The 72,089-nt window shown below is 33.3% G+C and overlaps 4 protein-coding genes and 1 pseudogene across 4 annotated transcripts; 2 read left to right on the top strand and 3 right to left on the bottom strand.

Moving 5' to 3' along the window:
• Window positions 1-1,361: 1,361 nt before the first annotated feature.
• LOC108830704 (uncharacterized) lies at window positions 1,362-4,645 on the top strand. The gene is made up of 4 exons (XM_056988266.1): window positions 1,362-3,675; window positions 3,789-3,887; window positions 4,050-4,145; window positions 4,334-4,645. The coding sequence occupies exon 1, from the start codon at window positions 1,676-1,678 to the stop codon at window positions 2,612-2,614; it is 939 nt and encodes a 312-aa protein (XP_056844246.1). The 5' UTR covers window positions 1,362-1,675; the 3' UTR covers window positions 2,615-3,675; window positions 3,789-3,887; window positions 4,050-4,145; window positions 4,334-4,645.
• Window positions 4,646-28,682: 24,037 nt separating this feature from the next.
• On the top strand, window positions 28,683-29,399 carry LOC108830703 (uncharacterized). The gene has a single exon (XM_018604297.1). It carries the CDS (start codon window positions 28,683-28,685, stop codon window positions 29,397-29,399), a length of 717 nt encoding a protein of 238 aa, XP_018459799.1.
• A 5,072-nt stretch (window positions 29,400-34,471) lies between these two features.
• LOC108819910 (NADP-dependent malic enzyme 2-like) lies at window positions 34,472-36,384 on the bottom strand (annotated as a pseudogene).
• Window positions 36,385-52,691: 16,307 nt separating this feature from the next.
• LOC108832434 (pathogenesis-related protein 5-like) lies at window positions 52,692-53,633 on the bottom strand. The gene is made up of 2 exons (XM_018605924.2): window positions 53,563-53,633; window positions 52,692-53,460 (listed from the first exon to the last, which is right to left on the bottom strand). Exons 1-2 carry the CDS (start codon window positions 53,615-53,617, stop codon window positions 52,775-52,777), a joined length of 741 nt encoding a protein of 246 aa, XP_018461426.1. The 5' UTR covers window positions 53,618-53,633; the 3' UTR covers window positions 52,692-52,774.
• A 4,244-nt stretch (window positions 53,634-57,877) lies between these two features.
• LOC108832432 (putative defensin-like protein 234) lies at window positions 57,878-58,860 on the bottom strand. The gene is made up of 3 exons (XM_018605922.2): window positions 58,840-58,860; window positions 58,249-58,300; window positions 57,878-58,074 (listed from the first exon to the last, which is right to left on the bottom strand). The coding sequence occupies exons 1-3, from the start codon at window positions 58,858-58,860 to the stop codon at window positions 57,878-57,880; spliced, it is 270 nt and encodes an 89-aa protein (XP_018461424.2).
• Window positions 58,861-72,089: the final 13,229 nt, after the last annotated feature.

Raw genomic sequence — 72,089 nt, 5'->3', positions numbered from 1 at the left:
TTTTTAAAAATGGGATCAGCTCATTAGAATAAATTATGTAATTAACAAAAAAAAATTTAAAAATTTTTACGGGCCAAAAATATTAATTCAATCAAGAATATAACTTTATTTTTTCATACAATATTTTTAAAATAATTTTCATATAAATTCACCATGCGCAAGGTGCATATTTTATCCTAGTAGTAATACTATAATTAGATGATAATCTGCGTTTTGCGCGGAGTGAGTTTTTTAACTAAGACTAGATTTTTGACCCGCGTTAAAACACAGATTATGTTTTTTTTATATAAACCTATAAATAAAATGATACAAATTATAGGTAAAATCTTATTAAAGCTTTTAGGGTTGGAAAAAAATATTTGAATCCAAAGAAGTGAATAGAAACCAATCCAAAAAATCATACCAAACTCGAACCAAAATTTGTAAAATATCTGAATAGATCCAAAATTTTGGTATATGAAAAACCAGATCCGAACCCGAACGATACCGAAATATTTCAGGTATCCATATATACTTAAATAAAAAGTTCTATACTTAAATATATTAGTTATTTTTAAATCTTATATACTAAAAATATCCAACATAATCAAAATACTTGAAATTATCCAAAATATGTGAAAGATAATTAAAAGTAAATATCTAAATATATTCAAAATACCTATTAGTTTTCTATCCAAATAGCTAAAAGTAACTAACTTCATGTTAATCTTAAATATTTGGCATAAATATTCAAATTTATATGTTTCTATTATTTTTTATTTTTGGACCTTAAGGTATCTTGAAATTATTAAATTTGTTTATATAGTTTTAAATAAATATCCAAACCCTAATTGAACCTCCGCAATTTGAATCGAATCCGAACTGAAATTTATAAATAGTCAAATGGTTAAATCTCTAACTCCAAAAACAAAAAACCAAAATAGATCCAAACCAAACCCAAATAGATATCCTAATCGTATACCCAAACCAAACTCAAACGGATACTTGAATATCCATCCTAAAAGTTTTAGTGATTATCTTTAATATTATTAAAAATTATTGCTTAAATATATAGTTAAGATCTAGATTAATATTGATATGCAGTTAAGAAGAATTAAAATCATGAATAGTGTATGTGTCCCACTAAAATTATGAATAGTGTATGTGTCCGGGGCAATGCATCTTTTACTTGCTATAGCCATTATCATGAAAAATATGAATAACCGGAGAACAAACCCCGATTTTACTGCAGAACGGTTTACTATATTATAATATTTTCCTAAAAAAACATCCATTTATATTCAAGAGAACATTGGCTTACGTGCCACATAAACCGAACCAAATTGCATCTCTACCATAGCCGAAGTTAATATTTTTTCGTCCCCATTTTACCCCTACTCCACTCTACTTCTCTACGCTCGTAGCCCTGCTTCATGTCAGAACGATGGACTTCAGGCGGAGAATAAACCGGATTCCCGAGGAATTTCGGGTCCACCACATCTCGATAGAACACGCGACCGCCTGTTTGGTTTCCCAAAAATTTCTGCCCTCTAATAATTCTGCCATTAAACCTCATCCCTTTCCATCTCTCTTTCTTAAATTCTCCAACTACTCCCCTTTTTATCGATATCTTGTATACTCCTCCATCGTTTAATCTGATTCTGCGACCGAGTAATAGTTTTTCCAGTCAACTTCTATGGCGTCGGTTGATCTCAACCTACCTGAGCGGATGTTCGCTGCCGGAGATGAACCCGTCGGTGAACGAATCAACTCATATCACAGGACTAAGCGCACTGAAGCATTAATCGCTGCTCTCGATGCCGAAGAGTTAGAGTTCTTAAAGAATTCTACATTTGGGAAAGTTATTTCTCTGGATGAAAATCCTCCATTTTCCGGTGCATTTTGCCAGTACATCATAGTCCGGCTCTTGAAAGTTAATAAAAAATACGAGATTTGGATTCTGTTCGCCGGAAGACCTATCCGTTTCTCTCTTCGTGAGTTCGCCATCGTGACAGGACTCAACTGCGACCAACTTCCTGAATCAAGTAAGAAGAGAAAGAAGAATCCGCTAAACGAGAAACTCTACTGGAACGAGTTGTTTGGATCTCTCAAGTGTTGCAACGTCGACACAGTTATCGATATGCTGAAGAATCGCGTTGTCAAAGACAAAGACACGCGAATTAAATTCGCTTGTCTGGCAATTACCTCTTCAATCCTCTTGCCATCATCACACAACCCACGGATTATACCTGAGCATGTCGAGCTGATCAGGGATATCAAAGAATTCTTGGATTATCCATGGGGTCGGGTATCTTTCCATTTTCTCATAACCAATCTGACGCAGAAGAACGAACTCGCATTGTCCCATTCTTCGATTGCATTGAAAGGCTATGTGGATGCCATACAAATGGTAATGGTTGCTGCTATCCCGAGATTAAAAGAGGAGGTCGTGCAAAATGAGCCGGTGGTTGTTGTAGTTGATTCCGATAGCGACGACGATGATGGTACAGAAGATGAAGCAGAGGAGTCTGAACAACAACCGCGTGTAGAGAAACCCCCAAATGTAACTAGATATCAAGTCATCCCGGGGCATGCTAGAGATATCGACCTAGAGTGTGAGGTAACTGCTAAATGAAAAATTAGAATCTAGGTTTACTAGTGACTGCTAACCTAATTGGTACATGATACTTTCTCGTTTGCATTGCACGCTAATTTGTGGCCCCTAACTGCCAAAGTTAGAGGTTATTTTGATTAATATCGGTTACTGGTTTCGATGGCTGCTAAGTTACAATCACACATTATGCTATGTAGGTTGCTTTTCCCTCCATTCTACCCGACCCAGTAGAGGACTTTGCTGGTGCTGGCGACTTTAATTGGGTTGACGAGCTCGATGACCCTAAGGTTGAAAGAATTGTTACCCTAGATGGAGAGGCGTTTCCCTTCTCCAATGATTTGTTCGTCGGAGGTCTCACAGCATCCGATCTTCAGCGGATGACGGGACAGGTGAACCCAAAAGTTAAAAAAGTAAGGATAAGCAGGAGAAGGATAGATCCTCTGTTTTGAAAAAAACACAAGCTTCTGCCCCTGTTGGTAATGTAGACATCGCAAATATCATCACATCCCAGCTGAAGGACTACCTTCCTGCTTTAGAGGACCGTCTCTCTCAACGTATGCTATCTGCATCTGCTAATTTTGTGTCCGCCTCAGTCTTCGAACAAGCAATTCAGGACCTTCAGTTATCTGTACGTCGCACCATGAAGGATATTGAGACCACTCTTAAAGGGGCAGTCGAAGATAATGTGAAGAAGTTGGAATGTTCGTGCATCTCACTCATCACCAGCCTACTGTCTAAAGACAAAATATCATCCACACCAGTCCCTGATGCTGTTTTCGAACAACACCAGTCCGGTTATTTGCTCAATCCTATTGACTCTGTGCGCGGTTCCACGCCTCCTTCCCCCAATGGGCAACCAGAGACTGCGGTAACCGATTTGGCGGGGAAACTCATTTCTGATGTGCTTCGCGACGTCAACATAGACCCCCCCCCCCACTTTACAGGTAACCGTGAAAAATAGTTTTACCCCGCTAAGCCCTTTGCACACTGTATATTTACCATATATATTTTTCCAGGAACCTACCTTGCAACCTCTCCCCCCAACAGAGCAATCTCTCGCTCCCTTTGTCGGTCATAGGAGGGTAAGTCACTTCCTCCCGAAATCTTCTAAAACGTAGCCTGATCTTATATAGCTCTACTTGAATTTATTGGTGGCTAAACTAATTCTTACCCGTAAACTATTTCGGGGTGTCAGGATGATAAAGGCAACCAGGAGTCCGCCACCGCAGACGCTGCCGAACCAGTTGAAATTCGCGGGACGATTCCATTTTCAGAGACCGATGCTACATTGGAGGTACATTTGTTTCTTCTAGAAACCGTTTCTAAAACATTTAACAAGTAACTGTTAACAAAAAATCATAAGTTCTCTGGGATGTTTAACCGTTAACAATCCTATTACCGCGCAACCATATGTATAGCTGCTAAACTTGTTATGACCAATTGTTTTTGGCTGTAGGATGATAATCCCCAAGAAGCGCCCCTAGGTGACGCTTCCGGCTTAGTTGATACGGGTTTGGCGGTACCAGCATCCGATAACGACCACCTACTGGAGGTACATTACTCTTAATAAGCTTATGCGAATTTTTTATCAGTTCACCTATGTGTAGTAAATGATATACTGCCATTATATCCCCTTTATATTCACCTTTATATTCCTGTGATCCATCTATTTGAAAATAGGAGTTGCTTATACCATATAATCTCCTCGAAATCCCCTCATTCTCTCTCGGGCTTTCGCAGGAGGAAGCAGAGGAAGTCCTTGTAGATGCCCACCCGACCCAATATGTTCTCCCACAACCCCAAGCTGAAGCTGAGACCCTTGAGACTCGGCGGAGTAAAAGGCCGAGAATCCTGCCGACATTGTATCAGGATTATCATTGCGACCCCAAGATTGCTGCGCTACACCCCATCCATCCGGACTTGGACGGAATGTTTGACCAACTTGTTTCCTTCATTAGCCGCAACGAGTAAGTTTCCATTCCTAAGTATATAGCTTACTTTATATCAGAGACGCTATTAAACTTAGTAGCTGATAATTATGGAATTGTCCGCTACCCCGTTTGTTAAAGGATAATCCAGACCGACCAGTCGGTGACCCTAACATCTGCTGAAATGCTAGACATTGCAGTTAGAGCCCAGCATATGACTCCGAAGGTATTTAATCTTTTTCCCACTGTTGGTAATGTAAATCCAAAATCATATTGTGTTTTAATTCTCCTAGAACTTGTTTTTTCCATACCAGGTAATGGATGTGCTAATGCGTTTTCTCTCTCGCCAAATCCCGGAGCTCGTCAACAGCTATGTAATACTAGAGACCAGCTTCCCCGCCACATTGGCGAAGCAGCACGCGCGTCTTGTGAAAACGTCTTTGAAGGACCGGTCCAAGTTGAAGTTTCAACAAGAGCAAATATTGAAGATACGAGCTGCAAACCCGGATCATATATACTTCCCCTTCAATATAGACCAGAAGCACTGGGTAGGGGTATGTGTGGATATTAAAGCATCGGCCTTCCATGTTTTAGACTGCAATTCCTCGCTTAAGACTGACAGCCTCTTGAAGAAGGATTCAACCCCATTGCAACAGTGATTCCTTACATTTTCAAGTCTGGCCAGTCGGGAGATCCTTCTTGTATGGCAAAACCCCTGGCTGTTTCCAGGTGCAAAGGTGTTGCACAGATAGCCAGTCCTACTGACGCGGGTGCGATGGCTGTCCTTCTGATCCAGGCCCACTCAGTCGCCGGTGTTGATGGTTGCAAAGCAATTTCAGCCAGAGTGCTTCCTGATGCCTCGAAGCAGCTTGCGGTCAACTTTTTCCAGTCCCTGGGACTTTGATGTTGCAATGCAGAAGTACTTTCAATTCTACTTGTTTCAAATAATTTTCGTTTTTTCGAAACTACTGCTCCTCCCTTACCCGGTTATGCTATTTGAACGTTAACTATTTATATTTGTTTTCTATTTTTCGTCTATCAGCCTAACTTACATTATATCAATCGTTAAAAGCCATCACTGTAATAACGGCTAACAATTAAAATAACCGATTAATTGTTTTAGAACCGGTAAAATCTTGTCTGAAAACCCAAATTTTACTTAGGCAATAACTGGTCCATATTTTTCCTTATATGGTCATCACCGAAAGGCTTGCATATTGATAAACAAGTTTGCCGTTCTCAACTTTTTTTATATGTTTGGTGTAGGACATAATATGAATTAACTGCTAAACGCATACAGAAAGAGCAAATAGAAAATTAGAACCTAATCTCGTTTCTTAACATCCTGCACTTAATAATTTGCTTGAGGCAATTAAGATATGTTTCATTTTTTTCCTTTTATTTTCCTCACCGAAAGACTTACATAGAGATGTATAATGTTGGAAGGAAAGTCTTTTTCATATTTGGTTGGTTTTTTCATAGATAATAATTGTTAAGACTCTTACCTGTAAATATTTTAATTGAAGTACATAATATATATTAGCAGCTAAAGATAACCATAACGAGTAAATAGAAATTTAGTACATAAACATTAATCTTAACGCATAGTCTTAATACATTGGGGGACAATAATTATTCAGACCTCTCATCATGCTTACATATTTGCCAATGAGAGACTGCTTAGGGGAACTTGTTTCTAGTACATTAAAAAGGATGGGTCGCCCCCGATCTGACCTCCAAAAGTGCCTCCTCTCCTACCATTGCACCCCCTACATAGAAACTCCAACAGTTGATCAGATGGGCATTTTGCAGGTTGTGCGGTTATGATCAGCCCCGCCACACCTGCCACAAGCCCTACGGCTTTTAAACATCCCCGCCATCTACAAAGACAACGAACATTAGCATTGAGGAAAAGAATTAACAGCTAAGTCTATCGTTACGTGTAACTAATTTTAATCACCTTAAAACTAGTCATTTTATAATGTTTTTGCAGTAAAGTCTATAGTTACATGTAACGAATTTTAATTACCTTGTACTCTCCCCTTGACATCATCCTCGTCTTCCTTGGCCTCCCGGGAGGGCGCCTTGTGTTTGGTGGCAGGAGAACTATCCCCCCATTCCCGCTATCTCCAGAAACTGGGGTGGTTGGATTAATGCTATCGGAGTAAGCCATCTCCCAGTAAGAAGTGCTGTATTCCACAGCCACGAGAGACTCCACGTTGTGCTTAGCCTTCACCGCCGCTGCCACTGCATGGTCACAAGGTATCGCCAGCATGTCAAACGCCTTGCAAGAGCAAGTTCTCATCTGTAGGTTGACACGGTAGTACATCCTATTGTCATCGCAGACTTCAAACTCAGAGTTAATGATGTGGTTGACCGCATATCCCGTGGAGATAGTGAAGTTCCTTGTGAGGATCTCTTTAACCTTTGGAGTAGGACCATTTCCATTGGCGGTTGCAGCACTGCGGCGTGAGGAGAACCACCCCATCATCATCGATCTAATGTAATCTAGAAGAGGAACAATCGCGTATTCCCGTGCTTGAGCTAGCGCCGCGTTGAGTGACTCCGCCAAGTTCGAAGTCATCACATTGTACCTTTCTCCACCGAAGTGAGACCTTGCCCAATGCTCAAGCCCGATCCTAATCAAATAATCAGCACACGCTATGTCCATGACCTTTATCTCATTGAAGTGAATGTAGAAATCCTCCAAACGGAATGCCCTTGCAGCTCTAGCCACCAGGTAGACAAGGTGCTTCTTTTTGAATATACTCTGCACGTTCCTCTGCAGATGCAAGACGCACGCACAGTGACTTGCCTTCGGGTACACCTGAAAATAACGCCAATAATGATCAGCCCCATTTTTTATTAACGGCTAAATATGATAGTTTCGAAGACATAATAATTTAACGTCCAAAATTTATAATAACGGTTAAACTATATTTTTGCAATGCTTGTGGTATTTGGAAAACGATGTATCCCTAGATTAATCACCTTTCTGATACCGGAATAGATCGATGTGTGCCTGTCGGAGACAAACACAAGCCTCTCATCATCCGCCACTACCTCGAGAAGCTTTGCGAAAAACCAGGTCCAAGCTTGATCATTTTCGCCATCAACAATAGCAAACGCCAAAGGAAAGATCTGGTGATTTCCATCTTGGGCACTAGCAGTGAGCAGACATCCGCTGAACTTGCCCTTTAGATGGGTTCCATCGATTATGACTACTTTCCTCATGTATGGCCAACCCCTTACGCTAGCACCAAAAGCCAGGAAGACATACTTGAACCTCTCGGCTCCACCAGCGCCCTGAGTTATTTCTAAAGCCACCACCGTCCCAGGGTTTGCAGCGGTAAGATGCTGGAGGTAAGCTGGCAAAGCGCGGTAGGATTCCTCCGCATTTCCACTACCACGGTTGATTGCTATTTCCCTCGACTTCCATGCCTTCCAGTAGGTGATCGGAACTCGGTGATCAGTCCTCATGATCTCCTGCACCACCCTAGGCCTCGGCCCACTTCCATTCCCAACATACCTATTACGCAGCATGTCTCCTATGATTGATGATGTTGCATGCCTCCTAAACCCCGATCGTTCCTCCACCGAGCAGGTGTGTGTTGTCCTCAACGTCTTGATCTCAAATCTCGGGGACCCACCTAGCTTAGCCGCATACACACGCCAAAAGCAACTGGCACCATTGCACTGAAGCACCATCTTACCGGGTTCAGATCTCTTTACCCGGTAACCGAATTTGTTGGCCATAGCGTAGAGAGACATATGCAGCTTGAAAGCATCCCTATCCAGAAAGACCTGTCCCACGTAAAGATGGTCTCTTACTCCCATATCATCGCCAACTGACATGAATATTTCATTCAAAAACCTTTTAGCATGCAATCCTTACGAGTTAGCCGCTATCAAAAAAATTAACATTTAATCAAAACCATACCCAGAATTTCACAGTCGGAATCTTCCTCTGCAGTTGGCATGCTCTGGCCGCCGGATCCAGACCCCAATTCAAGGGTCAAGTATTTCCCCCCTTCATGGTCTGCCTCTACAAGCTTCCCCTTCCCTTTGTCTCTCACTGCAGTAATTTGACCAGCAACTGTCACAGGCCCAGCTACGGCAAAAAGTTTCATTTGTTATTTATTTACCCTCCAACAACATCTATAGATGTTAAAAAAAAATAACCGCTAAGAAAATGATTTTGACATACCAATTGTCAACGCTAGACATGGCTCTCCCATCAGGACATCTGTCCCACCAACTAGTGTTACTCCTTCCTCGTTGGGCTTAGGGACACTTAGAACATCATGGTCTTCACATGAATCTGTTGAAGACTCCATGTCTTCCTCATCAACACCATGCGGCACAACATCTTCCCCCGTTAGCCCAAGAGATCCCCTGTGCACTGGGTCTACCTCCTCGTCGGAGCTCAGCTCTACACGGACTTGCTGTGTACAGGCCAACCACCCTTCCTCAACCGCAACTGCAGATGCAACGAATTAAGTTTACAGATACACCACATCGTAGCAGGTAAAAAAAAATTTACCGTTTCTAATAAATGTTACCGACTACAGAATCTGTTACCTACTACAATATATATTAAATGTTATGATTTTTTGTGTTACTGGTTCTTACCCCTGGGAGGGCTCGTGTTGAGCAGTGCCATGTTAAGCTCTTGGCGCAAACCTTCTTCCTCCACCAACCTTTGTTCTAGGTAGCGCCCAACCATCATATTGCCAAACGACACACAAAGGGGCAAGTCAGCATAGTCCAGTTTGACAGACATGAAAAGCTCCACGTCCCCGTCTTCCTTTATCTCAACCGGTGGTGTTGTGTAGCGTCCCGGAACTTTCATCCAGTCAGGGTAGTCGTAGGTTAGGAGGACAGGTTCAGTCGGAAGCAGAAGCTCCTCAAGTTTGTACTTCCTCTTAACGATGTCCAGGAGCGACACGTAAGTCTCATTCTCTCGGATAGAGACGTCGTACTTTACCTCTGTCTGATCGACGACGTACCTCCAAACTCCCTGGCGATGTCTTACCCAATCACCAACAATCATTCTCACAAGTAGTCCCATTTCTGTAAAAAGAGAAAATGATACATAAACAAACCTTTATAAAAAAAGAACAAATATCCACAGAGATCAAACCGTAGATTACTCACCTTCAAACAGGAGAGAACGAACACTGTCACTAGAGTTTCCACAGTCGCACTCCAAAATCACAGTTATCGTTTTCACTATTGTTCTCCTCCAATCTCTTCTCCAACTGCTAAAAGTATATATAGAAGTATATAACACAATTTAACAATTACAGAACAGATTCGAAATCTTTTCTCCACTTACCGATGCCATCTAGGTTATAGAGATTTCAGTTTTCGACGCCAAAACCAGAGGAATCGTGTGGTGGAGAAGCTTAGTAGCTGGAGACCTACGCCCTAGACTCCCTCTCGCCGTGCCTGACACACTTTTCGCTCAACCTGCCGAGTCAGGGTACGGCGCCGAGCGACGGAAGGGACGTCGAGGGCGTTCTCGTCATTTCCCCCACCTCATGGTTATGATCCGGCCCACTTCGATCACCTCATGGGTACTTCTCAAATTTGGGCCCTTTTTGTGTCTACTTACCTTAATGACTCTATATTCAATATATGCCTACACATTTAAAATATTTCTTTTAACAACGAACGGCTATTACATTTAAAATACTAAAAGCAATATTTTTGGTAACAATATCTCTAAATTATACATAACAAAATCGGGAATAGATATGTTAAAACCATTTCTTAACTCTGGTTATCATTAAAATCATCAATGGTTTACCATATAAAAATGGGCCAAATAAAAAGCCATACGACTTCAACTAATAATAAAACAGTTCTACACGACCACAATAAAGAAGAAATGCAGAACAGAAAATAGAGAGCTCTCCTTCTCCCTTCTCCGATAGTTGAAAACATCAATGAAAGGACTTTATGATCCTCTTCTTACCGAACACCAGCTTTTAAATTAATTGCCTCTCACAGCAATCTAGGACCATTTTGAACAGCATAAGATTGATGTATGTGATCCCTTATAACCCTTTTGAGAGATTTAAGTTGTCATAGTGTTAATAGTCAGAAGTGCGCGGCGCTAAGGTTTTGGCGATTTTAGGGCGACAGGACGATTTTCCTAAACCACCGACGACGGTATAAGATCTTTGGATTCCGGCGATCTAGGAGGGAGGGAGACTACGTACACTCCTCCTAAAGTTTTCCTGCCCCTTGCAGTGTTTTCTCAGTTATTTGGATAGAACTTCACCTCTCTCATCTCTTACGTGATATTCACGACAGAAGGCTCCTTCGAAGATTTGGTTTCTCGCTTCCCCTTTACTAGGGCGTTTGTGCATCCTACAATCCTAGGATGTATCATCATAGGAGAGACCGATCAATCAAGGGCGGAGGCTGAACGACATGATCGGAAGCGATCACATGACGAGGAAGAGATAATCAAGGTTCTGGAATTTGACTATACGGATCTCGTAGAAAAATACAAACTGTCTCTTGTGGGGCGGATGTTTCATCAAGACGGACGCAGTGTGTATGCACTGATCAAACACATGCCAAAGCGTAGAATTTGGGATGTGGAGGGTAGAGTGCGAGGAACAAACCTGAGAAACAATAAGCTTCAGATTGATTTTGATAAGGAAGAAGACTTACAGAAGGTACTCCTCTGTCGACCTTGCCATTTTAATAAGTGGAGCTTCTCCTTAGAAAGATGGACTCCGACGATCAAGGAGGATTACCCGAACTTCTTGTTGTTATGGGTTACAGTCACGGGAGTCCCTACTCATTATAAGAAAGACGAATCTTTTAGAAGTATCGGTTGAGCTCTAGGAGAAGTGGACGTCGTGGATGTGGACAATGGAAGAGTTCGAGTTTTTATTAACGCTGATGAACCCTTACAATTTGAACGCAAGGCTGGATATGCTAATGGTGATGTGATAAAGGTGAACCTAAAATATGAAGAACTTCACAGGCATTGCTTCACGTGTAAACGTATTTCTCACAAGGAGGGTACATGCCCTGAGTTAACTCCTGAACAGAGGGAAGCGAAGCGTATTGCTAGATTGAAACAGAAAGAACAAGAGGAAGTAGCAGCTATAGAATCTTTCTCTGTTCCACTTCGAGGCTTTGAGCAACAAGCTCGAGTGGAGTTTCAGACGACGAATCACAGAGAGACAGTACCCAGTCAGAGCTTTCAAGAACCGCCGGAAAGAAAAGCTGGTAAAAAAAGTTGGAGCTTAGCATGAGGAGTGAGAGAAAAGGCTTGACCATAACTCCGGAAAAAGTTACCGAGAACCAGAGAGATATCATCCTTATAATCGAGGAGCACGGGACGACTTGAGGTTCGTAAGAAGAGAGTCTGAGAGCCTTAATAACAAATCTCGATACGGAGAATATGAATCGTCCTCTAGTTGGAGACTAAAAGGTAACAGTCCTCCAAAACAAGATTGAAACCGTGATTATGACCATGGGAAAAAGAGAGATACATCGGCTAGATCAAACCGTGGTTCCCCAGACTCGCAGAGAACGATATTAGAGTCGTACTGACACCCTAGGAGTGGATATCAAGGACGAGGAAGAGACTTGCAACTTAGACAGGAACCAAGACAAGAGTGGCGCCCGACCCGATCACCAGAGAAGAGGAACGAAAGATAGGAGAGGCCAGCGAAGGAGAAGGAATTATAAAGGGCTGTAGAGAGGACTGCAGAGAGGACTGTCGACAGAGAAACAGAGGAAGAACGTAATCGCATGATAAAAGGAAAAGCAGGTGCAGCGGAGGTTAACGAGAGATCAGACAGTAATGAGAGATCGGAGACTACTATACCTGCGCGTGCCTTTAAAACAGCTCGGGACACCATGGAGGTCCCTAGAACACATGTATCTTCACTCAATAATATCTCTGAGAATCAGGCGTACAAGGAAAAGGAACATGCTCGCACTTTCCAAACCATGGATAAATCCTTGCTACAAAAGACTACGGTGAATACTAGTCAGACCCCGATACAAGCAAAAGATCATGATCCCCTGATAAATAGGGTGGCGTCAAGTACCATAGAGGGTATTGGTAAGCAAGGGGATGAGGAGGATCAACAACTAATGAGTACAGAGGAGATGAATCAATACTTGGATCAATATGCCAGTGTAGACATTGAAATGGACGAAAATATGATAGATGATGATGACCTTCTGGATGAGATGGAGGAAGAGGAAGCAGACATACCAGAGACTCAAGAGATGGTAGTTCAAACCAATCAGAATAAGGAAAGAGAAGGATTAGGAACAACAGAAGAAGAGGCGGACAAAGCAGTGAGGAGCGGAAGAGAAGTGGAACGTCAAGTGAAAGAGAAACTTACGAAACCTTAAAAGGAAGTAATTGCTGCTGTGCCCTCTCTCAGCAAACGAAGGGGAGCAAGAAGCCCAGATTCGAAAGGATTAACAGCCTCAAAGAAGCTAAGAAGTATCGGCAAAGCTTCTCCAAAAGGCAAGATGGTTAAACACGGACGTCCGATTGCGACAAGAAGCGCACAAGCGACGATGGTCCCCGTATTGAGGTGTATCCCTTGGTGGTAAAAAACCGAAAAACTTCTACTGCTTTAGGTTTGGTGGGGTCCCAGAAACCACCCAGTGTACTCAGATATGAGTGCAATCGCCTGGAACTGTCAGAGGGCGGGAGCCTACCTGACCAAGCAGCATCTCCGGGAGCTGCATCACTACTTCCATCCTAGTTTTATTTTTCTTTCAGAAACAAAAAAAATAATTTTACTTTCTTGCAAGACTTTCAAATTGAGTTTGGTTATGATTAATTGTTCACCATCGAACCGGTTGGTCGCAGTGGTGGAATAGCTTTATTTTATATGGATGCTTCCAATGTGGTTATTAACTTTTCCAATGTTCGTATGATTGACATTGAAGCTCAGGTTGAAGGACATAAGGTTTTAATTACCTTCGTGTATGGAGATCCGGTGGTTGAATACCATGGCAATGTTTGGAAGAGGATGTTAAGACTAAATGGAGATAGGGATGGCCCTTGGCTACTCCTTGGAGACTTTAACGAGATAATCAGCAATGAAGAGAAGAAAGGTGGAAGAATACGGGCCGATTCATCATTTCTTCAATTCAGGAACATGTTAGCGAGCTGTGGAATGATATACTTCCCCTTTGTGGAGAATTCATTGTCTTGGGCAGGACGTACACGAGCTGAAAGAGTCCAGTGTCGGTTGGGTAGAGCAGTTGGTAACGAAGACTAGCATCATATTTTTCCCACACGTTTGTGGAGTATCTACTTCGATGGGGTTCTGATCACAGACTGATTCTTGTTCGATTCCTCTCCAAGGAAAAACAGAATAGACAAAATTTTAAATTCGATAAGAGATGGATGAGCAAAGAGGGCTTTAGAGAGGCGGTAGAGATGGATTGGAAGTCACCGGAGCAGGATGGTCACGCGAGCCTATTTGAAAAGATCAGCAGAACGAGGAAGACTATATCGAAATGGAAGAGGCGGAACATATCAAATAATGAGCGCCTCATTGCTGAACTAAAAGACCAGTTGGAGAAGGCACAAGCTGATGATCTGATCACAAGCGAAGAGGAACTAACTCAAATGGAAACTATGTGCGGCCTATAGATATGAAGAATTATACTGGAAACAAAAAGCCGCATGCTCTGGCTGAGAGAAGGTGATCACAACACTAGATACTTTCATGCAAAAACAAAGCAAAAGAGGGCTAGAAACCGTATTACACGAATAAAGAACTCAATGAACGTCTGAGTGGATACAGAGGAGGGTATTGAAGAGGTCGCGACATCCTATTTTCACGAGCTTTTTACATTGTCAAATCCATCTGATATTGACGAAACTATCCGGCATATTGTCTGTTACGGAGGATATGAACCAGAGTTTACTAAAAGTCCCTCAGGATGAGGAGATAAGGGAGGCAACCTTTGCTATAAACCCTGAAAAGGCGCCAGGACCTGACTGCATGACAAGTCTTTTCTACCAACGTTTCTGGGCGACGGTTGGTAAAGATGTGTGTGCCATGGTATGGGAGTTCTTCATTACTAGCGATTTTGATGAGAGACTCAATGCGACAAAAATTTGCTTAATTCCGAAGACGGAGAGACCATCTATTATGTCAGAGTTCCGCCCTATCAGTCTCTGTAACGTTGGCTATAAAATTATATTGAAGATTCTCTCATCCAGACTGAAAAAAAATTCTCCCCAAAATCATCTCTGAAACGCAGTCTGCCTTCGTATCTGGTCGGTTGATCACAGATAACATCTTTGTAGCCCAGGAGATGTTTCACGCCCTTAGGACGAACCAGAGCTGTAAAGATAAGTACGTGGCGATCAAGACCGACATGAGCAAAGCATACGATCGTGTCGAATGGAGCTTTATGGAGGCACTGCTACTAAAGTTTGGTTTTGATGCCCAATGGGTTAACTTGGTTATGAAATGCGTTTCTTCAGTGTCATATCAGGTGCTGATAAATGGAGAGGCTAGAGGACATATTAAGCCATCGCGGGGGCTTCGGCAGGGGGACCCTATCTCGCCATTCCTCTTTATTTTATGCACTGAAGTTTTGATATCCCACATTAGACAAGCGGAAGCAACGAAGAAACTATCCGGGATGAAAATTGCACGAGGAAGTCCAGTGATATCTCACCTTTTGTTCGCAGATGACAGCCTATTCTTTTTCAAAGCGGAGCAATCCCAATGTGAAGAACTGGTTCGAATCATTGACGTCTATGGGTCAGCCTCAGGACAACAACTGAATAAAGAAAAATCTTCAGTTCTGTTTGGTTCTAAGGTCATAACGTCCATTAAATCAGATCTGAAAAGATCACTTGGTATTACCAAAGAAGGTGGGATGTGCATGTACTTGGGAATGCCAGAGAAAATTTGTGGATCGAAAAAAACAAGTTTTTTTTATTGTGCAAGATCGTATGAACGGAAGAATTAACTCATGGTCGGGCCGTTTGCTATCGAAAGGGGGCAAGGAGTTTCAGATAAAATCAGTAGCTCAGGCAATACCAACATATGTGATGTCATGCTATCTTCTACCGTTAGATATTTGCAATAAACTTTCCGCCGCAGTGGTGCGATTTTGGTGGGGAGCACGAAATAATAACCGAAGTCTACATTGGGTAGCCTGGGATAAAATTTGTGTCCCTTTGGATGAAGGAGACTTGGGTTTCCGGAATTTTAGAGATTTTAATCTGGCGCTACTCGCCAAACAAGTCTGGCGCCTTCTTACTAAGCTACACTCTCTGCTGGCAAGAGTCCTGAAAGAAAGAATATTATAAGCACTCGAACCCAGTCACTACAGGTAAGGCTAATAACCTGTTCTTTGGATGGAAGAGCCTAAGGGGGGCGAAACAGGTCCTTACCGATGGTTTACAGAGGAAAATAGGGACAGGAGCAGAGACTAAGGCCTGGAAAGATGTGTGGCTTCAATATATGCCTACACATTTAAAATATTTCTTTTAACAACGAATGGCTATTACATTTAAAATACTAAAAGCAATATTTTTGGTAACAATATCTCGAAATTATACATAACAAAATCGGGAATAGATATGTTCAAAATCATTTCTTAACTCTGGTTATCATTAAAATCATCAATGGTTTACCATATAAAAATGGGCCAGATAAAAAATAAAAAGCCATACGGCTTCAACTAATAATAAAACAGATCTATTTTTTAAATAATAATAATAAAACAGTTCTACACGAGCACAATAAAGAAGAAATGCAGAACAGAGTACAGAGAGCTCTCCTTCTCCCTTCTCTCATAGTTGAAAAGATCAATGAAAGGACTTTATGATCCTCTTCTTACCGAACACCATCTTTTAAATTAATTGCCTCTCACAGCAATCTAGGACCATTCTGAACAACATAAGATTGATGTATGTGATCCCTTATAACCCTTTTGAGAGATTTAAGTTGTCATAGTGTTTCTGATATCTAGTGTATGGTCAAGAGACCAGGCCTGAATGAAGGAGAGGCAAATGGCTATTCCTTCAAGAAGGTAATGAAACTGAGGAAATAGATGAATGTGGAGCATAGCTTCCCTTGTGTCACACATTGACGACTCAAAGATGATCCTACGGTATGTAAACGTTTAGATTATTGATCAGTATTTGTTTATGGAAATTAAATGTTTAGATAACTGATGAGTATTTCGTATTGGTTAATTTCAGTTAGTGTTAATAGGGATAAATATTGTATAACTGAATAGCAAAAGATGTTATACTTATTTCTAATGGAATGCGAATAAGTCCAAAATTTAAATGAAAACATTTTTAAGTAGATAAAAAGTAAGGAGGATGTATTCAATTTAACATTTGATGTGATTTGATTTTTAATGGAGTTTTAGATGATTTTAATAAGTTGCAGAGATTTTGATGATTTTTGTTAAACTACTCTAGAATATCACCTAAAACAATGGGATTTGAGTTTTATTTTTTTTAACTAAGAAACTCCATCCAAACACCCTAAAATCACCTCAAAACTTTAAAACTCCATAACTTAAAATATTTTCAATAACAATGGATTTCAGAGTACTTTAAGAAATGTCAAGTTCAATAACAGTGGATTTTAAATGAGTTTTTAAAATTCATGTTTGAATAACAGTGGATTTGTCATTTTAATACAAATCACCTGAAACTCTCGGTTGAATACAAGACTCTATTTTAATAGAGTAAATGTATTTAAATATTATAAACAGTACTTATTTTGTTATTGATAACTTTTTTTACATTTGATTAACGAGCATTCGAGTATCATTTGCTTCAGTTTGGTTATGTTCAGTTTGGATCTTTGCAGATTCGGTTATGTTACGTTCGGATCTTTGCGTGTTCGGTTTAGGTTCTGATAACTCATTTAATTTAAAAATATATAAATATAAAAAGTAATATACAGCATATAAATTTTAATAAGGCCTATTTGGCTGGAAGATCACAAATAAAAAGATAATTAGGAAAGGATGCAGATAAAATGTTATTTAGGTAATCGGATAGCTGAAGCAAAGCGAAGTTACCCTATTGTCTTTTTTTTTTTTTGATCAAACATAACTTCATTAATTCAAATAAAGAGTTTACTCTCCAAGGTTGGAGGATACATTGAGCAATGCAAGAGCTGACTTAGCCACCAAGTCAGCGTTAACATTACTCAGCCGAGGTACATAGGCAAAAGAAATAGAGTCAAAAGCAGAACATAGATAGTAGACATCAAACAAAACACCAAACAAAGCTGGACTGGATCCACCGTCCTTAATCAACTTGACTAGGGACTGAGAGTCAGAAAGGATCATAAGGTTTTTCACATTTGATGAAGCGGCATGCATCACCGCAGAACGAATGGCGATGGCCTCAGCCAAGAACGCCGAAGATATGTGACTACGAGATGCAGAGAGCGTCCCTGTCATTCCCATAGGTAAGCAACCTGAAAACACACAACCCAAACCACAATTACCAGATTTCGAGTCCCATGCGGCGTCCACATTGCAGACCAGAGTACCCGAGGGAGGCGTAGGAACTATCCTCGAGTGAGCGCGGGTTAGTTCTGTATCAAGTCGTATAACTGTCTCAGAAGACTGAGCAGCTTGCCATTCCTTAGCATTGGAGATGGCTTTCACGACAATTTCCATAGCGGAGAAGGTTCTTTTGTCAAAGCAGAGCTTGTTACGGGCTTTCCACAGGTTCCTTAATACCCAAGGCCACAGAGGTATGGATAGTCCCACCGGGGGAAGCACTGTGAGCTTAGGAAGCTCGATAAGCAGGGCAGTGATAGAGGGAAGATACGCGGATGGTCTAGTGACGAGCGGGGTCTGGTTCCAAACTTGCTCTGCTATGGGGCACTGAAGGAACACATGAAGATCTTCCTCAAACCCGTTGCATCGTGCACACGGGAACTCCTGTATACCACGAGAAGATAGGTTCGAGCTAACTGGAACTGCTTTCCTTACCAGTTTCCAAAGGAAGTCCTTCAGTTTTGGAGCCGTTTTGACATTCCAAATGTTTTTCAACCAATCAAAGGAGATCAGAGCTGGTGGAAGGGCGTTCTCTTGCTGGATTCCCAATCCATAACCCGTCTTTTTGGAGTAGATGCCACTCTTTTCGCATAGCCAGACTAGCTTGTCTGTTGCAGGTGCAAAGCTTGTAACCAGTCATAAAATATGGTCCTCATACTGAGGGATGTGCAGCCTTATCTTGTCTCTGTCCCAAGAATTAGTGAGCGGACAGAGTAGGGCACTGACCCTCAGGTCTTCATCATTCTGCTTGATTGGCCCGATAGGGATGAGGGGGTGATCGAAAGAGAGCCACGGGTCACTCCAGACTTTGATGTCGTCTCCACTCCCCACAACCCACCCAAGCCCTTTTCTGAGTATTTCCCGACCTGCAAGTATGCTTCTCCACCCATGAGAGGCACTTGCTGGCGCTTTGCAGTCCATGAAGGTTGAGAACCTCGCATATTTTCCAAACAGAACCTGTCCTAGGAGGGACTGTGGATTGTTTAGTAATCTCCATCCTATTTTTGCCAGCATAGCGTCATTGAAAGTAGCTATATCTCTGAAGCCTAAGCCGCCGGCGTACTTCGGTAAGGTGAGAGAGGACCAAGCCACCCAACACATCTTTTTCTTATCCGGGTTGGCGTCCCACCAGAACCGAGTGAGGATTGACTGTATTTGTTTACACAGAGAGAGCGGGATCTTGAAGCAAGACATTGCATAACAGGGCATAGCGGCAAGGACGGCTTTGAGAAGGACTTGTTTCCCGGCCCCGGAAAGAAAACGAGTCGTCCAACTTTGTGCCTTTTGTCTGATCCGATCAACGATGGATGCGAAGATGTCCCTTTTCTTTCTCCCAAAGTGCTCGGGCAGTCCAAGATATTTTCCGAGTCCTCCTTCCGCCTCAATGGATAGTACTGTTTTGACTCGGGATTTCACCTCCGGTGGTGTCTTTGCAGAAAAAGTTATGGAAGACTTGGAGAAGTTTATTCGCTGGCCCGAGAGTTCCTCATAGGACCGAATAATATCCAAAAGAGCTCCAACACTGGTGGTATTAGACCGACAGAAGAACATAGTGTCATCGGCAAATAAGAGGTGGTTGATCGCTGGGCTTCCCCGAGAAACATGTACACCCGAGAGTGATCCGTCTTGCTGTGCCCTATCACAGAGAGCTGAAAGGACTTCCGTGCACATGATGAATAAGTACGGGGATAGGGGATCACCCTGTCGTATGCCACGAGACGGAGCAACCGAATCCATCGGTGTTCCATTAATGAGGAAGGAATAAGAGACCGTCTCCACACAGCTCATCACCCAACCAATCCAAATCTGCGCAAAACCCAACTGTTCCAGAACTGCTCGGAGAAAACCCCATTCAATCCGATCGTAGGCCTTGCTCATATCCGTTTTCACGGCCATAGAGCACCTCTTTTTGGCTTCCGAGGTTCTCAGAAAGTGGAGCGTCTCGTGAGTTATGAGTACATTATCCCCAATAGCTCTTCCTGCCACAAACGCGGACTGCGATCTAGAGATGATAAACGGTAGCAGTGGCTTTAGTCGAGACGTCAGGATCTTGGCAATTATCTTGTAGTGTGTGTTGCATAATGCTATAGGACGGTATTCAGACACCTTACGAGCACCAGTAATCTTGGGAACGAGGCGGATATGATTTTCATTCTGTTGCGGTTGAAGGGCGCTGGAAGAAAAGAAGCCTCTGATGTCGCACACCACATCAGGGCCAATAATGTGCCAATAAGCTTGATAGAACTTAGCTGAGAACCCGTCTGGTCCCGGGGCCTTAGAGCCATTTATAGAGAAGACTGCATCGCGAATCTCCGAATCGCTCGGAATTAGAGTCAAGTGTTGGTTCATCTCCTCTGTTATCTTTCTCAGGAGAATTTCTTTGATCTTGTCCAGGTTGCCGGGGATACCAGACGTGAAGATCTCCTGGAAATAATCAGAAATAATCCCTGCGATTTGCCTCTCTTCATAGAAGGCCATCCCACTGTCGTTCTCAATAACTGAGAAAGAGTTCTGCTGGCGCCTTTGTCGAGTTGCTGCGTGGAAGAAACCAATGTTTCTATCCCCGCACTTGAGCCACTGGATCCTACTTCTTTGTTGCCAAAACTCCTCCTCCTCCTTGTATGCTAAGACCAGGGCGTTTGTGAGATTGTCGATTGCTTCCCCATTAGGTGATGCTGAGGTGAGTTCGATCTCTAGAGCCGCTTGCTTCTGCTGGATGATGAGGTTATTCTTGATATTTTGCTCCTTGGCCCAGTCGATGATTTTACGCCTGCAAGCATTAAGCTTAGCTATAACTGAGTCCAGGGGGGAGTGATTCCATGTCTCATCTACCAGGGTCTCTATTTCCGGCTTCTCCGTTAGTGATCTGTTGAAGCGAAACACCCCACTCTTGCGCGCATCTTTCTTCCCGAAGAAGGTAAGGAGAGGTCTGTGATCAGACCCCTCAAAGCAGAGATACTTGCATCGTCCCAATGGGTAAGCTTCGCTCCACTCCACATTGACCATTGATCTATCCAGTCGAGATCTTATGAAGTGTGAATAGCGGGTTCCTCGCCACGACAGGTGATTCCCAGAATGTTTGAGGTCCCATAGTCCATTAGTGGATACAAAAGATCGGAATGACGTGAACGACCCCTCCCATCTAGCAGGTCCTCCGCTTTTCTCCGTATTATCCAAAATCTCATTGTAGTCGCCAGTTATAAGCCACGGGACTTCTCTGCCATTACCCACCTCAGAAAGCTTGGCCCAGAAGGCAGGTCTGTTACCCGCAGCTGGAGCTCCATAAATAAATGATATACAAGACGCTACCCCTTTGTACGTGATCTTCGTGTCTATCAAGTTTGGAGAGAAATCTGTGACTGTTAAATCAATGCCTTCTTTCCACATAAGCGAGAGGCCCCCGCTTGTACCTTCGGGGGGAACTGAGAAATAGTTTGGGTACTGTAATTTGTGGAGCTTCTTTTTAATGAAATCATCATTGTTTTTTGTCTCCATGAGAAACATTACATCAGGGCTAATACGTTTAAATATCTCCTTGATGCGACGAACTGTCAAGGTGTTTCCCAAGCCTTGACAATTCCAGCTCATGAGAGCTAAGGAAGAGGAGGGGGAGGAGGGTGAAAATCCTGCCCTCCAGTCCTGCGTCGCTGAGATCTTGTATTTACACTCTTCGGAATAATAGATGGACCAGCCTTATCACAAGGTAAATTAGGGTCGTGTTCCGGACAGAGCCGCTTACGCGCTGTTTTCTGAGTCTTTGAAGTTGCTGGCTTTCTGACTTTGACTCCTTGTAGAGGGCTTCTTGCCACTTTCTTCCTGCTCGAAGTAACTCGACGTTTAACTGTGGTACCAGTCTTTGCTGGTATGGTAATGTTGACAGAGTCTAGAGGGACTTCTGTCTCCTGTAGCCTTAGAGTCGCAGGAATTCTAGGTGCTGAAGAGCTACCATCAGTTGCTTCTATTTGGCGCCGGTTTTGCACAGAGGGGGAGTTAGCATTATCCGCTTGTGAGAGCTCTAAACCCCTACTACGTCCCCCTGACAGAGAGAGCCTCAGATCAGGTTCAGCAATTCTTTCAAGAGCAGAACGTCTTCTTTTTGATGATGTTGAGCTTCGTGCACCAGTCTCCATAGGAAACTCCATCCTCTCTCGAATAGGACGTGGTGGTGGGGTATGAGATGATTGAGAACCAATTGGTTTAGAGGTATTAGCACCGGAGTTTTCCACACGTTGAGGTGGGTTCGAGTCCTCTCGAATACTGAGAATCTTTCCACTAGAGAGTTCTCTGCGGGATGATCTTTGAGGCGACACTTCAATACTGCGGGGGGGGGGGGGGGGGGGGGGGGGGGGGCGCTGCAGAAGGTCTCCGTATTGGTCTGTTATCACGGTAGTTATTCTACCTCCTGGATTCCACCGATGGTCGGATGTAGCCTCTCCTGTCATCGTGTCTTTGTTTCTCAGCTTCTATTCTCTGTAGAGCTAGGCGTTGAGTGATACCAAGCTTTCTCTCCTTTGGAGGGGGGAGGTTTCTTGGTTTAACCGGGCAGGTTGACTCTTCATGTAGTAGAGAGAAGCATACAAAGCAATGTTTTTCGATCTTCAGGTATTCAAATTCCACCAAGAGAACCTCATCAGAGGGTAGGCGAATCTCCAGATTCATTTCCAGTGGGAGGAGTCCATTGAACTCGACTCTGATTCTAGCATCCTTTGCAACTTTGTCTTTGACAGGGCCTAGCTCTTTGCCTATGATATCCAGGGTTTCGTCGTCCCAGAAATGCAGAGGAAGGTCATGAATCCTGATCCAAAAGGCTATGCTTGACGGGAAAGATTCAGAGACAATCGGCTCCCAACGTTGGAGGAGGAGCATCCAGCGTTTGTAGTGGTAAGGACCTTTGTTCAAGACAGTAACCAAATCTGCCTCAGATTCAAACCGGAACTGAAATTTATCCGGACCAAGTTCTCTTCTTGCGACTCGTCCTTCCAGGTTCCATATTTGAGGTAGAAAGTCGATTACAGAGCGAGGTCTTTGCAGCATTGGGTTTGTGACTCTTCCGATTATCGTTAGCCTGTTTGCTTCAATCAAGTTGGTGTTATCCCTTGGAGGGATTCTGATAGGAGAGCGTTTGGGTTCACGGTTCTCAGTCTGAACCCATTTCTCCTTCTCATGTCGAGAAAATCTTCTAGCCATACTGGATACTTAGTAAACACGGCACTGAGGGGTAAGAGATTATCGGCCAGTGGAGTTTGGGTCTGGTTATAGCAACCAAGATACTTGACTCAGTGTAGCTCAGGTTAGTGTCTTCTAATGGTTAGAAAGTACTGAGCTTCACTAGGGTAGATGAGCAGAGAGGAATCCATGGCGGAGGAAGTAGCAGAAAGGCACAGGGAAACCCTGGCTGACCCTCCGACGGCGTCGGGGGTGTGAACCCGGCGGAGCTGTGACCGAAGAGTCGTCGGAGGAGAGGGAGATGTCTATTGACCGCTGGTTAAAACCAAAAGCAGAAGGAATTTGAAATAAATTCGAGATCTGCAGAGGTTACAGAACCGCAAACGGAAAGAAACTAATGGTCAAAAGGGTGAAGTGTTTGAAAGTAGCGGGTAAAGACTTCTCTCGTAAAGTGTGCCTGGGAGAGAAGTGATTCTCTATTGTCTACTTTAGTGGCCACCCTATTGTCCAAATCGATTTGCAGGTAGGATCGATAGGTCCACTGCCCCTTGTAGATAAGGCATGCAAATTTAGAATTAAAAAATGTATATGATAGAAGAATGTCGGAAAAATTAAATTTTAATAAAATAAATTTTAATTCGTGAATATTACAAATGAAATCTTAATATCAGGTACATCCATCACTAAATACATTACTTAAAAATAAAGTACAACGTTAAAAATCACAATTATACTGAAACATAATAAAAAGTTAACTAAGATAATATCTTTAACTTTTTAAACCATAATTATATATTGATTCGACCCAAAACAAATACTGGAATATTACGGTCGGATTATTACAATTCCGGTGTACCGGAAAATGGCAAACCTAGGTTACAGGTGAAACTTAAAAACAATCTAACACAGAACAACAAGTCAACAACAGGAGAAATAAAAGGGAAGACAACATTGAGAGAAACCTAAAGGCGACAATGGCGACTACGCCGCCTTTCGGAAACGGCGGCAGAAATGAAGATCGGAGCACGGGTGACGACGAGGAGGGGCTGGAGATCCGATCTGAGAGTTCTGGGGGAAAAGAAACGGGCGAGTTGGGATCAGAGGCTGGAGGGGGACGGGAATCGAGACCTTGCGAAAGGAATCTGAAGTTTTGGGAGTAGAGGCGGGAGGGGGATCTGTAAGCGTTGCGGAGGCGGCAGTGGTGGAGTTACCGGTTAGCATCTCGCAGTACTGAATCGTAGATGGAAAAGAGGAGCTAGTGGCGAGGGAGGGTGAATCAGAGCAGGGATCACCAAATGGGAGCGTAAAGGGGAGAAACTCGTATGCGGACACAGTAAATGAGGGCTCATGTTTGTCTGTTACACCGGAGTTTGAAGTTGTTGACGGTGTAGCAGACATCGAGATTCCGGCAGAGATTTTTGAGGATACAAATCCTCTGTGGAAAAGTTTTGTGGTTAGCTACTTCATGGGGGATTCACCTTTCATAGGGTCTATCCACTCTACTGTCAACAGGATTTGGAGCACCCAGAAGTCAAAGATAGATGTTCAATTCATAAGCAAAAAGACAGTCCTTTTTCGTATTGAAGATGAGCAGATGAGGAAGAGGGTGTTGAGGCGCAAGTACTGGCACATAGCGGATGTACCATTGGTTGTGAATGAGTGGAACCCTGAGACTGCACAGGATCCACCTGACATGTTTGCTCTGCCCCTTTGGGTAGATTTGGTTAACGTTCCGGGCTACCTCTACTCGGTTGAGGGTCTCAAGTTTCTATCCCGAACAGCAGGGAAATTTGTCAAGCTCCATCCTAACACAGAGAGATGTGTGCGTATGGATGTTGCTAGGGTGCTTGTTGAGGTGAATCTGATGAAGCCAATTCCTCATAAGATTTGCTTCAAAAACAGAAACCAGTGCAACGCCACAGTAGAGGTCATTTATCTGTGGCTTCCTCCTCGTTGTTCACTATGTGAAGAGTGGGGACACTTGGGTAAATATTGTGAGAAGTCAAAGTCGATCATCATCCTACAGAGGGAAAAGAGTATGGAGAAGGAGAAAAGTATGGAGAAGGAGAAGAGTGAGTCTGCATCAGGAAAAGAAGTGGTGCTGAAATTGATGGAAGACTTGGAACGTGTCGTGACTCCTCAGCGAGGACACACGGGTGGAGTTGAACTTAATAAAGCTGGAACAGAAAAGTCACAGAGAGAATGGAACTTAGTGGGTAATTCTTCATCACCAGTGAAAAAATTCCTGCAATAAATGAAAGCAGAGTTGAGTCACCAAACGGGTTTCAAGTCTTAAGCGACATCAGAGAAGAGGGTGAGATAGAGGAAAATGGAGAGGAGGAAGAGGTCCCAGTGCACGTTCCCAATGAGAGTGATGAGAAAGGGGATCAGGGGAAGGGACATAGGGCTGTTGAAGACTTTAAAGCTCTGAAACAAACCGTGGGTCAAGAGAGCAACCAGAAAGCTAGAGGGATGCAAACCAGGATACAATTGATCAACAACAAAAGTTTTAATCATGCAGTCAAGACGAGCACAAACAAGAAAGTTTCCTCCAAGAGGAAATAATGTCGTCAATCTTTGCTTGGAACATGCGTGGGTTCAATAAGCCACGTAAACAAAGAGCAGTAAGGTACTGGGTTCAAGCTGCTAGGTTATCTTTTGCTTGTTTATTGGAGACAAAGGTGAAGAAGGAGAATTTTCAGAAGGTGTTTGATGCTACTTTTCCTGGCTGGAACTGTCTAAATAATTATGACTACCACCCATCAGAAAGGATATGGGTCTGCTGGACAAATGATGTCGAAATTGTACCAGCTATCTCAAGTGCTCAAATGATCACTTGTTGGGTCAGGATTAAGAGTTCGGGTAAAATTATGTTGGCGTCTTTTGTGTATGGGTCAAATCAGGCTACTGATCGGAAATTGTTGTGGCGTGAGATGGAGTTGGTTGCAACAACGATGGCAGGTAAAGACTACCCCTGGATAGTCCAGGGAGATTTTAATGTTATCCTAGCAGCAAGTGAGCACTCTCATGGTTTGGATATGGGAAGAGAAAATTATGCAATGAGAGATTTTCAGGATGCTATTCGTAACTGTGGATTGGATGATCTTGCACAAGTAGGATCAATTTTTACTTGAACTAATAGCCAGCCAGACAACCCGATAAGCAAAAAGCTGGACAAAGTCTTGGTAAATGGCCAATGGCTCACGCGATTTCCAGTGTCCTTTGCTACTTTCGAAGCTGGAGGAGTTTCTGATCACCTCAGAATGTGGACGCAGCTACGTCCGTCGACTCCAACGAACCGGAAGCCTTTCAAGTTTTTCACCCATGTGATAAACCATCCTCAATTCCTGGAAGTGGTAGGTAATATTTGGAACTCTCAGGAGCCTTTATTTCATTCAAGGTCTGCTCTGAAGCTTTTTCACAGTAAGCTGAAGAGTCTGAAAAGTGCTCTCAGAGGTATCAACAGGGATATGTTTGGAGATCTGCCGTCAAGGGTGAATTTGGCCTATCAAGATCTCTGTCTAAAACAAACTACAGCTACGGATTCCCCAACAACTGAAGCCTTTGAGGAAGTATCGGCAGCTTGGGAACACTGGCACCACATCTCTGGGATCGAAGAGCAGCTTTATTTTCAGAAGTCAAGAGTTAAGTGGTTGGGGCTTGGAGACGGGAATAATTGTTTCTACCACAACGTTTGTAAAGCACGGAACTCCAAGAATACCATTCGAAGAATCATTACTAGCGATGGTAGGATTCTCACAGATTTGAACGAAATCAAGGCTGAAGCGGTGAAACACTTTGATACCTTCCTCAATGAGCAGCCAAACAACCTAGTGGAAGTATCCCAGGAGTATCTTCAGGATGTGATCGACTACAGATATCCTCAAGAAGCGGCAATGGAGTTAGTCAGTCCTGTACAGGGAGAGGAGAATAAGAGAATCTTGTTCTCCATGCCGACAAATAAGGAACCTGGACCTGACGGCTACCCGGTTGAGTTCTATAAAGCAGCGTGGTCAGTAGTGGGGAAAGATCTTATTGTGGCAGTACAGTCCTTCTTTCTTTTTGGGCACATGCCAAAGAGCACCAACGCTACTCTCCTCTCTCTGATACCTAAGACAGCAGAAGCGGAGCGTATGACCGACTATAGGCCCATTGTGTGCTGTAACATTGTCTACAAAGTAATATCAAAAATCATTGCGAGAAGGCTCAAAGCTACTCTTCCTTCTGCTATCGAGTTGAACCAATGTGCTTTCATCAAGGGTCGCCTCCTCCTTGAAAACGTCCTCCTTGCCACAGAACTAGTTAAAGATTACCATAAGCCAGGGATTTCGTCACGCTCCGCCATAAAGCTAGATATTTCAAAGGCTTTTGACACAGTACAATGGTCTTTTATTGAAGCTGTTCTTCGGACTATAGGTTACCCAGCCTTGTTTATTACTTGGATAATGCGCTGCGTTGATACAACTTCTTTTTCAGTCTCAGTTAATGGAGAGCTTGAAGGGTTTTTCACGAGCTCAAGAGGAATTAGGCAGGGCTGCTCCCTCTCTCCGTACCTGTTTGTTATAGTCAGTAACATCCTCTCCAAGCTCCTGAACTCCGCTGTCCTCAACAGACGCATTGGCTATCATCCATTGTGCATGTCCCTCAAGCTCACTCATCTCAGCTTTGCGGATGACATGGTATTTACTAATGGTTCAGCTGCTTCGCTGGAAGGTGTTCTTAAGGTGTTTGAGAAGTATGCTCAGATATCGGGTCTCTGCATCAATGTAGCGAAATCAACGGTTTTTGCGGCTTGGATTGACAAAGATAGGCTGGAAGCAAGAGCCGTATCTGCAGGGTTATCCATTTTGGGTCTCCCTATCAAGTACCTGGGTCTACCGCTCACAACAAAAAACATGACCAGAAATGATTACGAGCCTTTGTTAGCTAAAATTAAAGCTCGTTTTCAGAGTTGGACTAGCAAGTCATTGTCATTTGCGGGGCGTCTTATGCTTATCAAGTCAGTTATAGCTAGCACAACAAACTTATGGTGCTCAGCTTTCTGTTTGCCAAAAGCGTGTTTGGATGAAATAGACAGCATGTGTTCAGCTTTCCTTTGGAGTGGCTCACCAAATGATACATCTAAAGCGAAAATATCCTGGAAAGAAGTATGCAGTCCAATGAAGGAGGGAGGTTTGGGAGTTAGAAGTATAAGTGAGGTATCTTTGGTTTTCTCCCTAAAGTTAATATGGCGAGTATTCAGTGAGCCTCACTCTCTTTGGGTTGACTGGGTGAAGCAGTATATGATCTGAAATGAATCCTTTTGGGATATTAGAGACACTGGTCTGGGTTCTTGGGTTTGGAGGAAGCTACTGAAATTGAGGGAAACTGCAAAGCAGTTCCTGCGTATGGAGGTTCATAACGGACAGTCTACTCGATTTTGGACGGACATGTGGCACCCGAGAGGTAGATTGATTGATATTGCAGGAGAGTCAGGGACCTTCAAACTCGGTATTGCAAGGTCTGCTCTAATATGTGACGTGCTGAATGAGGCAGGTTGGGGTTTTAGACGTTGTCGGGACAGAAGTATGCAAGAGCTCATAAGCTTGGTGGAAGCTCATCCTCTGCCAGTAAATAGGCAAGTGCAAGATGATGTTTTGTGGCGCAAAAATGATGCTGATTTCTGCAAACATTTCTCCACTTCAGAGACATGGCACAGAATTCACACTCATAACCCACCCCAAGACTGGAGTAAAGTGGTCTGGTTCTCATTTGGAGTGCCGCGGTTTGCATTTATAACCTGGCTGGCGGTGAAGAATAGACTTTCCACTGGTGCTAGAATGCGTGCTTGGGGTCAAACACAAGGTTGTCTGTTTTGTGGGGAACCCTTTGAGTCGAGAGACCATTTGTTTTTTGCCTGCCTTTTTACCTATATGCTTTGGATCGAAACAGTAGGCACTTTGTTAGGGAGACCCCCTGATCCGGACTGGGAAACCACTCTACAGTACCTTACGACGCATAGTTTTGGTTACCTCAACTACATTCTTCTGAGACTGGTTTTTCAAACTACTATCTACATGATTTGGAGGGTGCACAATGATAGGAAGCCTCTTAAGAAGCCAACATGGTCAACTGGCCAAGATCATCGACAAAACTGTGAGAAATAGGATCATGGCTACGGGTTACGCAAAGAAGCATCGCTTGAGAGGTCTTATGCAACTCTGGTTTAGGACTCATACATAGAACCAAGTTTCTTTTGTACATAGAACATTCTTTTCAGTGATGATTAATAAATTTTAACATTTCATCAGAAAAAAAAAACAAGTCAACAACAGAGAGGGTGAAGTCAGGGGTGAAAATACAATGAAAGACAAGCTTCCCAATTCGGTTGGGAAAAGGTGGCCTGACTCTTCACCAACCCAGGTTGTCCAATTCCAGGTTTAGATCCATCACCGTCAACCACTGAAGATGAAACCACCACCGGAGGGGAAACAAACGCTGACTCTGAGAAGATATAACCTAAACCCTAGCCGCCGCGACTACAAAAGACGTTCTTCCCGTTACAGGCCCGAGGATTCCCGCATTTAACCTCCACGAGCATAGAAGTGAGGATTCTGGACCGACGAGAGACGTATCTCCGGGAACCGCCAACCTGAGAGATAGAACCGCCGACACCTGAACACCCATGACAAACAGAGACAAACCCACACTCCGAGGTCGGACTAGCGGCTTCTGGAGACCTCAGCGTCGTCCTCAAAATGGCGAGCGAACACTAAATACCAATGAGCCACCAGAGAAGAGAGGTTTTCTAGGGATCCGTCGTAAAGAGATCCTCCCGATTTGCGGTGAGGAAGGAGAGACATCGCCAGTACATGCCGGAGAATTGATTATTCCGTCACGAAGAGCAGATTCGAGTGAGGGAGAGACGGTCGACATCGAACGAGGCGCCGGATAACGTCGGATCTCCACACCCGATGAACGTATGATACTTCTTTTTGAAAGCGAGAGAGAGGGGTGCGTGAGATGAATCGCCACTCAAAAAGCCTCTTTCTTTTGATAATATATTTAACTTACTCTAATGGCATTTGTAGAAAAGAGAAAAATTATTCCAAGAAACTGGAATTTCACGATTGCAGAAGAGATGAATCTGGGAAAAAGAAAGAGAGCATGAAAGATGATTCTCTGAAAAATTCAAAGAATGTGAGAAAAATAATGATCGCGAGAGATAAAACTAGAGTTGAACGATTACATAGACCTGTGTTTGTTGAAAATACATATCCTGAGATCTGACAAAAAAAACTAATTATTATTTATGTCAAATAGCTAGAATAGCTACATGTGTAGACATAAGGGTATGACATGTATATTTGAAAAGTAACAGTACACATACCACATAGATAATTAATCTTTATCTCCTTACTATTAAAAGAGGAGCAAAAAAAAGAATAACAGTGCTGACGTGTCATTTTGCTAACGTGTCTTATTGACAGTGCTCCTCAGACTACTTTTAAAAAAAAACTCACACCTATCTAATGTATTTATAGACTACTAGGTGACCGGCCCGCACCCTGTGCGGGCATTGTACATTTTCAAATTACGGATAAAATAGTGCTCCGGTTTGGAAGTAACAGATTTTATATCATAAGACCACTGTCGTTGGGATAAAGCATCAGACACAGTAAAAATGATGGTAGTCAATATTTTAAAAGAACGAGATGGAATAAAGTAACTTCGGTATCAAGAGGTAGTTATTGTGTGTATATATAATTGCAATGTCCCAACATAATTTATGTGTTTAAGAAGATAACTTTTTTTCTAAATCTGGAATTAATAGTGTATAGTTAGAGAAGTAGTATATTTTACATTATCACTAATTAGAATTGGATGGTATATATGTTGTAAATTATTTATTTTAGGTGAAAATTATTTTATGCATAAATTTGACTCGTAAAATTTATGTAGACATATTAAAAGAAAAGATAATAAAATTGAAAATATTATCCATAAATTCTATAAAGTATGAAGTACAATTCTCGATAAAGAATTACCAACTAATCATAGTTTGCCAATTAATGTACAACTTTTTTAAAGATAATAAATAAAATAATAATAATTTATGTTAAGTTTTAAAGATAAATGAAAAATATTAGTAACTGCCAAAAGATGAATTTTTTAAAAAAAAATTAAAACCGTCATAAAAGAGTAAATCATAAACATTAAACACTATACCCTAAACCCTTGGACAAAGCTTAAACCCCTGGGTAAAAATCCAAACACTAAACTCTAAATTCTTGGATATACCCTAAACTCTTGGATAAATCTTAAACACTAAACTGTAAACCATTGGGTATACCCAAAACACTAAATCTCTCTCTCTTTCTCTCTCTCTCTCTCTCTCTCTCTCTCTCTCTCTCTCTCTCTCTCTCTCTCTCTCTCTCTCTCTCTCTCTCTCTCTCTCTCTCTCTCTCCCTCATCGTAAATTTTTTTTTTTGAAAAATATAAAAATGTAATTCTTTTAATTCACTGATTATCTTTTAACTACCACAATTTTGATTTATATGAGAATGTTTCCTAGTTTAATATTTTATCATGAATTTTTCTTGGGTGAATTACCAACTAATCATAGTTTGTCAATTTAATGTAACAGCTTTTTTAAAGATAATAAATAAAATAATAATAATTTGTGTTAAGTTTTTAAAATAAATGAAAATATTAGTATCTGCCAAAAGATGAATTTTTTTTAAAAAAATTAAAACCCTCATAAAAGAGTAAATCATAAACATTAAGCACTATACCCTAAACCCTTGGACAAAGCTTAAACCCTTGGGTAAAAATCCAAACACTAAACTCTAAATTCTTGGATATACCCTAAACCCTTGGATAAATCCTAAACACTAAACTGTAAACTCTTGGGTATACCCAAAACACTAAATCTCTCTCTCTCTCTCTCTCTCTCTCTCTCTCTCTCTCTCTCTCTCTCTCTCTCTCTCTCTCTCTCTCTCTCTCTCTCTCTCCCCCCTCATCATAAACTTTTTTTTTTGAAAATTATAAAAATGTAATTCTTTTAATTCACTGATTATCTTTTAACTACCACAATTTTGATTTATATGAGAATGTTTCCTAGTTTAATATTTTATCATGAATTTTTCTTGGGTGAATTACCAACTAATCATAGTTTGCCAATTTAATGTACAACTTTTTTAAAGATAATAAATAAAATAATAATAATTTGTATTAAGTTTTTAAAATAAATGAAAAATATTAGTAGCTACCAAAAGATGATTTTTTTTAACAATTTTAAAACCGTCACAAAAGAGTAAATGTATAAACACTATACCCTAAACCCTTGGATAAAGCTTAAACCCTTGTGTAAAAATCCAAACACTAAATCCAAAATTCTTGTATATATCCCTAAACCCTTGGATAAATCATAAACACTAAACTGTAAATCCTTAGGTATACCCGAAACACTAAATCTCTCTCTCTCTCTCTCTCTCTCTCTCTCTCTCTCTCTCTCTCTCTCTCTCTCTCTCTCTCCCTCCCTCCCTCATCGTAAATCTTTTTTTTTTTGAAAATATAAAAATGTTAACGTTTTTTTAATTCATCGATTATCTTTTCACTACCACAATTTTGATTTATATGGGAATGTGTTTTCTAGTTTAACATTTTACCATGAATTTTTGTTGGGTGAATTACCAACTAATCATAGTTTGCCAACTAATGTACAGTTTTTTAAAAATTACTTTGGTATATATAATGATAGTTACCACATCATTGTGCAATGCATGCATTTTATCATCCTTAAGAAATATAAAGCTTTTTTGTAATGTTGATTATAGCTTAAAAATCATAAATAAAGAAAGTTATTTTACCACCACGTTAAAACATATGTTTATTAAGTAAATTTCTTGTTTTTTATGTCATTTATTAGGAACTATATACATGTGATATTGCATTAAATGTGTTTGCTGATTTGAGATTTAGAAAATCCCAAAACTATTATCTTCATTATATATATATATATATATATATGGATATTAAAAAAGGAATTTACCTTGATGTTTCTAATTAGTTAGTTTGCGTAAAATAACTTTATTTATTTATGATTACTTGCGCAAGTTTATTGATGAATTAATGATAGTTTAAATGTAATTTACTTTAATGTTTTTAGTTTATTAATAACCTAATTTATTTTAAACACAGATTACTTGTGCAAGTAATCATAGTTATCACATCGTTTTAATGCAATTTACCTTAATGTTTCTAATTTGTTAATTCGTTTTTAAAAACTTACCTTATTTTGAATATGATTTAATTGCACAAGTTTATATCATATTTATTGTAAATCATTTAATTACAATATGACTTTAATATTTTTCTTTGAACTGTTTTGTTATTTATTATGAAAATATCCTCCTAATAGTATTTTCATGTAGTTTTCTTCATGCAGTTTGTTGTGTGTTATGCACTTTTAACTTGTCTTGTCGGTAAATTATTTCAATTGTTTAATTGTAGATGTCCGGTGACTTTTTTTACATGAAATCTTCTCTTATTGGTAACCATTGTTCAAGCAAGTGTGAAACACCTAATATCAAGGTACACATTAACACATTCCATTTTCAGCTGTTTGGCATAACTATAGTGAGTTTTAAATTCGTAAGGTCACTACACAATCTAGAAGAAAACAATGCAGCCATCATGTGGTCAAGTAAGGGCATTTTTCCCGCGACCATGGTGACAGTTTACTCTCGTCCATTAGTACTATTTGAATAGTCTAGGTTACTAATCTGAAGAGAATCACTATTATTTTACCACAAAGTTGTATCTTACTTAGTGCTGATACTTATTGGTAGTTCGAAAACCTGCAAAAAATCACAAACATAAATATTTTAATTAGAAAACAAACAATCAAAATGTGAATATAAGATGGGAAAGAAGCTCATTTTAAGCTGATTCTTGTCTTGATACGTTTAAGCTGATCTGATTCTCTCTCCCATTCATGTGTTAAACATGTTCCTCTCTTGGAGGAATACAATCCTTGACAAACTCAATCTTCTCAAGATTCTTCACCCATCTCTTGTACTCTGGGAAACTTCTCCTCTGAGATCACTTCCAGTCCAATTCCTTCCCAACCTCTCTCCAAACAAAACAGGATCACACTTCCGGCGACTAAGTCCAAGAATCCGACAGTCTTACCACTGAAGAAATCTTTTCCCACAAGTTCATTCTCAAGATTCATAATCAGTTCTCTTGTCTGCTCGGCAAGAACTTCTCTTCCTTTCTCATCAGCTCTTGCCATTGATACAAACCCTGCGGTTAAAATCTACAGTGTCCAAGAAAAATAAACAATAGTTTAGTAACAGATTAATTCTATGACCCTATTAAAAATATCATTAGCTTATTAAAATATTGAGATTTTTGTAAGTTTGGATAGTTTAAAAACCAAGAGCGTATACCTGCTCATCGACGAGTTTAGCCAAGAACCGAGCCTTAGATCTCTCGTAAGGATCCTGAGGGAGAAGTGGATTATGTTTCCAAGTCTCATATATGTATTCAAGAATCACTTGAGACTCAATAATGATTTTACCATTGTGGACAAGAACAGGGATCTTCTTGTGAATAGGGTTTAGAGCAAGGATCTCTCAAGAAGATCTCTCAAGAGCAGGATCTGCATCAACTGCTCCGCTAGTTTCTGTCCTTGCCAATCCATTTCTGTAGAAACGATCTGAATCTTCTCGACGGAAAGTGAATCTGGGGAGAAACATAAGAGATCAAGAAAGGTTAAAGTTAAAGAGGATGAGACAGTTCTTGTTGGCTGGCAAACAATATACCTTGGAGTCCATGAGCCAAATCTTCTTGCTGGTCTCCTCGATGGGAGCTCCCGTCTACAAAACAAAAGAGAGATGATTAATCACTTATTCTAAGCCAGAGAACAGAGCAACTTTTAAAGAGCTACTAACCTCTTTCGAAATTTTAATAGCTCATTAACTCAGCAATACCAGTTCCAGCCTACACAGAACCAACGTTATCAATCAGCAAAACATATATGCAAGATATATAGATGATAAGCTTATAGAGAGTATAATGCTTCCTGGTCTCACCTCTCCGGCACCCAAGAACAAGAAGGTATGGTCAGCAAGGCTTTTACCAAGCACCTTCTGAGCGGCAATAAGCCCAGCAAGCACCACGGATGCAGTACCCTGCAACACAAGACACAAGTTCTTGATAGCTGACACCTCAAAACCAAAAAGTAACAAACAGAACAAGATGAGTATCCATGTACTTAGACAGAAGGTCAAACGCATTGTGGTTTGCAAAATCTTCAAACTGAAAAATAAAAAGAGTATATATCAGGACATCTTTAAGAAAATAATATCTCTGAGCAGAATCCATCATATATATGGCTCTCTCACCTGTACCAACACTTTCTCTCCATAGTTCTGCTTCACATCGCACATGAACTCGTGCAGAAAGTCTGAATACTCCTGAATCACAAACGCCAAAAACAAACTTTTCAGTTTCTGTTAAGAAACCATTGTAGGAAAGCAAAATAAAAAAAAACAATAGGGAAGAGAGAATGGTAAAGAACCTGTCCAGTTGCCCTTTTCTGTTTAAGGCCAATCTAGAATTCATCATCCAGCAACTTCTGGTTGTTTGTACCCACATCTATAGTGATTGGAAGGCACTGCGATAAAAATGATAATTAGTAACCAGTTTCTAGGGCACAATATATTATACATTGGAAGCAACTCCTCCACGTTGTCAATCAAAAGCTTATAGAACAACCTCTTGTTCTTTTCCTGCAAAACATTTCAGTTACATGAGCTACAAATCCATATTCTCTACTAATAGTAAACATGAGGGAACAATGAATCACCTTAAGATCCATGAGGGCCATGTAACGCTGTAGAGGAACAGTGTACTGGCGGAGATTGTGTATCAGCTTCCTCTCCTAATCAAAACAACAAGTTAACACAAAAAAAAAGTGAGTTATTTTTGTATATTAAATCTCACCTGAACTTCCTGGCTAATGACAACAGGGGGAAGAAGACCAGTTAAGTAATGAGCATCTCTCTCTTTATCAGTGAACGCAAGTCCCTTGTTGTATCTTGGGTCACGTATCAACGAGTAGCCACTGAAACAGAGTTTCATTTCCCACAATAAGTTACTTGATCAAAAAGAAACATCAGCTTTAATAATTCACATAGTTTTCTTGGTTCCCAAGTTTAGTAAACTAACTTAACTGAGGTTCGTTAGAAACAGAGGAAAACCTAAAAGCAAGCGATCCTCATAGACCACAAAGTTCAAATAAACAGAGTGATGACTGACCTAGCGACTGAGGTAACCGAAGGAGTGACGAGCTGATCCAAGGTAGCTAAATCCTGAGTTACCCTGCGAGGATGTCGCCGATAACAGATCCGGCGTTGGAGGTGGTATCTTTCATACAGTGACTTTGAAAGATTTCATTGTTAAACATACAAACAGTACGTATTAATATTATAGTGTATTAGCCTTATTTGAGTGGTGCCTTCAAGTTTTATTGATTCGTTTGAAACTTGTTTCCAAAACTCTAATATGATTTCCAAATTTCTAATATGATTTCCAAATTTCTAATATGAATGTCTTGCTCATAAAGTATGTAATTATTAAGACCGTATTAATTATAACCGATAAAAAATGGTAATGTTTGATTCGATCAACTATACTATATTAATGCAATAATTTATTATATGGATTCAAATTTGGCAATGTTTCTGCGATGAAAAAAAATAAATGAAAAAGAAATTATCAAAAATTCAACCAATAAGATTAAGAGAATTAATCCTAGAAGCTCTCTATGAATGACACCTAAGCAAAAATCACTAAAGTGACTTCTCTTTTAATGTATAGGGGGATGTCATTGAACTAACTTAAAGTAAAGAATACCAGGAAGCCTTACAAATCCGTATATCACTTAATATTATTATAACTACCGTGTGGTGGCACGCATAGGATTGGAAACCCATATTCCATAATATAATTCAAAAGAGTTGAACATGTCATTGCTTTTAGGTCGTCTCTTTTAGTTTACATAACCTGCAAAAGCATAGTTGAAGTTAATTGCTTAAACAAATATATATATCAACTAGATGTAGTTCTAAATTTATAAAGGGGTCTGATAATAGCCACAATGACTTGGAAAAATAGGATCAATATCAGCCAGTTTTTTTTTCTGATATGTCCTCTTTAACAAGTAACTAGATTTTGACCCGCGCTTCGAAAGCGCGGATATTATTTTTCACTTTTATGAAATATATTATTTGTTTGTATTTATTAAATGTATTTATCTTAGTAAAACTTTCTTTATAATAAATTCGACACATATAATGTCTCTGATAAACTATGTGTTTCTCTGGCTTTGTTTTATTCTCTCTCCAATCAACATATTTATTTGGCTTGTTGTTAAAATTAATGATTTTAGAACGTAACTATACAATACTTTTACATTGATATTTTGTTTAAACAATGTGACATATTTTTATATTAATTAAATATTTATATTGTAATTTAAATTTGTATACAAATCAACATGTTTGTGTAGTTTGTTGTTAAAATAAATGACCTTGAACCCAAATGTACAGTACTTTTATATTGATTTTTTTCAGTTCATATAATTTTTTAAAATATATTCATTTCAACTGAACCAACTAATATTTTGTTAAATTGGCCCCTGAAACATATTTTTATACATTGATATTTACTTTTTATAATTAGTGATATATATTTTAGATGTATCATGATATAACTAAAGATATTCAAAAGACCTGGACCGAATCAGGTTATATGACTATTTTTGTTACAAATATCTGAACCGTTTTAGATACATTGGTTATTTAAATATTTTTAGGTTCCTATATATTAGAACCGAATTCATCCAGATTCAGAATGGACAACATGTACCTAAATGGATAGATAATATTCATGTCTAACTGATTTTATAAATCTTTCTATGTGTTTGGCTAAATTAAGTGAAATAGAAAGAGTTTTTTAATACATCGATATTTATTTTTCATAATTAATGTTTTATATTTTAGATGTATCATAATATAAATAATGATATTAAAAAGACGTGGACCGAATCAGGTTATATGGCTATTTTTGTTACAAATATCCGAACTTGTTTTAGATACATTGGTTATTTTCAAAAGACTTGGACCAAATCAGGTTATATGACTATTTTTATTACAAATATCCGAACTCGTTTTAGATACATTGGTTATTATCTAAAGACCTGGACCGAATCAGGTTATATAGCTATTTTTGTTACAAATATCCGAACCTATTTTAGATAGATTGGTATATAGATATTTTAAGGTTCCTATACATTAGAACCGAATTCATCCAGATCCAGAATGACCTAACTCAAAATCCACACATAAGTTTATAACATTCGAGCGAGACTTAGTTTAAAAAAAAAGATATCTGAAAAGAACAATACGTACCTAAATAGACAAATAATGTTCATGTCTAATTGATGTTATAAATTAATAAAAAATTATTTATGTGTTTGGTTAAATTAAGTGAAATAGAAATAGTTTTTTTTATCAAGTAAAATAATTATATGGAGTGAAAAATATAGTGGCAATAAATGTAACACATTTTAATCATTTTGATTTAAGTTATTATTTTATTCACAAAAACATATCTTTGAACTATGTTTTTGGGTACGTAATTCTCTATCGATTGAAACTAAAAAAAACATTTTAGTAAAATAAACTAAACCAAATGTTTAATCATATGTAAAATCTAATTATTATTTTTTATTTTATAATTGGCACAAAGTTAATATTGATTAACTAATAAATAAAAATATGCAGTATTATTATTATGGTAATATAATAAATGATGTAAATTTCTATTAAGGTAATATAATTAATTAAATTGTTAAACTAAGTTAAATATGGAAACACAATTAATAGATACTACTATTCATATATCCAAACAAATTTCATTAAAACTACTATTCAAGTTTCCAAACACTCTAAATTTTTTTAATTCTTCTATTCAAGTCTCCAAACACTCCAATTTTGTACTTCAGTTTTAATAATATAGATGTACATGATGGTTTGTTACAAGTAAAGCAATTCCCAAGCTTTTTTTCCAGAGTAAATGCCCGATCAAAACTCTTTTTTAACTCCAATTAGGTTCTCAATGCATTGATTTATCACAAGAATTTACGGGAAGTTATATGAAATTGCATCATACAAGGCAATCCTTGATATGCAAATATCTTATATTGTAATTACGTTATATTTTGATTGGCAGTAATAAAGGCAATCGTTGATATGTAATTTGAATATTGTCCTAATGTAGTCAATAACCCATTTATTAGCATCCAAAACTTTCCTAATATAATCAACTTATTCAATGTGGATTGTCAATTAGTTTGTATACAATTAAATATATTGACCTATTGCATTAATATAGCATTCATTCGTTTTAGTATAAACTACGTGACGATCCGCGCCTTGCGCAGGATGAAGTATTTTATAAAAATATATGTTACATACATATAGAAATGGTTGTTCTGGTTTCATTCGGCTTTGGTTCAGATCTATTCGGTTTTCGAGTTTTCGGGATCAAAGATTTCATCCATATTCAGTATTTATAAATTTCGATTCAGATTTGGTTTGGATCTTTGCAGATTCGATATGTGTTCGGATAATCCATCCCCTATGTATTGAAGGAGGAACATTTCGAAAATTAGATCCTCAAATTGTTAGTAATTAAAATAAACCCCTATCTTATGTGTCACTCAATTAGGATGTTAATTAATCATACGTGTCATGATTACATTGAAATTGAAAAACATAATAGTCTAATTTGATTTATTTATTTTCTTTCCTTAAATAAAACCTACGGAATTACCATAAATAACTTATATATATATATATATGACAATTAATGATTTTAATAATAAAGATTTGATAACAAATTATATATCTTCCATCATTTTTTGTTTAATTTATATTATTAAAATAAATTAAACAATCAAATTAGCTACAAAATTTAAATTTGGAATTTTCGTATATGTTATATATTGAATTTAAAAAACGAAAGTAAATGATTAAAAATATTAAAATTATTATGTTAAAATTAATGAACAATGGTTTTACATTTTTGTTATAAAAAGATACACATGATTTTAAAATCATATGAATACAAATATCATTTAATAATAAAACAAATATATATAGATTAAAATACACACCATATAATATTACATAAATATTTTGATATTAATACTTTCAATGAATTTTCAAGAACATTTATAAATTATAAACTTATTATATAAGCGCTGATCATAGAACCATATGATTATGAAGTCTCATTTAATAAATAACTATATAAAATATACTATTTTTAGAAAAATATGTTGGTCCATCTTAATTTATATTACACTTTTTATTAAACTAACTATCAAATTGATGAAATAGTGTACAAAAAAACAATCTCGCACTTTCCTTAAATAAAAGTTACGAAATTACCTAATATGATTAACGTATATATGAAAATTAATTATTATGAATAATAAATATTTGATAAAAAATTTGTATCTTAGTTCCTTTTTTATTTATTTTATATTATTAAAGATATTAAACAATCACATTAACTATATAATAAAAACATTTAGATTTTTCTTATATGTTATATTTTGAAGTTTTGAAAACGTATATAAATTATTAGAAATTTGAAGATCTCACTTTGAAAATTTTGTGATCAATAGCTTAATTTGTTTTGTTATAATAAGATACAAATGATCATAAAATTGTATTAATTTAAACTTTTATTAAATAAATATTCAAATTAAATAACTTTCCTTAAATAAAAGTTATGAAATTACCTAATATGATTAACGTATATATGAAAATTAATGATTATGAATAATAAATATTTGATAACAATTTTTTGTATCTTAGTTCCTTTTTATTTATTTTATATTATCAAAGATATTAAACAATCACATTAACTATATAATAAAAACATTTAGATTTTTTTCTTATATGTCATATTTTAAATTTTTGAAATTTTTTATAAATTATTAGAAATTTGAAGATCCCACTTTGAAAATTTTGTGATCAATAGCTTAACTAGTTTTGTTTAATACGATACAAATGATCATAAAATTGTATTAATATGAATTTTTATTTCATAAATATTTTAATTCAATAATATATATATATATATATATATACTAACGATTTAAAGCAACAAAATTGGTTGCATCAATTTAGTCGTCCAGTTGAAACCTTTCATAACTATGTGGAAGACTAAAGTCAAAGTAATTCGATTTTGGACATAATAAGGTGTTGATTCTAAAATCATTAAAATGGTTCTCAATAATGTGAAAGTTAAATATTAAAAAAATTGTAGAACCTGTTTTTGGAATAAAATCGACCCATTGACCACATTACTGTTTTTATAGATATAAACAGGGTGTAAAAAATTTAAGCCCAAATCGATCAAACTCATCATAAATTCAAAATAGATTTCGGTCCATAATTACAAATGTTCAGCCAACATATCCCCTATATATTAAATCACTTGAATCACTTGAACTATAATTAAATAACAATTTACTACAACTGAGGCTTCTTATTTTCTTAGTTTTTCTTTTTGATCTTTTTGCTTTATTTTAACGGTAACTATAAGTTGAAGTAAAAATTATAAATTTGATGGATAACAATTAGTAAAATTCTTTACAGCTTTTTTTATATTTAAACAAACAAATTTGTGTTCAATTGAAGACATATTAATTTGATGAACACTAAATATGGAATAATAATAAAAAAAATTCTTTCATGCTTCTGTTTTTTTTTTTAAAATTTAGAGCTTTGATATTAATTTTAGATTTGATTATTTTATTAGATGATAGAAGCATTTTTTTGTTTTTATTCTTTTATTTAAATATATAATATTTTTTTAATAAATGACTTTTTGACACCATGACTCCAAAATCCGTATAATATATAATATGATCTCAAACTAAATAATTTTATTTTTTTGGTATAAAACCGAATAAAGTGAAAATGACGGTATATAAACCAAATCGAAAAGAAGTAAATATGGATTTAGAAAATTAGTTCTACTTTACAAACCGAAATACCGAAAAACCAAACCGAACCGAAACCAACCCGATATTCGGATTGAACACCCCTAATCCAAATAAAACCGAACTATTATTTCATTCTTCAAAACATAATAAAAATAACAACTTCATCCTGTGTAAGGCGCGGATCTTATCCTAGTTTAAATTATTTTAAAAAAATTAAAATTCATTTTATACATTAAATTTCTAAAAATCTATAAACAAAATAAAATTACATATAAACTTGAATAACATATGTCATAATACCTAAACTTAGTATATATATTGGTTCGATTTGAATATTTGGATAGAGAATAAATAGATATTGTATGTATTTTTGGTGTTTTGAGTATACTTAAATTTATCGCACATTTATTTTTGACCATTTGTTTATATTTTTAAGTATGTTGGACAACTTAAAAGTATCTTATCTATTTTGGATGTTTTAGTATACATTAAATATAAAATAATTAATATATTTAGGTATATAAACATATTTCAGATATTTCGGTTACCCAAAATATTTCAGTTCGTATCGGTTTCGGTTTTCTAAATACCAAAATTTTTAACTTGTTTGGATATTTAATCAATTCCGGTTCAGATTTAATATTATCTTTGGTTGGGTTCGGTTTGTTTTTTTTTTATTAAGATTTTTTTTCTAGCCCTACATACGTATATGTATTTACATATAAAATGCATTTATTTCATACGAAGTATATATATATATATATATATAATATACTGTAAAAAATTGTAAAAAGGGTTTAAGACACTGTAATTTATTTCAAAGTATATACCTAAATTTTGTGTACAGTCGGGTATAAAATTTAATATCCGGTATTATATTTAATATTAATTTATAGTCATTTTAAAAAAATTCAAAATATAACATATAAGAAAAAATCTAATTTTTTTATTATATAGTTAATGTGATTGTTTAACATCTTTTAATAATATAAAATCAAACAAAAAAACTAAAATACAAAAAATGTTATCAAATATTTATTATTCATAACCATTAGTTGCCATATATATGTTAATCATATTAGATAATTCCGTAACTTTTATTTAAGGAAAGTAAATATTTTTCTCCGTTAAGTTAACTCTCATCGACATTATATATATTATATCATATAGTTTTGTATTGAATGATTCTAGAGAGAAATAAAAATCGAATTGGACCTCCTTCTTTTTTCAATTTCAATGTAATGATACCACATATGATTAATTAACATTCTAATTGAATGACACGTAGGATATGGGTTTTTTTTAATTAATACAAAATTAAGGTTCTAATTTCCGAAATGTTTCTCAAATAATATATAGGGGATACGGAGACGGGAATGCTTCAAATCCATAACATCTCTTCTGTATTCGCTTTAACTCTTATTTTATTATCCCCTTTCTAAGGATTGAAATGGCCGGTTTAGATTTTTTTAACGAGTTGAAGCCATATAAGTCAATATTAAAAATTTAGAGTGAAAGTGATTCTAAAATATTTGACGATTAGCTTAGTTGCGTGTATATGCACGTAAAATAACAACCTGAGATAACATTTTGTTTATATACAGACGTCCGTGGAAGCAGTACTCTGGTGTTATAGGAGGACAATTTAAATGGTGATATATAGTTGATCAAAAGTAAGACTGTATTTTCAGTCTATGCATGTTTAGTCTTCCTATTAGTATATCAAAGTCGCTTATATATGTTTTCTTACAATGTTTTTACTTTATATTTTAGGGAGATAATGATCCATGGTACCGTGAAGAAGGAACACCAAGTTGAATTTATAAGTAACTATTTTGTTTCTTTAATATTTTATAATTTTCCGTATTTTTATTTTAGTTTCAACTCATATGTTATATTATCTTACTCTATGCTAAGTTTCACCAAAACGATCTAAACTGCTACAAGTACAAACATTTACACAGGTTCTTCAAAGTTTCGATACTAACCTGCTTATAAAGTGCAAGAAGTTTGATTTCCAATTTCAGGTTTGGAAGCAACTGCGTTGGCTGGAAATAATCTTCATTAGTTGATATGTCCGTAAGCATAAATCCAATATGTAAAAATGTAAGCCGGACTGAATTTGGACGTATATCAACTTTCATATTTTCAGAGAGAAAAGCAAAAATATATGCATTTAGACTTTTTCCAGTATCAAGTATCGAACTTCAATATTTGTATATTTTATGATTCAGTGGTTTATGTACACAAAATATTTTTTATGTATATAAAATTGACTACTCTTTTATAGAAAATATATGTAGACAAAACAGACTCTGGTAATGCAATAACTTTTAAATCAGTTAGTTTTCGTACTTTGGAATTCATTATTAATAATGTTATTTTAATTATTCTTTGTATTTCCGGTGACGTATTTATATAGAAATCTTTGTTTTTACAATGACATTTATAACAAAAAAATGCAAAGTATTACGGAAATAATATTTATATAGAAATCTTTGTTTTTACAATGACATTTATAGCATTTGATCTCTGCCTTTATTTTGATATGCCTTTCTGTGTTCCAGTACTACAAGCACTGTATCTCTCGCTAGCATATGGAAGTATTCTTATTCATTGATTCTTGGTTTTATAGAGGGTCTGAAAGAAGGAAGCTCTTGGTGAGGTTGTATATCATAGGCGTGTAGATTAGTCCCAGTGAATAAACATAATCTACATAGTTCATGCTGTTTCTAAACGCTAATGGTTTGGTTGCAGGTGGAATTCAGACGCAAAACACTCCTTTTCTCTTTACCAAGTTTGTGCAGCATTGGACTGGAATAAAGAGGAGTTAAAGGTGCAGGACTCGGTCTACCTCTCTGCAAACGGTGATGAACCAAAAATTATATCTGTATATCATATTATTAATATGAAGTGTATGAATGTGGAGTAACAAATATTGAGAGCATTTGATCTCCGGCTAGGTTCGTTGGGCTAATGGGTGTAAGCATATGAATAGAAAGCGAACGGCTAGAGAGGGTGCACGATCGTTCATAATCAAGCTGGGTATCTGCAACGGTCCGAGCAGTAGCAGCAGTTGAGTATGTCCTGCAGCTAAATCACAAACAAGGCCATGGAACTGGTGTTACATTACGATGGATGCATTAAGGAAATTTTCTTTTGGGTAAACTACACACAGCGGCAAGATGGAGTAGAATCTTTTTTTTTTGGTCAAGAGGGAGTAGAATCTATTATTATTATATACATGGGTGGAAGGATTAAACTGATCTTTAACTTACTGGAACTTTTGTTGGATGTAATTTGTAAATAAAAATACATACATGCAGTAGCTGTTGGGATGATTTGAGTTCTCTTTTTTTCCCTCCATATCTGTAAGGCAGTAGTTGTTGCCAAAATTATAAATGTAACTCTGATAGTCTGATCCTACCGATACCAAGGCAGGATCAAATTTGAAAAGACTAAACGTATACTGATTCCATCTTTTTAAAACTTAATTTTCTAAGGTTATAGTTACTGCTGTTACCAAATTTTGGGGTCCATGTCTTTTTATAGTTCTAAATAGTTTAATTCAAAAGAATTGCTTTATACGAGTATTTCTAAGCTTAATGTAGGCTTAATTAAACATGACATATGGTATAACTTATATTATGTCTACACGTTCGGGGCTTAAGATTCGTTTTTTGATTGGTTTTCTTGGGTCCTAGTCTTTTGTGTCTTAGGTATTTGGATCCAATCAAGTACTTAGGATTTTTTTTTGGTTCAATTTTGAATTTTTTTTTCTCGAATTTGGGTAGGTTCGGATGTATAATTAAGATATATGTAAAATATATGTGATTTCGGATCTATAGTAGGTTCATGTCGGGTTTGGGTATTAAGGATCCAAAAAAATCTGGTAATCCATATTAATTTAGCCCAAATTTATCATATGTATCTAAAATTTTGCAAACTAGCAAAAATAAACTATTAATAGTTAAAACTAAACCTTTTAAACTCTAACTTTTACATTTAAAATTTCAATTTACTATAAATATCATTAAAATATAAACTAAATATATAAAATAATAATTCTAGATATTTCATGTTTTAAGATCGAGTATGAATCGATTCTTATGGGTGAGTCGGTTATGTTTGGGTCCTGGTCTATTCATGCCGTTTTTTTTTGGTAGAGCATTTTTTTGTCATCTCGCTAGAGCAATTTTATATCCAATTAAGTATTTATAAATTTTTGGTTCGATTTTAGGTTGGTCCCACTTCAGATGTTTGGGTCATGTAAAATGTCTATGCCGAATTTCTATATAATGTTAGATAAAAATTTATGAAAAATCTATAATAATTTAGAAATATTTTTAACAATTTCACCCCGCGCAAGGCGCAGGTCTCTACCTAGTTTCATGTATATGGAATGCAATTGCCCTTTTAATAATGTATGCCAAAATACTTAAACTTAACATAAAAACTGGTTTACCTTAAATATTTGAATAGAAAATCAATAAAAATTTTAAGTGTTCTTGGTATTTTGATTATCATTTAGCTATTTTAAACATGTAGTTTATTTGTATATATTTCCAAGTATTTTGGAAAACTTAAAAACATCTTATATATTTTGTATATTCGTTTAGATATTAAATTTCAAAATAATTAATATTATAAGTATACAAATCTGGTTCGAATATACTTGGACACCTGAAATATTTCGGTTTGGATCGGATTTGGTTCTAGTTCTCTAAATACCAACAATTTTGAACCCGTTCGGATATCTAACCAATTTTAATTAAAGTTCAATACTACTTTTCAGGTTGGTTTTGGTTCAGTTTTTTGGATTAATATTTCTCCCAATCCTATATTTTTTATTGTAACAAAATTTTAAATGAAGTGATAATGGTTCATATTTATTTTGGGTATGCAACAATTTTAAATCAAAATCACATTCTATGTATGTGATCCATTTAACTAATCATTAAAAATTATTCTTGGCACATATTTATTCTTTTTCATTGTTGTGACGAAGAGAAAAGAAATTAGAGTTAGGAAAGAAAATTTATTGTGCAATCTATGTTCTCGCTAAGTGATTTCAAAAGCTTTAAAATAAATCTCTGAAGTATCGATCTCTTGTAAGATTTTTAAAAAATATTAATTAATAAGATCTTACACTTAGTAAAGTAATCAATTCTTTCTTAATTAATATATATGAGATTAGAATAATCACATAAATCAAATCAATAATTCTTGTTTATTTACAATATTTTTTTGGTAAGTAAATCAAAATAATGATTTTATTTATTTTCTATGGTATATAATTAAATTTTGAATTATATTGAGATAGATATATAATATATTTCAATATAAATATTTATTTTCATATGGTTGTATTAACATTTGTATATTTGTTGTAACAGAAAAATTTAAACCACTAATCCCAATTTTTTTATTTGATAGTTTTTCATTGGAAATTTCAAAATCAAAATATTTCTGTATTTTTATATTATAGATATAAATTTAAACAATATTAATATATGAATATATATTAAATAATTCATATTCATACGATTTTATGATCATTTGTATCTTGTTATAACAAAAACAAAATTCATTCATTGATCACAAAAATTTTAAAGTGAAATTTTCAACGTTTTTAGTAATTTATAGTCATTTAAAAAAAAGTATAACAGATAAGAAAAAATCTAAATTTTTTTATTATACAGTTGATGTGATTTTTTAATTTCTTTTAATAATATAAAATTTAAAAAAAAATGAGAGAGGATATAAAAATGGGCAATTCTCTCAAATAGCAATTTTTAAGTTTTTTCATAAAAATAGCACTCAGAAAATAAAATACCAAAATAGCCCTTTTTGTTTTGAAATTTTTTTTTTTGTTTTTGAAATTTGAAACTCAAACCCAAAACCCACCTCTTAACTATAAACCCTAAGTCTAGATTAGCTAACCCAAATGGTATAAATGCATATTTTACCCTTTAATAAAACATATTTTAGTCATTTTTTCTCTTTGAGTTCTATTTTTATGAAAATAAACTAAAAATGGGCTATCCAAACAAATTTCTCTACCAAAACTGTTATAAAAAATTTATTATTCATAATCCTTAATTGTTATATATATTTTAATTATATTAGGTAATCCTGTAGTTTTTATTTAAAGAAAGAATTGATAATATTTTTTTATACACTAATAATATATATAAGAATGGAACAACGTATTTTTCTAAGAAAAACAAACAAAATGCTACCTAGATTATTGATTTAAAGATATTAAATCATTTTAAAAAACCAAAATAATTAAAAAATAAAATAATGTTAGTTTTAACGATGCTAACGCCCATAGCTAAATCCTAAACTCAAATTTTAGATCCTAAACCAAAATTTTAAACCTAAACCATAAATTCTTTTTTTTTGAGCAAACCATAAACCCAAATTCTAAACCCAAATCCTAAACCCAAATCCTAAACCCTAAACCCAAACCATAAATCCTAAACCCAAAACCTAGACCCCAAACCCAAACCCTATACCTAAACCCAAATCCTTGACCTTAAATCCAAACCCTGAAATCTTAAATCAAACCTTAATTCCTATCCTTAAATTCTAAAGGAACAACTTCAAAATTAACCCAAACATTTTGGATTTATGATCTGGGGTTTGAGTTTAAGGTTTTGGGTTTAGGGTCTATAATTTGGATTTAAGATTTAAAGTATAGGATTTGAGTTTAGGGTTTATATTTTGGGTTTAGGATTTAAAATTTGGGTTTATTGTCTAGGGTTTGGATATATGGTCTGGGTTTGGAGTCTAGGTTTTGGGTTTAGAACTTATGGTTTGGATTTAAGGTTTAGAATTTGGGTTTAGGGTTTAGGTTTAGGATTTATGGTTTAGATATAGAATTTGGATTTATGGTCTAGAGATTGAGTTTATGGTTTAGCTGATGGTGTTACCATCATTAAAACTGACATTATTTTTTTTAATTATTTTGGGTTTTTTTGTGTTACCATCATTTAAACTAACATTATTTTTTTAACGATTTTGGATTGTTTAATTATTTAATATTTTTTAATCATTAATCTAAGTGGTACTTTGATTGGTTATTAAAGTTGAGATGAAATTAAATGTTCATTCTACTGAACCTAAATTTTGTTCTTTTTCTAAAGATTCTAAGAATTATCTTTGTGATGACACGTAGCTACAAAATAATTATTTTAATGCTCCATGATTAATATAGAAAGATTTACGCCTAGAGTCACTTTTGTAGTTTGTAATTACACTATAGATCACTTATCACTACTAAGACACTTTATTTCTAACTAAATCTATTTTCACTCAAAAACTAACTAAATAAAAGTAACACGGGGTATCAATTACCCTAACTAAAATTAGGTAGGTCCCATCTAACTTTACCTTCATCTTCTTCCTCCCAAATTCACTTTTTCTCTGTAATAACAGATCTGTTTCTTTAAAATTTCTGTTTCTTCATTATTTTATTTATCTTTTAAGATATGTAAATCTGCATATGTAAATCTGCATCTCTAATAGTGGTTTAATGATGATGTACTGACACCAAAGTTAGCGGCATAGATCGTTTGAAGCTTCAATCATGTCGATGTGCTCTGTTCTTGCTCTGAAATCGTCGGCGAGCCTCTGGCAACTCGATCTCCAAGACATCGTGTTTGTCTTCCTCATGGTGTCACACGACGAATCCGTTTTGTTGCGTTCTCATTTCGATTCAATCATCCGCGTTGTGTTCTAATTCTTTCTTTCTCGTCGTGAATCATCATCACTGTGTATTATGTTCCTCTCTGACTAGCCCTTCAACCTTCATGAAAATCTCGAGAGTAACAATGGTTAATTATGGCTTTTTGCACATCTAGCCCTTAGCTTTTGTATCATTCAATTTTTATCCCAATACTTTTTATATGTGCAGAATAACCTCAATAACTATATCACTTACTTTTCGCATGAACCTCAGATGAATCAATCGTGTTTATGATAGACAATTTTAGTTGATGAAACATATTCAGTGTACAAGTGAACTGGTGTACATAGGAATTTCTGTGAAAGATTGTACATGTGAACAGTGAAACATATGTGTGCACGTTTGAGCATTTTAAATTAAGAAGTAGAGGTAAAACAAATTTTTGTGGGAAAATGCGATTTTAGTGTTTTGGCGGAAAACATGCATTTAGGTATTTCACGGACAAACATGATTTCATAATACATTACTTTATTAACATACCATGTACACATGTAAAACTGTAGACATGTACTTTTGTAAGCTTTGTACACTTGTAAACTTGTACATGTGTATATATGTACACAAACTCACATGTATACTCCACTGGTAATCATGATTATAATATCTATCTAACTATTATTTCAAGAGTCTGTTATATTTTCTAATGGTAAATTAGCGATTTCTTCGAACCAATATTCCCTTTCACAAAACAACTCAAATTCTTGGAGAAATATATTAAATATCATGTCATATTATTCACAAATCAAAACTTTGTGTCTGCATTTGAAATTACAAACATTTTGTAGAAATGATGCAAATGGGCATTTGGAAACATGACATTATCTTATGATTTTAGTGATTTATAATAAGTTGAATCAGTATACATGAGATGTTTTGTGAAACATTGTATATGTGGACATTGAAAATATATGTACACCTCGATTAATATTTTCTCTGGTCCATATATTGCAAATTACAAATATATCTAACAAAATTATCAGATATACATGTGAATTCTTGCACAAACCAACTCGTGTACATATAAATTCTTGTGCCTGTGGATAATAAAAACTGTGTGTACATTGATTAATGTACATATGAATATACATGAATCATCATACATATGGCTAATATTTAAACGATAATAATTTTTCATGGTTTTAGCTTTTCATTTTAGATTAGATTGCATTTTCCTACTAATCTTCCTAATTGAAATGCAAATGTGCAAATCTACAACTTTTAGGGTCAATTTGTAAATAGTTAAAAGCTAAAGGACCAGTTGTACAAATATAAGAAACTTCGTTCAGGAATGGAACCCTTCAAAGTTTGACACCGACGGTTGGAGAGGTCACGCGGAGGAAGATGAGATGCGACACCGCATACAGTGACGATGCAGTGGCGACTGATATATATATTCGCCGCGAAGGAAGAGTTTGGAAACTGAGCCAGAGATCGAGTCGGTCGGCGGCGAAACTACATCAGATTTCTCTGTCTGGTTTTGTATGAAGGTATACACTAAGATTCAGACAAACCACCACAGCTTGGTAATTGAACTTGCTTGAAATTACCAGTGGAAGAGGACCAAAAAGCAAGGTGAAGAAGAACATAGTTTTTTGAATTGCAAATAATTTTCAGGATTTTAGCAAAAAAAAGGAAAATTTTCTGGATTGCAAGCGATGGTTGTGAAAGAAAGGAGAAAGAGAGAGATGATGAAAGAGGGAATATATATATTAAAAAATCATTTAGTTAGAATTGTTCTTTAGTTAGCTATCTTTAGTAATTGAGATATTCTTGGTTCACTCCCTAGGGTGAACATTTAGGTTCACCAACCAATAGAAATTTGTCATTTTAGATTCAGTATCTTTTAATTAAGGAAACAAATAATTTGTTAAATTATATTATTATTTCAAAATAAAATTTAAAAATAAATAAAAATAGTATATAAAAACGAATTAAAAAAAAATAATGTTGTCAACAAAACACTAAACCCTAAACTCTAATACTAAACCCTAAACTCTAATCATAAATTCTAAACCCTTGGAAAAAACACTAAACATGTTGTCAACAAAACACTAAACCCTAAACTCTAATCCTAAACCCTAAATTCTTGGGTAAACCCTAAACCCTTGGGTAAACCCTAACCCTTGGAAAAACACTAAACATTTGGATAAATTCTAAACTATAAATCTTAAACACTAAACTCCAAATCTTATAAATAAATATTTTTTAAAATAATTTTATTGAAAACTATTGTTATTTTTATTTATTTAATCTTTTTTATTTATTTTAAAAGCATAATATAATTTGGCAAGTTATTTTTGTTTTCTTAATTAAAAGATACTAAATTCAAAATAACAACTATCTATTGGTAGGTGAACCTAAAGGTTCACCCTAGAGGATGAATCTAAGAAAAAGTCTTAGTAATTTATTAATAAAATATTAGATCTAGTTGAAAAAAGTGTGTGTAGCAATATGTGGCTTATGCTGAAATAATAAACTCAAAAGTGATCTCGAGTGTTAAAAGCTCATTAATATATAAGAGATCTGCTTTTGTGTAGAAGTTAACTGATGAAACCATTTATCGCTGAACTTCATTCTGTAATTTATATTCATTATAATTCCAGCCTGCAGAATTTATCTCATTCCAGAAAACCTTTTATCAGTATCAACGAATCCATAGTTCCATAATATTACAAATTGTCCGATAACGATAATTATCTAGGACAGAAAATGATAGAATAGTTAGCGTTGGCACAAGTAAAAGTGCTCGAAGCGTCGTCGTATGCATAGCTATACGCCTTAGGGCAAGCTCCTTTAAAAATTCTCGAGTAATTCGTCGGTGGACAACTCTCCGGTGTATTGAACGCTCCGGTGCAACAATACTCTGGTTTGCCAAAAGCCTCGCATGCGCTCTTACACGCCACAACATTCGCCCCATCCATAACACGTAGCTCGTTCGGACAGCGCCCGTTCACGTCCGCAACGCATCCGATGTTTTGGCAATCGCCTGAGCCGCCTCGCGTCGTGACCCCCATCTGGACGTTGTAACCGTCGACGAGGCTTACGTCGTAGAAGTCCTTCGCGCCGCCATTGCCGATGGTGAACTCGGCGAGCGTGACCGGTGGAACTCCTCCTGCGCCGGCGCATCTTAATTTGTTGCCGCAGTCTCCGGTGAGACATCTTCCGGCGCCTGAGCCGTCGAAGTTACAGCCTGTTCGGCCCCAGATTCGGCCGGACCAGCCCGCAGGTGCGGTTACGTCAACGGACGCTCCAGGGTTTAAGGTAAACCCGCCATCGTTGAGTTGTGCGCCGCCGTTTCCGGTTAGGATTCCCGGCCAGACTGGGAAACTGCAGCTATTCTGGATGGTGAAAACGGTACCGGAGACGACGGACACTGCACCTTTACAAGATAAACAATCGAAAATAGTTAATTATTATACCCTTTTCTCTGCATGTAACAGGAAGAATGTTTCTGAAAGGTATGTATATGTGTGTTTGTTACCTGTAGCTATGATGAAGGAGAAGAAGAGAAGGCGTAAACCGGAGAAATTCGCCATTTCTAGTTTCTCAAGTATCGACCGAATGTGTAGTGATGAATGGATGTTAATGGCACTGATCCCTCTATTTATAGGTTCTTTTCAATTATGCTACCGACGGAATCTATAATTTTTTTAATTTTTTTACCTAAGACTGGCACGTGAAAATTAATGTCTTTTCATAAATTTTTAGAGATCGTTGAACATTATAATACTAAGAGAATCTGGCTTGACTGAGATTGAAATCGAAACAAATCATCTTTCGTATAAAGCTCGGGTCAAATAATTCTTTTTAATAGAATAGAAATATTTTAATGGACATAAACTTTAGTCAACCAGCGCTTGTTGGCCTAGTGGTAAAGGAACTCCGGCTGGAGTGCCCGCCCTGGGTTCGATCCGCGCTGGCCACGAGAGGATTTACTCGGGCTCCTCTCGCTCTCCAGACCACTTTGCGTAACCAGGAGCCCTTAAGTGGACGCTTAAAAATCCTGTAATGGCATGGATATAAGTCCGGTGGGCTAGTCGATCACGCTTAGTGGTCGGATACTGGATTATCAAAAAAAACTTTAGTCATCTAAACTATTAAAATTGAAGTACATTTTGTATTTAACTCTAAGTTTTCCACAATAATTACTATCACATGCCATTGAGTAATATTTTTATTTTTAAAATAAATCAAATCAGAATAATATCAAACGTATTTTAAGAGAATCTGTTAACAATAAATTTGTTTTCCTTAGCGCTTCTTCTTTCCCATAACGATATCCATTCAAAACCGAACAACTATATTTCTATTCATTGTATTTAACCAGTTATCATAGCAATTGTATTGTAGAAATTAACTGACGTCTAATGGTTTGCAATTATACGATAAGATGCATCTCTTTTTTTTCTAACTTTCGGTAACAATTTAATAAATTATCTGAAGCATTTGATAGGTCATTATTATACAGGTTTAGATTCATCCCCATATATTAAATTAAAAGAAATACTGAGTTTAGATCTTGAGGGGAAAATGTTGCACTGGAGTATTAAACTCTATAAGACTGTTGCATACTCATTAAATCTAACATTAATTATATATATATATATATACTATGATCTATATTGTAATTTAGTTAATGACTATAATAAAATCCACAATACTTATAATTAATTATTTCTTATTTAAATTACAAAAAGAAATTTATTTGTGACAAAGAAAATTACAAAAGGAATTTATGAATATAGTGTGTATAAAAATATCTTTCAGCCTTTTTAAAAACAACAATTAATATAAATCATGAACACAAATTTAACATATAAATTAAATTTCTTTAACATATAAGAAAAAGTTACAAAGAAACGAGTGTATGGACTTAGAGCATACACATGTAATTACGGAAAAACGAACGTATACGGGGTCAACTTTAAATTGCTATCATTTTATAAAATATATTTTGATTAAAATTTATACACAAATATGATTACAAAAAATAGAAATATGCTTACAATGAAAGACACAAATTTAATTTATTAAAACTGAAGTACATTTAGTATCTAGCCCTAATTTTTCTTAGTATTTACAAATCCATGCCATTATTTAAACCATTTTTAACACTTAAATTAAACCATCAAAAATTAACCAACCATTACGTCCATACCATCACAAATAAAGCAACGGCTTTAACAACTTTAAAAAAACTACATCAATTTAATAATTCTGTCAATTTTAACAAACCATAAAATAATCACCAAACAAGACAACTCACATTCATCACAAATCAATTTGTCCCAGTCTACTCGGGTTAGACAGACCTTGAATTTGCAAAAATCTTACATGATATATCTTCCCATTAATCACAGATATATTTATCTACATATTAACTACCCAAATATAAGTTATTTAGATACCTAATAAGAATACTTATTAAATTAGTATATTACAATCTATTCTCTTTAACAAAACAGTTCATATGTAACTCTAAATTCTGATATATGAACCAAATTTAAAATAATAACCAAATGACCCAATTCAATAATCTAAACTATTAAAAGGGAAGTACAAATTGTATTTACTCCTTAAAGTTGCACAAATATTACAAATAAATGCCACTGGTGTTAAAACACTGTGTTTTATATTTAAATTGAACCGATCCTGAGATTATTTAACCGTTGTCTTAATTGTAAACCATAAAAATTGATTCAATTAATACAGAACCACCAGATGTCGTGGTGGCTAAGAAAGCTAGCGAATTATATTTTTAAAAATTCGATAATACCAAAATTGAAGAAGTTCAAAAACCAAAACTAATCATTTATTAATTACCTAAAAGATATTACCTACCAAAATAGCAATTATGCATAAGAATTAAGATATCAATCAACTCTATTCCTATATTTTCGCAAATCTTCTTAACAGTTATTATCAATCAGTGACCACAATATTCCTTTCTTTCTAAACATTCAAATCAAGATATCAATCAATCCGCAGATAAATTATTAATTACCATATCAATCAAATAACATAATATTTCTTTTTATTATAATCCTGCAAATCACGTTTTAAATCTATCAATTAAAGGCTATATTCTTCTGATTAAGCTAACTTTCTATTCGGAATACTATAAAATCGAAAAGTATATTCTGAATAATGCAAAATAATCAGAGCTACGAAAATATTCTGAATAAGAGTATAAAAATGATATAATGTTGTTTGGAAACATATATATGAGTATATTAAGAAAAGAATGAATTTATGTTATTAAAGAAAAACAATACTTAAACTCTCTAATATATTTCAAATTAAAATAATAATTTAAAATTGATTGATATCAAAAATCAATTCAAAAATATATATATTATATATATATATATATATATATATATATTCAAAAAAAATATTAAAATATTTTCCAACAACCATTATTAAAAATATTTTCTATATATATAAAAAATATAATACAAAGTCAAATTTCATATACAAATTTAAATTATATTTTTATAATTAACATTAAATTTTAAAAATATAATATATGTGATTATTTATATGATAGTGCATATAAAATACTATTATTTATATGTTTGTTTTGTTTTTAAAGAAAAAAATAGATTGTTAATTAGAGGTGGGCGTTCGATTACCTATTCAGATTCGGTTCGGGTCTGTTTTGGTTTTGGGGTTTCCGGGGTCAAAGATTTCAGTCTCATTCGGATATTTCTAAACTTTGGTTCGAATTCGACTCAGATCTTTCCGGGTTCGTTCGGGTTCGGATAACCCATTTTAATTATTTCAAAATTCGTTATATACTTTAAATTTCTCAAAATCTATAAACAAAATAATATATTACATATAAATTTGAATAACATATGTCAGAATACCTAAACTTAACATATAAATTGGTTTGATTTAAATATTTGGATAGAAAATCAATAATTATTTTAGGTACTTTTGGCATTTTAAGTATACTATAACTATTTTAGATATTTACATTTGACTATTTATATATATTTTAATTACTTAAACCAACATAAAACTACCATCATATATAATATGGATGTTTTTATATACATTAAATTTTTAAAAATAATATATATAAATATATAAATCTATTTCAAATACATTCGGGTATCCGAAATACTTCGGATCGGATTCAGTTTTCTGTAAATACTAAAATTTTGAATAATTTGGATATTTAATCAATTTTGGTTCGGGTTTGGTACTTTTTTTTGGATCGGGATCTGTTCGATTTTTTGGATTGCCCAACTTAATTGACATGAAAAACAAATAGCAACAAAATTTATAAAAAAATACACCCGCACGGGTGTGCGGGTCAAAATCTAGTTTAAATTATTAGCTAATTATTTAAAAAAAAACTATACTTATTTTTAATGTTTCTATCTTTTTTTTCTTTTAACTAAACATGTATTTATTTTAGAAAATCTCAATATCAAATATGAACCTTATATACAACTTTAATTTAAAATATATTATATTTTAATAAAAGACAGTAAACCATAGAAAGATAAACACAAACTTCTAATTTATAAAGTTCAGTAACAGAAACAAATGTTAAAACTGAAGAATTATAAATATATAACAAAAACTTATACCCGCACGAGTGTGCGGGTCAAAACTCTAGTATATGTTATATTAACTAAAATGTCATAATAATTAATGAAAACACTAGAACTTTTTAAAGGTAATTACAGAAACAACATTATACTACTATACTAGTTTTCTTCTGTATAATTCTCCGTTATTTTCTGTTATAGAATTTATTTTATAGACTTATAACAAAAAAGCTAGCAATTAGAATTACACAGGCATAAATGTTGTATGCTAAATTCATCACACTTGCAACTATCAGGCCTATTGGCTTCACCTCTTTTCTTAACAAATTCGTTTATGCACGTTTTGTTTCCGTCAGGACCGCATCCCCCCATAAAAAGATCCTTCCCGCTGCCGCCGCAACCCATTGGAGTCAAATTAGCTTCCACGTCTATTATTTCATACCAACCATACAAAATTGTAAAGTTTTAAGCATAAAAATCTAGTCACTGATAATTCAACAAATTTAAAGCACTACATGTTCTTAAGTTTTTCCATGGAGAACGTATTTGAGGTAAAAGTTAAAGTGTAACTACTCAATAGAAACAGAAAATTGATGCCTTACCTTTGACATTGTTCATAATGAAGAACATGAGAATACAAGAAACCAAAAAATACTAGCAGATCTCATGATTCTTGATGTGTGAGTTTTAATTTTCACTTTTTTTGTGCCAATTATTTTCTATGTATTGTATTGGATGAGAGAATACAACCGTATATATATATATATATATATATATATATATATATATATATATGCATATTCAACAAATCCCTTGGTAATCACGTGATTTGGAAAGTATGAATACAAAGACCAAATCCAGAATAATTAATGGGAATCTTTTAATTTTAGAAGGCAATCTTCAGTTTATTCTTCAAAGCTATATTGGTCAACTAGGCCGGCCCGCCGCTACGGACGGGATAGAAATTAAAAAATAATTTAAATAGTTAGAATAAATATTTAATATAATTCTATTATTAATATAATTTTTATTATGTAAAATATAATATTAATTAAATTTGTACATGTTATTGTATTTGAACACTAAATGAAACATGCAATCTGGAAAATTTAGTTATGATTTTCTAAAATAATATTATTTGTTTTTTTAATATGGTTTCTTTTTTGGTTAAGTAAACTATGTTTTAATTATACATTAAGAATTAGATTCGACATTACATCATTTCTTGTGATTATCTTGAGTTGGATGACAGTAAAGAAACCCGTGAGAAAAAGAAACAAACTTGTAAATATAGATTAGAAAAATATAGATGAAGAAAATATTGGGATGATGTATAATTCTATATCTTGTTTGTGTGGTTTTTATGTAAACTTTTGCAAGATTAGTATATATTGGGGTGATGTATTGATTACGTATGTAGTATATGTGGTGTTCTTATTGTATGTTTTTTGATGATCAGTAATCCATAATTGATTGGTCAACTGTGTGTTGTTATAATTATTGGATGATTTTTATAGTAGATAGTTTAGTTAAAGCAATTGAACCTCTGGGTGTAGAAGCAATTGAACCCTTAGTCAAACCACTGGACCAGGGGGCTTCCACAATTTTTAATTAATATTGTTTAAACAATATAAAACATTAAGTCAAACATTTTTTAATACTCTATCTATAAGGAAACTTTATTTCAAAATTTTTGATATTTACAAAATCTTTATGTTCTCAATGTAAAGAAAACCTTGATGTTCTCAAATTAATAAAAATATTTTCTTCATATAATTTTCTTAGATGTTTAAAAATAATTTAAATAACATAAACTAAATAGAGATGTTTACCAGTATTGAGATTTTTATTAATTTTGTTGAGATATATTAAGTTGCATAATTTTTTTATATTTACTATTATTAAGATGTTTTATTCACTTTGCATAATAGTTTTGGTTAAATATTTAATGTTATGTACACTTTTAACATATTTCAGACTGAAAAAAACTAAAAGTATCTTTAATATTTTACTTATATAACATGAATTCTCAAAAAAAATTGCAAAAAATTGAATTTGTTTTTCAACAATTTTAAGTAATATAAAGTATATTTGAAAAGAAAGTAAAAAAATACTTCTCTACTATAACTCTGTTTTGATCAAATAATTACAAAACACAATGTTGATAATGGTATAATATTGAAATATGTCTTAATATATAAATATACTAGGGTTAAACCCGCCCTACGGGCGGGTACAAAAAAATACAAATAATTTAAATATATTTAAAATGTCTAATTCATTTTTAAATAGATATTAAATTAATTTTTATATTTTTATCATGTCAAATTTGTCTAATTATTTTATAAATCAAATTATAAATCAATATTATTTTTTAAAGTTTTTTCTAATTTAGTTTCTAACAATATGTTATTTCGATTACTTTTAACAAAGAAACGTCTAACTAATAGTTGTAGTCTTAATATAAATCTAATGTTAAAATTTCAAATTTGTCCTTCACTTTTATACGCAGTCACACATAAAAAGTAAAAGAGTATTATCGTAAACTAATCTTGCCATCATCTACCTTTATCGTGGAAACTCATCCTCTATCGATGACTCGAAAAAACCATTTTTTCAAACAAAAAAAAAACATTTTCTCTTCTCTTATGTGTTTGCCTCTTGAAATTTTCGGCGAAAAATCTCCAATTTCACACAATCAAATTTTGAAATGTGAGATGTATCAAAAAGGGTCTCTCTAACTGATTTAGAGACTTAAGAGTAAAGAAATATTGGTGAGCGGTTTCAGCACATAGTTTGTTCTTCTCCTTCACCCTTCTTCTCGCTCTCCAACTTTTTCATGTTCTTTCTCAATCATGACGATCAATTTTTTTTTCTTGTAATTGATGTCTTAACTTCTCTTTTGTATTGCTAAAGTTAGGATAATTTCAATCAGTTGATGGGTTTATATGATATTGTGACTAAGTTTAGTTTGAGTACAACTATAAAAATTGGATCTTTGTGTGTTTAAGGATGTCTAAAGTATAAGCTTTTATCATCTTTGGGTTCTGTTTTTTTTGCATATTTATATTTACATCTTTATAACTGTTTCGTGCTATAATTTCTCGTGGTAGATTTCGCTGTGTGCTCCGTCTATGCCATTTTTTTGTGGTTATCACCTTTGCTCTTTGTTAGCATCATGTTGGTTTGTAGTTTTTAAAGTTCTGGTTTGTGGCAGTGAGGTCCTTTTCTTTATGTTATGACAACACCACTGTGTGTTGCTTTGAGACTTTGCTCTGTGTGCATTTTGAAGATCAGTATGGTACAATTTTTAATTTGTAATATTAATCGCAGCTGTGTATATGGCTGGCGTGTTTGTTTATGATAGATTTGGTTGTATCCCTGACTCTTTTTTGTTGCAGTGTTTGTGATAGATTTGGTTGTGTCTTAATATTGTTTGCATGTGTTTATAGCTGGTGTGTTTGTTTATGATAGATCTAGACTTTGTTTCTTAGTTATTGTTCAATACTATTTACCATCATTCCAAAAAATTGTAACTCATTATGTTTTTTTTTTCTTTTTGTTTTTAGAGAAAATGAACTGAAAGGAGAAGACTGAAAACAATCATGTGCGTGGTAAAAAATCTATAGTTTTTCACTTGCCAATCTCTCCATCTTACTCGTTTGGAAATCATATATTTTTATTCAAAATGCAGTCTTTAGTCTATAATTTCTTTACATTTGCAAACACTATAACTGGAAGATTGAATGATAGATATGTTTTTTTTTTGCATTTTTACTTTTTTCCTACAGAATGTGCATGACATTTTTGTCTGGAGATGCAAAAACTATGAGTGATGAAGCCATATGGGAAATACTTCATATAAGTTGATTTTCACTGTCTCGATGTGAACTTGTCCAAGCATATTTTCAGAAATATGTTTACTTATTATATATTATATATTTACTTATTATTTATTTTACTTATATTGTATATTTACTTATTCTAATTGTTTTGCTTTTATATCAAATTGTAATATTACCATAGATGTCTAACGTAATATGTTTATTTCTTATATTGTATATTTACTTATTATTTATTTTACTATATATTTTAGATAGATATTTTATATTTTATATTTACTTATTATTTATTTTTCTATATTGTATATTTATTTAATTTTCTTTCTTTTACTATATATTTTCTTATATTGTATGTTTACCTATGATTTATTTTTCTTATATATTATATTTACCTATTCTAATATTATAATAGATTTTTAATGTAATATTTTATTTCTTATATTGTATATTGTATATTTACTTATTATTTATTTTACTACGCATTTTCAGATAGATGTTTCGTTAATTTTTTTATTTCGTATATTATATATTTACTTATTTCTATTTCTTATATTGTATACTTACTTATTCTATTTTTTTTCTTATATTATATATTTAATTATTTTTTATTTTTTTATATTGTATATTACTTTTGTTTTATTTTTTTATTTTTATTTGGTAATAATGTCACGTCGCATCTTTTGGAAGAAATTAATTTTGCTGATGTCGACGCTCCAAATTTTATACTTATTTATTCTAATATTATAATATTTTTTAATGCTATATTTTATTTACTATACATTTTTAGATTGATGTTTAATTTAATTTTTTATTTCTTATATTGTATATTTACTTATTTCTATTTTAATAATGTATATTTACTTACTATTTTTTTTGTTTTTATATCATATGATAATAATACCATAGATGTTTAATGTAATATTTCTATTTCTTATATTGTACATTGATTTATTATTTAGATATTTATTTTTTAGTATTAATGTCACGTGGCATCTTCTAGAATAAGTTTTTTTCCGATGATGTGGACGCTCTCTGGAGCCTCAAAAGCCTACTTATTCTAATACTAGGGGTTAACCCCGTGCTACGCGCAGGTTATTTTTTATTTTCAAATGTTAACTATCTAATTATTATTTTGGACATTGTATTCTGAATTGAATGTTTGTGTGAATACATGAGTGATTTTTATTTATGGTTATCATAATAGAAAGTTTTCATATTTTTAAGTTAAAATTATTGTATTGTATTTACGGTTAAGCACATGAATAACAAAAAAAAATTCAAACATCGTAAAGAATAGTCACATCAACATACAATACAATAATTTTAACTTAAAAATATGAAAACTTTCTATTATGATAACCATAAATACAAATCACTCATGTATTCACACAAACATTCAATTCACATATTGGTGCTTAACCATTAATTTTTTCTGGAAATAAAAAATAATGGCCCAAGAATTAACATATATCAAAACGTATCTAATTACACATATTGTATATTTATACATATATTCTGAGAAGAAAACATAAACATTTTTAGATAGATGTTTAATGTAGTTTTTCATTTCTTATATTGTATATTTGCTTATTATTTAGCTTTATTTATATTTTATATTTATTTATTATATTTTCAGATAAATGTTTAATTTAGTTTTTCCATTTTTTATATTATATATTTACTTATTTTTTATTTTTCTAATGTTGTATATTTACTTATTCTAAATTTTTGCTTTTACATCAAATGAAAATATTATGATATATGTTTAGTGCAATATTTTTTTCTTATATAGTATATGTAGTTATTATTTATTTTTTCTTATATTATAAAATTACTTATATATTATATATTGTATATTTACTTATAAATTTTTTAGATATAATAAAAATGTAAAACTATAATTTTTCAGATAGATGTGTAATGTATTTTTTCCATTTCTTATATTGTATATATACTTTTTTGGCTTTTATATAAATTGTAATATTACGATAGATGTTTAATGTAATATTAATATTCTATTTCTAATATTGTATGTTTGTTTTTATTATTTATATTTACATATAAAAATATTTAAAAATAATAAAACGTAAACCTATACATTTTTTTAGATTTATTTATTTTTCTTATATTGTATATTTACTTATTATATCTTTCTTGAATTTATATCCAATTATAATATTATGATAGATGTTTAATGTAATTTTTTTATTTCTTATATTGTATGTTTTTTCTTATTTATATCTACATATAAAAATATTTGAAAGTAATAAATTGTAAACCTATAAATTCTTAAGATTTAATGTACTTTTTCTATTTCTTATACTGTATCTTTACTATTTTTCTTATTTTCTTTTCAATTACTTATTATGATTATTTTGATTTTATATCAAATTGTAGATGTTCAATGTAATATTTATATTTCTTATATTGTATATTAATTATTATTTATCATATTATGCAATTTTTAGATAAATGTTTAATGTAGTTTTTCTTTTTCTTATATTGTATATCTACTTAGTATTATTTTTATTATATTTTATATTTACTTATTCTAATATTATAATAGATGTTTAATGTAATATTTTTAATTCTTATATTTTATATTTATTTAATATTTATTTTACTCACATTTTCAGATATATGTTTATTTAGTTTTTCTGTTTCTTATATTGTATATTTTTTTTATATTGTATATTTACTTATTCTATTTTGTTTTTGCTTTTGAATGAAATGATAATATTACGTTAGATGTTTAATATAATATTTTTATTTCTTATATTGTATATATACTTATTATTTATTTTTATTATATTTTATATTTACTTATTCTAATATTATGATAAATGTTTAATATAATATTTCTTATATTTTATATTTACTTTTTATTTGTTTTCTTTATATTGTATATTTACTTATTCTAATATTACGATAACTGTTTAATATAATATTTTTATTTCTTATATTGTATATTTCTTTAATATTTATTTTACTTTATATTTTTCAGATAGTTGTTTAATTTATGTTTTTAATTTCTTAATTTTATATTTACTTATTTTTATTTTTTCTTCTATTGTATATTTATATATTCTGTTTTTTATTTTATATCAAATGATAATATTACGATAGATGTTTAATGTAATATTTCTATTTCTTATACTGTAGATTTACTTATTATATATTTTTTATTATATCATATATTTACTTTTTATTTTATTTTTATTTTTAATAGTTTTGTCACATGGCATCTTTCGGGAAAAGTTTGTTTTGTTTATGTGGACGCTCTCTAGAGCCTCAAAAGGCTACTTTTATTAGTACTAGGGGTTAACCCGGGCTATGCCCGGGACAATTTTGATTTTTCAAATATTTTGTATACAATTATTTCGTTGGAAGTTGTATTCTGAACTATATATTTTGTGAATTTATGAATATTTTATATTTATAGTATACATAATAAAGAGTTTGAAATTATTTTATTTTATATTGTGTAAACATTTTTGTGATAGTTGAATTTTTTTGTTTGTATTTTTTGTGATAGTTTAACCTTTGAAAGTTTTATATATATTTGAAATCTTATTTCTAATTTTTTTATGGGATCTAATAAATATTTTCAAACGGAACTTTATATTATATAATCAGAACATTTCATATTATATATGTTTTTTCTTTTGACTAAAAATATTTTTTTCTATCATTTTGTTTTTGTTTTTGAAAATTTGCTTTCAAATTAACCAAATCAAATGTCAATTTAAAACCAAAAACATAAATCGGATCTCAATCTCCTATCCACATTAACCTAACCAAATCAAGTGTCAATAACCAAAAACATAAACCAGATCATAATCTCATCTTCACGTTGACGGAAACGAATTATGCCCGTAAATTAATTTTATATTTTTATCACGTCAAATTTGTCTATTATTTTACAAATCAAATTACAAATCAAAAATAGAATCATGTTTTTAAAGTTCGTTCTAATTAAGTTTCTAACATTATGTCACTTCGATTATTTTAACTAAGAAACATATACCTAATAGTTGTATCCTTAATATAAATCCAATTTAGTTTTTCGAATTTGTTTTTCACTTGTATACACAATCACATGCAAAAAGTAAAATAATATTATCATAAACTAAGCTTGCCATCATTTGCATTTGTCATGGAAAGTCACCCTCTGTCAATGACTTGAAAAACCGTTTTTTATAACAAATCTTTTTTTCTATTCTTATGTGTTTGCTTCTTGAAATTTTCCGCGAAAAAATCATCAATTTCATATAATCAAATTTTGAATTGGGAGATGTGTAAAAAATGGTCTTTCTGATTAAATTAAAGACTTAAGGGTAAGGAAATATTGGTGTAGAGAATCGGTTTTATCGCATAGTTTGCTCTTCTCCTTCACTTTTCTTCTCACTCTTAAGCTTGTTCATGTTCTTTTTCAATCATGGTGATTAGTTTCTTTCTTTCTTTTTCGTAATTGCCGCATTGACTTATTTTTGTATAGCTAACAATAGGATAATTATATGAATTAGTTGATGTACAACTATAAAAATTGGATCCTTGTGTGTTTAACAATGTCTAAAGTAGAAGTTTTCATCATCATTTGGCTTTGTTTTTTGCATTTTTATATTTTTCCCCTTTAGCAGTTTCGTGCCGTGATTTTTCGTGGTAGATTTCACTGTGTGCTCCATCTCTGAAATCTTTTGTGATTATCACATTTGTTCTTTGTTAGCATCATGTTATTTTGTAACTTTTAAAGTTCTGGTTTGTGGCAGTGGTGTTCTTTTCATTATGTTTTGGCAATGCCACTATTTGTTACTTTCAAGATATTGCTCTATGTACATCTTAAAGATCAATATGGTATACTCTTTAACTTGTAATATTAATCGGGGCTGTGTTTATGGATGGTGTGTTTGTTTATGATCGATGGTTGTATCCCTCACTCCTTCTGTTGCAATTGTTTATGATGAAATATTTGGTTTTGTCTTACCATTGCTTGGGTGTGTTTATGGCTGGTGTGTTTGCTTATGATATATCTCGACTTGGTTTCTTAGTTATTGTTCAATAATACTTACCATCATTCCAGAAAGTTATAACTCGTTATGTTTTCTTTTCTTTTTGTTCTTAGGAAAGAATGATTTTTGCTCTTTTGTGCGATGAGCTGAAAGGAGAAGACTGAAAACAGTCATGTGCATGGTAAAAAATCCATAATTTGCACTCGCCATTCTCTCCATCTTACTGGTTTGGAAACAATATATTTGTATTTTGAAAATGCAGTTCTACTCTATATTTCCTTTGCAAATGCTATAACTGCAAAACTAGATTTTGACCCGCGCTTCGAAAGCGCGGATATTATTTTTCAATTTTATGAAATATATTATTTGTTTGTAATTACTGAATTTATTTATTTTAATAAAAAAAATTATAATAAATTTGACACATAGAGTGTCTTTGATAAACTATGTATTTCTCTCTAGTTTTGTTTTATTCGCTCTTCAATCAACATATTTATTTGACTTGTTGTTAAAATAAATGATTATAGACTTTGACTCTGCACCTCCGCGGATGTATATTTTAAAAAATATGATGATATTTTTTTTCATGTAATTATTAGGGTTTGGAAAAATGAATCCGAGGAACAGAACTGATACCAATCCGTAAATATAGTACCAAACATGAACATAAATTGATTAAATATTCGAATTATTCAAAATTTTGTTAGTTAGAGAACCGAATCGGATCCGAACCGAAGTATTCGTGTACCTGAATTTATCTAAAAATAGATTTATATACTTATATATTAATTATTTTTATACTTAACGTATATAAAACATCAAGAATGATACTTTTAAATTGGTTTAAAATACTTGAAAATATATATAGATAGTCAAAAACAAATATCTGAAATAGTTAAAGTATACTCAAATCACAAAATTACTTAAAATAATTATTGGTTTCGTATCCAAAATTTTAAATCAAACCAATTGATATGTTAAGCTTAGGTATTCTAACATATGTTATTTAAATTTATAGGTAATATATTACTTTATTTATAGATTTTGAGAAATTGAAAATATATAGTGATTTAAAACTTTAAAAATAATTTAAATAGATTATCCAAACCCAAACCAAACCCGCAAATATCCGAATCAAACTCAAACAAAAATTTAGAAACATCTTAATAAGACTGAAATCTTTGACCTCGAAAATCCGAAACGCAAACCGATCAGAACCAACCCCGTATGGATGTCTGAAAACCCATCCTTAGTCATTATTATATATCGTATATTCATCATATAATTAATCGTATTTTATATGTACCATCATATAAGTAATCATATAATTAATAGTATTTAATACGTATCATCATATAAATAATTACATATATTATATTTTAAAATTTTAATATGAAATATAAAAACCATAATTTGAGTTGGTATTTCAAATTGGGCTTTGTATAGTATTTTTCTTATATATATTGACAACATTCTTTTATAATGGACATAATAACTTAAGCCCATTACTTTTTCTGTTTAATACAACTATCTTTGTTTCCAAACAAAATTAATTTTTTTGAAAAAGACTACAATCCATGTTTCCAAACACACCAAATTTTTTTAATACTTTTATCCAAGTATCCAAACACACCGAAATTGTACTTCAGCTTTAATAAGATAGATGATGAGTATACTTTTTTTTGCATATTTACATTTTTCTAGAGAATGTGCAAAGACACTTATGCCTAGAAATGAAGAAACTATGAGTGATGAAGCCATATGAGAAAAATTTCATGTAAGTTGATTCTTCACTATTTGCATGTGAACTTATCTTTTTTTTTGTAACACTATTTTTTGTAACACAAATGTGAACTTATCCAAACATATTTTTGTGTATAGAAGAGGTTTTTACTATATTTTATGTAATATTTATATTTCTCTTTACGATAGAAGTTTAATGTAATTTTTTTATTTTGTATATTTACTTATTGTTTATATTTTATATTGTATATTTACTTATTCTTATTTTCTTGCTTTCATATCAAATGATAATATTATGATATATGTTTAATGTAGTATTTATATTTCTTATATTGTATGCTTGTTTTTCTTATAATGTTTATTTACTTATAAAAATATTTGGAAATAATAAAAGTGTACAACTATACATTTTCAGATAGATGTTAATGTAGTTTTTCCATTTCTTATATTGTTTATTTAATTATTATTTATTTTCATTATATTGTGTATTTAATTATTCTAATTGTTTGGCATTTTATATCAAATCGTAATATTCTATTAATGATAGATGTTTAATGTAATATTTCTATTTCTTAATTTTATATTAATTTACTTATTTTTTATTTATCTTATATTGTATATTTATTTATTCTAATTTTCTTGCTTTATATTGTATGCTTATTTTATTACATTGTATATTTACTTATAAAAATAATTGGATATAATAAAAATGTAAAACAATAAAAAATTTAAGATAGGTGTGTAATGTAGTTTTCACATTTTTATATTGTATATTTACTTATTTTTACTTTTTCTTATATTGTATATTTACTTATTCTAGTTGTTTTGCTTTTATATCAAATTTTAATATTATGATAGATGGTTAATGTAATATGTCTATTTCTTATATTTCATATTTAATTATTATTTATTTTACTAAATATTTTCAGATATATGTTTGATGTAGTTTTTCTATTTCTTATATTGAAAATTTACTTATTTTTTATTTTTATCTTGTATATGTACTTATTATAATTTTATTTCTTTTATATCAAATTTTAATATTACGATAGATGTTTATGTAATATTTATATTTCTTATATTTTACATTTAATTATTATTCATTTTCTTTATATTTCATATTTACTTATTTATTATGATATATGTTTAAAGTAGTATTTATATTTCTTATATTGTATGTTTGTTTTTCTTATAATGTTTATTTACTTATAAAAATATTTAGAAATAATAAAAGTGTACGACTATACATTTTTTAAATAGATGTTAATGTAGTTTTTCCATTTCTTATATTGTTTATTTAATTATTATTTATTTTTCTTATATTGTGTATTTACTTATTCTAATTGTTTGGCATTTTATATCAAATCGTAATATTCTATTTACAATAGATGTTTAATGTATTATTTCTATTTCTTAATTGTATATTAATTTACTTTTTTATTTATCTTATATTGTATATTTACTTATTCTAATTTTCTTGCTTTATATTGTATGCTTATTTTATTACATTGTATATTTACTCATAAAAATATTTGGAAATAATAAAAATGTAAAACAATAAAAAGTTTAAGATAGGTGTGTAATGTAGTTTTTACATTTTTTTTATATTGTATATTTACTTATTTTTACTTTTTCTTATATTGTATATTTACTTATTCTAGTTGTTTTGCTTTTATATCAAATTTTAATATTATGATAGATGGTTAATGTAATATGTCTATTTCTTATATTTCATATTTAATTATTATTTATTTTACTACATATTTTCAGATATATGTTTGATGTAGTTTTTCTATTTCTTATATTGAAAATTTAATTATTTTTTTATTTTTATCTTGTATATGTACTTATTCTAATTTTATTTCTTTTATATCAAATTTTAATATTACGATAGATGTTTATGTGATATTTATATTTCTTATAATTTACATTTAATTATTATTCATTTTATTTATATTTCATATTTACTTATATATTATGATATATGATTAATGTAGTATTTATATTTCTTATAATGTATACTTGTTTTTCTTATAATGTTTATTTACTTATAAAAATATTTGGAAATAATAAAAGTGTACAACTATACATTTTCAGATAGATGTTAATGTAGTTTTTCCATTTCTTATATTGTTTATTTAATTATTATTTATTTTTCTTATATTGTATATTTACTTATTCTAATTGTTTGGCATTTTATATCAAATCGTAATATTCTATTTACGATAGATGTTTAATGTAATATTTCTATTTCTTAATTGTATATTAATTTACTTTTTTATTTATCTTATATTGTATATTTACTTATTCTAATTTTCTTGCTTTATATTGTATGCTTATTTTTATTACATTGAATATTTACTTATAAAAATATTTGAAAATAATAAAAATGGAAAACAATAAAAAATTTAAGATAGGTGTGTGATGTAGTTTTTACATTTTTTATATTGTATATTTACTTATATTTACTTTTTCTTATATTGTATATTTACTTATTCTAGTTGTTTTGCTTTTATATCAAATTTTAATATTATGATAGATGGTTAATGTAATATGTCTATTTCTTATATTTCATATTTAATTATTATTTATTTACTACATATTTTCAGACATATGTTTGATGTAGTTTTTCTATTTCTTATATTGAAAATTTACTTATTTTTTTTATTTTTATCTTGTATATGTACTTATTCTAATTTTATTTTTTTTATATCAAATTTTAATATTACGATAGATGTTTATGTGATATTTATATTTCTTATAATTTACATTTAATTATTATTCATTTTATTTATATTTCATATATACTTATTTATTATGATATATGTTTAATGTAGTATTTATATTTCTTATATTGTATGCTTGTTTTTCTTATAATGTTTATTTACTTATAAAATATTTGGAAATAATAAAAGTGTACAACTATACATTTTCAGATAGATGTTAATGTAGTTTTTCCATTTCTTATATTGTTTATTTAATTATTATTTATTTTTCTTATATTGTGTATTCACTTATTCTAATTGTTTGGCATTTTATATCAAATCGTAATATTCTATTTACGGTAGATGTTTAATGTAATATTTCTATTTCTTAATTGTATATTAATTTACTTTTTTATTTATCTTATATTGTATATTTACTTATTCTAATTTTCTTGCTTTATATTGTATGCTTATTTTTATTACATTGTATATTTACTTATAAAAATATTTGGAAATAATAAAAATGTAAAACAATAAAAATTTAAGATAGGTGTGTGATGTAGTTTTTACATTTTTTTATATTGTATATTTACTTATTTTTACTTTTTCTTATATTGTATATTTACTTATTCTAGTTGTTTTGCTTTTATATCAAATTTTAATATTATGATAGATGGTTAATGTAATATGTCTATTTCTTTTATTTCATATTTAATTATTATTTATTTTACTACATATTTTCAGACATATGTTTGATGTAGTTTTTCTATTTCTTATATTGAAAATTTACTTATTTTTTTATTTTTATCTTGTATATGTACTTATTCTAATTTTATTTCTTTTATATCAAATTTTAATATTACGATAGATGTTTATGTGATATTTATATTTCTTATAATTTACATTTAATTATTATTCATTTTATTTATATTTCATATGTACTTATTTATTATGATATATGTTTAATGTAGTATTTATATTTCTTATATTGTATGCTTGTTTTTCTTATAATGTTTATTTATTTATAAAAATATTTGGAAATAATAAAAGTGTACAACTATACATTTTCAGATAGATGTTAATGTAGTTTTTCCATTTCTTATATTGTTTATTTAATTATTATTTATTTTTCTTATATTGTGTA

Source organism: Raphanus sativus, chromosome 6 (genome assembly GCF_000801105.2).
Source record: "Raphanus sativus cultivar WK10039 chromosome 6, ASM80110v3, whole genome shotgun sequence".
Classification (NCBI taxonomy): Eukaryota; Viridiplantae; Streptophyta; class Magnoliopsida; order Brassicales; family Brassicaceae; genus Raphanus; species Raphanus sativus.
This window is presented reverse-complemented; position numbering and strand designations above follow the sequence as displayed.

What these genes read in the sequence shown, in the direction of transcription:
- LOC108830703 (XM_018604297.1), top strand. Translation starts at nt 28,683, where the DNA reads ATGTGGCACCCGAGAGGTAGATTGATTGATATTGCAGGAGAGTCAGGG.
- LOC108830704 (XM_056988266.1), top strand. Translation starts at nt 1,676, where the DNA reads ATGGCGTCGGTTGATCTCAACCTACCTGAGCGGATGTTCGCTGCCGGA.
- LOC108832434 (XM_018605924.2), bottom strand. Translation starts at nt 53,617, where the DNA reads ATGGCGAATTTCTCCGGTTTACGCCTTCTCTTCTTCTCCTTCATCATA. An exon ending in CTCCTTCATCATAGCTACAG is followed by an intron (nt 53,461 to 53,562) that starts GTAACAAACACA and finishes TATCTTGTAAAG; the next exon opens with GTGCAGTGTCCGTCGTCTCC.
- LOC108832432 (XM_018605922.2), bottom strand. Translation starts at nt 58,860, where the DNA reads ATGTCGAATCTAATTCTTAAT. An exon ending in TGTCGAATCTAATTCTTAAT is followed by an intron (nt 58,301 to 58,839) that starts GTATAATTAAAA and finishes GAGATCTGCTAG; the next exon opens with TATTTTTTGGTTTCTTGTAT. An exon ending in CATTATGAACAATGTCAAAG is followed by an intron (nt 58,075 to 58,248) that starts GTAAGGCATCAA and finishes ATGAAATAATAG; the next exon opens with ACGTGGAAGCTAATTTGACT.